The sequence below is a fragment of the Gavia stellata genome, chromosome 10 (assembly GCF_030936135.1).
Source record: "Gavia stellata isolate bGavSte3 chromosome 10, bGavSte3.hap2, whole genome shotgun sequence".
NCBI lineage: Eukaryota > Metazoa > Chordata > Aves > Gaviiformes > Gaviidae > Gavia > Gavia stellata.
Genome location: NC_082603.1, coordinates 6,869,059 through 6,937,918, shown reverse-complemented (window position 1 = coordinate 6,937,918; position 68,860 = coordinate 6,869,059). Strand labels below are relative to the sequence as shown.

Genomic DNA, 68,860 nt, shown 5'->3' with positions numbered 1-68,860 from the left:
CAGCTCTCAGCATTAAGGAGCAAGACCCCCCCACAGTACCACCAACCAACAGTTGCGCTAGCAAGCTGAAGCAACAGGACAGAGATAAGACTGGAGTTCTCTAAGGCAATGCTAAACTGAAACACACACATTAGATCAGAGCCCTCCTCAAAGCTTTCTTGGAATGCTTTTTCCCTAGTCCTAAGAAAAGTTCTCTCATTTACCACAGAAGCAAATGTTGGTGGGAAACTAAGAAGAGCTATCAAGGTCTCCGAGATTCACATATATTCGATATGAGTGATACACTAATACTGGGAGGATCACATGCCTGTTTAAGGGAAAAGCATGCAGAGCTGAGCATAACCTTTTCAGAACTCTAACAAGGCTGCTAGTTTCAAGGACACTGTTTTCAAGGACCAGCTTCTCCATTGCTTGCAGAATACTGTTTCAAATATGTTTAGTTACTAACAAGCGAGACCAGAAAGCCTTACAGCCCAAGCAGCACAATGCTATTTGCTTCAAGCTTTATGTAGTATATGAAATACTGAAGCACATGCAAAAAAATAATCTCACACACATTTAAACAGTGTTATGCCAAGCTGTATAGCAGCTACTGACATTCAGTTACTCTCACAGGTAGACCACAGGGAAGGCTATGAAGGTCTCATTCCATTAAGTCCAGCCTGGCTATTCTCTTTTATCAGCTTCACAACAGATGTACATCTATAATTCACTTATTTCACATCAGTGTCCTAAAATAAAGGAGTTGTGCAGTTTTCTTTGATTCCGGCCTTGGCAGAGGGCTCTAGGCTTTTAGACAGAAGTACTAACAACAACAAAAAATTTTGACTAACACTGCCCTCTGGAGGGAAATTGAGCTGTATCACGTTAGCAAAGCCATCCTCCCTTCACTGCTATTCAGGTCACACTAAAATTCCCCCCACTGCCTTGCCATATGGTTCAAGATGAGAAGTTCTTGAAAAGCAGCAGTAGACTCACACCTAGGAATCAATTATCTCTAGATAAAATATAGTTTTGGTTATATTTTATTTATAGGTATTTTAGGTACAAACAAATAGACCACTCTGAAAGCACAAGAGCCTATTGGAAACACATAAACCTGTCTCTGGAAATCAGAAGTTTTGTTTCTTCATGAATTGCAGCCTTTTATTTTACCCAACAGCTGGTGTTGCAAAACGCAAGAGCAGGAACAGAATCTAGCATTTTATTTGTCTTGCAAATTCCTAATCACTGAGCTACACAAGCACGATCTCTCTATAGCCTAAGAATCTTGATCTTTATATGCAGTTTCCTGAAGGACAGTAAGTTTATCCCATCAAAATCATCTGCTGAAAAACTCTACACAAGCCTCGCCATCTGTTTTTCAAGGATTTCATAGTATTGCAAGTCTGGAAAAACCTAAAAATTATCACACAGTTTTGAACAGACATCAAGTTCATTAGCAAGTACCACCAATGAGAAGCAGCATCTTCCTGTAGATAGTATCTGTGTCACACTAGAACCCATGGTATGGCAAAGGGAGTGGAGCACACCTGCACATGAAGAACATAATGCTTTAACACACAGCGCAAAAGGAGAGATTCATTAAAAACTCGCTTTCAAAGCACAATATCCAAAACATCACTGATTATTCCATGTGTGGCCTAGTGCATGAAATCTATAAAGAATTTTTCTGTGCTTTGCATGTATTTAACATCTTTAGCTCTTGGACAAAGTCAGTAGCAGTTAGATTTTCACTAGTCTCTAGACCAGATGCTGCTGCACATCATCTTGGGATGAAGAGTACACTCAAAAACATGAAGTAGTGATACACACACCTATCACACAGACTATATTTGGTGGAAACGGGAAAACTGTACAAGAAGCTTTGTAGTAGGTTAAGATTTGCAGATTAACACACACTTTCACTGAAATATCTCACATGCTATAATGTAGGAAAAAACCTCAAGCAAAACATTAGAAGGGTCTGATGCCTCTGTAAGCGCTTTAGAAGCAATGACTGCCTGCTGTTCCTAACTGACTTACTAGCTAGAGGCCCTAGCAAGAGAAGCTGAAGAATTAAACAAAACAAGGTATTATCTATACAGGCTTCATTATAAAAACTTTCAGTAGTACACATTCCTACACATGTACAAACCAAAGTTTTTAAACTGGAATGTTATGCCAAGTCAGTTGGGAGAGAAGGGAGGGAAAAAGACAGAAGAGGAATAGGGTTAAATATCCTTATATCAACTATTTTAAAAATTAACATTTTATTTCTGGAAATAATTAAAAACACTGTAGCAAACTGAGAGCCACCACAAGTTAAGGTATAAAAATACTCATCTATGTAATTTTTATAGGACTAAACACCCAAACATAGACTTTCCAATAAACACAGATGAGGGTTCAATACCCCACAGAGCAGAAACAATGAGTTCAAGCATCTAGAGGTACTGTGCTATTAACTAAATGATACTCTTGAGTGTTTCCAGTCACCAGTATTCGTGATGAGAATAAGTTGGCATTTACATGGATGCTACTGCTCCATCAGCATTTAATCTTAATTGAATAATGGTAGTGGAATATCACCTATTACTGACTTATCTTGAACAGTGTCCATTCAGGCCAGACCAAAGCGCTAGGTCTTCCCAGATCAAACTTTGCAGAGCAGTTTCTACAAAAAGCAGGATTCTGTCTAAATGTCAAGCAATTTGGTGTTAGCAAGACTTGCATTATTACCACTAAAATCAGATACTGACTGAAACAATATAAACAGGCTAAAATGGGTGTTTTCTTATCCGCATTGTCATGACCTCACAACACCAGGATCTGCTGAGAGCACTAAACGCGTTTGACATGGTTTTTGCGAAAGCTGGCTTTTGCCTGGAATTATCCATCCCATACAAAGCACAAGCTCTTGAGTTCAGATATGAGGATACACATAATGGAAGTGGAATACAAGTGAAGACAGGTCTAAGAACTACTTCCAGGAGTCTGAACTCTAAGCAGCCCCTTCTTCAGTTCAGCTATTTTATCTTCTCTTAAGGCTGCATAACTCTTTGCTGTCTTAATGAGAGAGTCATGACGCTTCTCCAACCCAGCCTTCAGATTTAGGTATATTTCCTAGAAAGAGAAAAAAATACATGAGCAAAATTAACATTTATGCTTTACAAGGATTTAAGTGAGAGTGGTCTGGTCGTCTCAACTGATTTCAAGAGGTACCTCGGCCCAGGCTTAAGAAGCAGCATTCACAAAACACAGGAAAGTTACAGATCAGAAGATTAAGAGCAACCACAAGCAAAATCTCAATATTACAATTCAGTTTTAACTCTAGTGGTCACAATACTAAAATGGTCAAACAACGAGCACTAGCCCAGTATTCACACTGCTACTGCCCCATTCTCTATTAACCTGCATCACCAAGGTCTCTGCCACTATGACTGCTACCATTGTCCTCCCAGCAGGGACAGTACTTCAATAATGAACAGATAGGATGAGATGCTACAGGCAGACTGTGGTCCCCTACTCCCAACCCATCAGGATTTCTGCCTCTTTCCAAAGCTAAGCTAGACAGTCATCTTCCTGAAACCCTAGGAAGAAAGGGGTTTTGACATGGCAAGTGGTCCTGTATTTGAGGGAGACTGTTGAGAGGATTACAGTACTGCCCATCACTACAACACCAATGTAAAGTCTCATGGGTCAGTTCCCAGGGGCCAAACAAAATAGAAAAAATCTGACTGCTTAGAGCTGGAAGTACCATGATACAAAAATGGACATCATGAACTGGCATAGTATCTGCTACAAGCACAGGTGGAAAGACAAGTTTAATTTCACCTCCCAAAATGCTGGGCAATCACACCATTCTAGGGTCTTTTCTCTCAGGTCTGCAAAGCCCACTTCTCCTGTGGGCCAGCTACAGCCGGCAGAGATGAGCACAAGCCCTACTATCCTGGTGGAACCACAAGCTCTCCCCTCCACTATCCACCCAAGCCACCACCTACACAGCCTACTCATTTTTAGGGCCAATTAGTGTTCCTTTATCTACACAGCCCAAGTTAAAAAAAGTCAGTTTTGATAATACCAAACATGATTCCTTTAGGAAGAAACCTCACCTTGGCTTTCATTTCTTCTTTTTCAGCATTCTCATTCAGCTGCTGAATTTTGAACCTCGTCTGTTGGATTTCTTTGTGAATGGCCGTCACTTTATCATATACAGCACCCCTCTTCTCCTGAACTTTGTTACAATATCTAAAGGTGGGAGAAAAAAGTTAGTACTGAGCCATTTGACTAATTCCAGATTAAACTTAACCCCATCACAAGCAAAGCTTGCATTTTATGAGCATGAAACTAACAGCTTCTCGAAGCAATGCTGTATAGAATTTACTTGCTTGGAAATTTGTCCAGTCCTTAAACTAGAACTTAGGTACAAGAAGTGAAATTCAAAATGGAGTTAGAGGAGTATGTTGAAGATCCTCAGTTGCTGCCAATCAAGGCAACTCAAATGACTCCAGTGGAACCAACCCAACAGACAGCTGGACACTGCATCTTCATGCCTTTCTGTAATGCAGTACAGGTGTCAGTGGAGAGCCCCGCCTAAAGGCCAGCCACTGGACCAGGTTAAAAGCAATATAGCTGCACTTGATGTTTCAGCATAATTGAAAGTCACACAGTTCCCTTAGCCTCAGATCCCCTCCCACCAAGTTAGAGCTCTAATCCCGTACATCTACATATGTTATCTGCAACTTCCAGTCCATCATTTCACTGCATCCCAAACAAAGACCAAATAGTATTTCCACAGCTTGCGGGTAAATTCAGACAGGTCCAGCTGTGAGCTGCCATTAGTCAGCAAAGGGTTAGTGTGGGAACAGGAGATCTACTCCGATTCCAAGTGCAAAAAACACCTACCAGTTTATACTAAGCATTTGTACAATAATTACAGTTGGAACTGTAGCAGCTGCTTTCTCTAAAGAATGGCTGAAATTACGCATACTTAGCAAGAGCCTACTTACATCTTCCTACCTCAAGGGAAGAGTCAGGACACATTCACTAGCAAAAAATCTTGTTTTCAAACCAAGGTTACCTCCCTTCTCCTCTTACTTATCAAAGCATCTAATTTTATCACTCAAGGGAAATATCTTAACACATTAAAAACAGATAAATCAGCAGCAACTTTTAACACAAGGAGCATTAGATTATATTATTTTCATTCTTTATTTGGAAGTAAAAATAACTTAATTAAATCTCCTTTAGCTGGTACAACACACTAAATAAGGAGCAAAGGAAGCCTGGGAATCTTGCTGCCATTCTACACACCACACAAGCCTTTCAGCATGACTAAACCTTAGTTGACTCTCTCAGCTATGTAGAAAAAGCTCTCTTCCATCATAGTTAATCCACCTAGCCAATAATTTTCCGTATTTCCTTTCCTATCCATGTACCAAAAAAACGTTATATAAGCTTTCTATATAACAGTTCAGCACTTCTGATCTCACAGTGAAGCCACGACCTTACAACATTGCATTCTGCTGCTGCAGAAGCGACTGCTGTGCTGTAAACACTGCCTTGAAACTTGCCTTCAGCATACGTAAGGAAGGAAGATGGGCTAAGAGGCTTTGATCAAATGACACTTTTCCTTTTGTTTTAGAAGCATCATGTCAGGATAATACTCCTCTGAGATACGAGCCCTATTTCCCCATGGGTCTTGAACATCTTTGATAATGAGCAAAAGTGGCAAGGGAAATTATGAAAAATTCATGAAAGGCAAATGGGGCTTTGTTGAAGTCTGATAAGTTGGAAAATTATCCCAATGTGACATTCTCTTTAAGAAGATAAAAGAATCAAGAATAAGCATTATAAATTAAATTAGTGCTCCAATAAAAGAATTGCTGTCAAGTCACATTGCAATTATTGATTTGAGACCCCAAGTCCCTGCCTGCAGCATTACTGGTCTTCATACAAAGCTATCCCACATCGCTCATTTTCTTCTTACTGCTAAGCTACGTGTTTGCACCAGACGTGAACTTTGGTAACACGTAACGAAGACATAAAGTAGCATCAGGCAGAAATGTCAACTCATCCATACTCAAATACAGTGTGCTTATATTGCTCAACATCTTCACGTTTCTTTTTTATCCTTATTTCAGCTGTAGACAGCTTCTCATGCTTTGCAGTGACCAGTCTCTTTAAGGACATTTCATCTGTCTTTCCCTTTTTCAGCTCTATCTGAGCACTCTCAAGCTGGTCCTCCAGATTTCTGACCTAGAGTACACAAGAAGTATTAAAATAAGTTAAATGGGGAAAAAAAATAATTGAAACAACATACCCTATTAGTTCATTAAGATTAGAACTAGCTTCCTGCTTTTTGAAGATCTGGTTGCTAACTAATTCTTCCTGTTAAATCCCAGTTCCCTAGTCTTTATCTGATTTTGAATACATGCGAATGGACAAGATCCCATCAGAATGATTTTTCAGGAGTTACTATGAGTTCTGCTACAGATCTTAGCAAAGGGTAATTTGAACATATGCTATACAAATACCCCAAAAGACCGCATAGCATTTTTCAAATGCTCGTAAGAATTGCATTCTACCAAAACTGAGTTGCAAATAGCAAGGTACTGTATTGTGACAAACATTTCATCAGGGACAGGCTGGCTTAGTAATATTAATAGCGTTAAGGCACTTAAGACATGACTCTTCTTGAAGTAGTAGTTTTCTGCTCTTAGTTTCTGCTCTCTAGGCAAAAGAAACTGGATCTCACTTTTCTTCCATCATTTTCTACCAACAACCCCAAGACAGTTCAAACTGTTTTAGGTCAGATTTCTATGGCAACAAAGGCTTTGACTATTAAAAGTGGTCAATAGTACATTAGCTAGTGGCATGCAGCAAAGCAGCAGCTATGTTTTACTGATGTTTAAGAATGAGATGTTGAAGTTATCCAAATTCTTTCTTTCTGGAACAGAGGAGAGATGGGAACTTTCAAAATACAGACATTTACTGATGATTACCTATCTTGCTTAGACATTAAGTTCTCCCTAACAGGATATAATTTGGATAATACAAACCTCTGATAATACACTGGCCAGTCTCTCCACATTTGCTCCCTGTCTTTCCATCTTCTTTTGATATAACTGCACCTCCAATTGGCATGATGGCAGAACCTCAACTAGGTCTCTATAACCTTCATATTTCTCAATAACTTCTTGCTTTAAAAAGGAAAAGACTATTTAATAAAACAGCTTTGGAGTTCAGCAGTTATTTCACATAGTATTAATGCATATTGACTTTTGTACCCATTCCCTCATTGCTTAACACACACTGGAATTAATATTTAGTAGTTACTGAAATGAGATCTTCCGTTTGTAAAAAAGGTATTTCTTTGGAAAGCACAGGAAAAGTGACATGCAAGTATTACACACTGAACTGACTAGCTTGTTATAAAAGCTTTCAGGACAGAAACCAGCTATACAATAAAGAAATTGTGTACTGGTAAAACAGGAGTTACATAAAGCATCATAAAAACAGATGTCTGGGATTACAGCAATAAAGTTTACATCTTTGGAACAAAAATACCTAGGGAGACAAAGTTATGCAACCTTTACTGATGTATGAGCGATCATGAACTACAAACATTTAAAGATTGGACATTACTATAAAAAAACCCCACAAAGCTAGGAAGGGAACTCAGTGTTCAGCATACCAGTGGAGACAGCCATCAATTCCAGAAACAGTGAATGATAAGAGGCACTATGAAGCATGTGTTCTAAATCCAAGGACACTTGTGAGCTGCCAAAATATTGTCATCTCTTGAGAGCAAACAGCTAGACAGGTATAGTATAGATTCAAGAGTTCTACACCTCATTTCACAAATAAACAGTTACTCATCGAGGACAGAGCAGCAGTGACTGCAATCCTGCTTTTCAAAAAACCCACCACCCACAAACAATACAAACCACACACACCCCCCTCCCAAAAAAGCCACCAATACAGACAAAAAACACACCCCCACAACCAGCCTCCAGTTTTCTCTGAAGCTGTGATTTCATTTCAGACTAACCACTCTTCTGTTGATTTTTGACTAGAAGACATTCAAGAAGCAGTTCTAGGCAATGACAATTCATTAAAACGTGCTTTTCCTAATAGAATACCTCCTTGTGTGGACAGAGGAAAACCTCACCTTGGATTTCTTGAGTTTCTTAACAGTCTCTTTCATCAGTTCTTTGTAATTTTTCAGTTCTTCTGGACTCTCCACAATTTTTGATTTCAGCTGCTCTTGTTCTTCTTTCAAAGTAGCCATTGTCACTTTAAGCTCATTCTAGTTAACAAGACAAACACACTTTCAATAATAGCAACTAGATGAACAAAGAGGAATTGTGAGGAATTGTTTGCCAGGATCTTATGACTAGACAGGTTCTTTTCTCTGTTGTAAATCTTTCCTCATTAGGAAGTTTGTTTTAAAATTCCTCTAAACAGCATTAACATCCCCAATCAAAGCAGTTAACAGTCCATTTTGCTCCCTGAACATGCTTACAGGGGTGCAATACTAAGTCACAGCAGCATTTAGCTAGTACTCCATAAATAGTCCGCCAGCTAATACATATTACTAGCAGCTCTCTCCTTCAGAACCCCTCACCTAGGGCAACCCAGGCAGTCACTGCAGGGTTTCAGAGCCAGCTGTATCAACCTGGTAGAAGAGCAAGAAGCTTTGTGTGCAGCCTCTCAAAAACCTCCTGTTTTGTCCCCACCAGGTCAGTGACTGCCTCATTAGCCATTCTATGCACTTAAGGTAAGCCCATAGCTTCTCAGAAGTCCAGATGTCTTGCCCTTTAGCAAATCAGCTTCCTGAACACAGAGCTCTACATTGCAGAGATGTGTATTTAAAGTTAACAACAAAACAAGCTACTGCAGTAAAGCTTCCATGGGGGAAAAAAGGAAGCCAAAACAGTTTTTTTAAAAACCTAATAATCACCACCTGAATGTTACCTAGCTCCAAGAATAATTTGATCCTAGAAAGAGAGATGATCTATTAGCTGATCCGTGATGCAAGCTACAACCTACACCTACAGAGGTGTACTTACCAGTTTTCGGGTACTCTCTGCAATATCTGACTTCTTTTGCGAAATCACTTCTTGCAAAGCTGTCTAAAAAAGCAACAAACTTTAAATAAGCGTCTCTGCAGGTGCTACCTCCTTTACCCTTCTATCATAGATCTGTCTACAAGAGAAATCCCATTTATGGCTTCTTTGGAGTGCCATAACAGCAGACAAAATTGCAGTCTGTAAGACTTAAAAGACAGGGAAGGAGAACATGGTCACAAAAACCACTGGGAGGACTAGGGATGCAGCCAGCAGTGGGTAACTAGGAACAGGGATAAGAGACGGACTACGTCTATTCTTACTGACCCTGGCAGCATTATACACACACAACCTTCTTCACCAGAGGCACTGTTCTTGAGAAAAAACTAAGTCAATACAAGGTCCCCAATAATACAGAAGTCAAGCACGTGGTTAATAATAGTAATAGTAGAGACATGACTTAACGTAACAAGAAAAAGGCTAACCACAGATATTTTTTTTTTTTTTTTTTAGTTTTTTTCCAAAACAGCTGAAAAGGTTACCTATGAAACCTTAGAGGCAAGTTGCCATTGCTGGAAAGTTACCCCTGCAATCAACCCTAGTCTTTTTGCCAGGCATTCCCTTGGGTGAGCCTTCTTAGGCCCCATTTCCTGCCATGGCTGACCTCCAGTTTCAATTCTTCAAATTCAGGTGAAAAACAAAGCAGAACTTCAACAGGGAAACATACACATCACACTTCTGAACAATAACACAGGTATCTCCCAAGTCATTGCAGTAATGCATTTTGAAAAGAAAGAGCTGCATACATATCTGTATTCTCCAAGTCTGATTTCAAGTATGTTCCACATTCCTTACAGTGAAATGAAGGGTTGGTGCTAGGGGTTAGACAAGACATTGCATTGCAACAACCTTTGTTTTAAATCAGAAAAGTCCCCTTTATCCTATGTAGAAGTAGGAAGAGGGAAACAAAATCAACAAGAATAAGAAACACCCATGATCAAAAGCCATAGCAACATTTCAGAGAAATATATAACAAGATCGTACTTGTTTCCGACGATAGTCTTGCCTTAGTAGTTGCTCCAGTTCTCGAATGTTATCTGTCAGTTGCTTGACCTCTGCTTGATGTTCAACTGGAACGGTGCTAAGCAAAAAATAAAGATATTGGACAATTTTAGCATCATTATAGTCAGGTCAGAGTACAGTAGATAAACAATCACTCTGCAAAGAGTTTACAACCAGTAACTTTAGTAATCAGGGCAAGACAGTCTCAAATTAATACATCTTATTTTCCTTTGCTTGTAAGATTATGTAGTTGAAGCATAATCTAAAGAGCTATTTTGGGAAGAAGTGGTACAAGCATAACAGAGGACTAAGTTTAAAAATCATGTTAAGCAAAGCACAAAATAACAACACTTCTACCAATTCTTGGGGCGATTTTCATTTACGAAATTTGCATAATATTACCTGCCATAGAAACAGCCTGTATTAGGGTAGACCTATAGCTAGCCAGAGGACCTCCTGTCTAGCAGGAGCAGCTATCAGAGAAAAAAACAACTTTGTTTTGAAAGGTATCTTGTAAATAGCCATCTCTTCATCCTATTACCCACAAGCAAAACCAAAACTTAATGGTGCAAAGATACAGGCAGTAGGACAAAATGGCCTAAAACAGAATGGGGCAAACATGTCAAATAACTAAGGAAGACAACTTTACCCATCTGTTAACTTAAAGATGGGCTTCCTACAGCTATTGAAGAGATAGAGACATATCACTAAAAACTAACTACAACAACAGCAAAAAGTTTCACTGTAGTCCCTAACATGCAAAATTCAGTATCCTCTCAAAGCAACCATAGACTCCCAAAGTCACATTTTTATTTTCTGCCAGCAACTCTTCTAGCCTAATGCCAGTAAAGCTACTTCTGCAACTCTGAGCATAACCCAACAGCAACATTTCTATATTTTCTGGCTTATTTCCCAGGGAGGCTAACGAGCAACAAAGTCAGACAAGGGCCAAAGAAGTCAAGTCTGCTCAAATTAAAAGTTCCTACGGGAGTTATCAAACAATTCTGTCAAGTCACATAGCTCAACTACTCAGTTCTTGTTTAGACACCCCATATAGAATCATTTAGGTTGGAAAAGACCCTTAAGATCAAGTCCAAACATTAACCTAACAGTGCCAAGTCCACCACTAAACCATGTCTCTAAGCATTACATCTACACGTCTTAAATACCTTCAGGGATGGTGACTCTACCACTTCCCTGGGCAGCCTGTTCCAATCCTTGACAACCTTTTTGGTGAAGAAATTTTTCCTAATATCCAATCTAAACCTCCCCTGGTGCAACTTGAGGCCATTTGCTCTTGTCCTATCACTTGTTACCTGGGAGAAAAGACCAACACCCACCTCGCTACAACCTCCTTTCAGGTAATTGTAGAGAGCGATAAGGTCTCCCCTCAGCGTCCTTTTCTCCAGGCTAAACAACCCCAGTTCCCTCAGCGGCTCCTCAGAAGATACATGCTCTAGACCCTTCACCAGCTTCATTGCTCTTCTCTGGACATGCACCAGCACCTCAATATCTTTCTTGTAGTGAAGGGCCCAAAACTGAACACAGTATTTGAGGTGCGGCCTCACCAGTGCTGAGCACAGGAGGACAATCACTTCCCTACTCCTGCTGGCCACACTATTTCTGATACAGGCCAGGATGCTATTGGCCTTCTTGGCCACCTGGGCACACTGCCAGCTCAGATTCAGCTGCCTGTTGACCACCACCCCCAGGTCCTTTTCTGTCGAGCAGCTTTCTAGCCACTCTTCCCCAAGCCTGTAGGGTGACAACAACGCCTTGCAAGGCAAGTGCAGGACACAGCACTTAGCCTTGTTGAATCTTATACAGTTGGCCTCGGCCCATCGATCCAGCCTGTCCAGATCATGTGCACAGAACAGGAAAATCAAGCAGTGCATCTCACAGTGCTTAGTCCTCATACTCACTTCAGTTTCTCCAGCTTCATTGCTGCCTCCCGATTTGCGGTCTCCAGTTGTTGGTGTTTCTCCATAGCCAATTTCTGCAAATTAAATATTCAGAAATATTTTTTATTTTAGAGGAATATGGTTTCTCTCAGGGCTTCTGTTAGAGCCCTGGTCATCATGATTTCACATGAAATGCACTATCTCTGAACTACTGAGATATTCAGAAGAGAAGCCACCTGCAATTCCAGCTTCAGCCCACTGACTGTTACATCTATCTTTCCTCAAAAGGATGCGAGGTGCCAAACCTTCACTTACCAGGCTAAACTATCAAATAATTTACTAGAAAAAACTTCAGATAATAGCCTAAGTAATAACTTGGTCATGGTCATACAGAAGCCTCTACGATATTGACAAGCTCATCCACTCTTATGAACTGACACATTTCCTTAAGGGCTTAGCAAAAGTTCTTCTAAACCATTTACAGTAGCTATGTATGCTTATAACATGTAACATAGTTGTACAAGTTTTACATAATATTAAACTGGTACCTTCTTGTATTACTTGGCTACATTTAAGATTCCAATGTGATATTTAAACATGCAGTTAAAAACCCACAATCTTTATGATCCCAGTTCTAGGTTAACATTAATTATACTTAAGTAGTTATCTGGAATAACATGGCACCCAATCTTACATAGTTCAGTTGTAGCTCCAAGTAGACCTCACGTCGGAATTCTCTGAAATTTACAAAGTTGAGAATGCCACTCAAGAAGCGAGCTGTCCTCTTTGTTTCTGAAATAGGAATTGCAAGCCATCACTATTGCATTGCATTTGCTATTGCTTAGAAAAAGTTGGGCAAAACATAATTCAGAGAAGAGACAAATTACAAAACAACAGAATCCAAATCAGTTCTTCCCCTGCTCACCTTGCGAAGATTTCACAGACTACACAAAAACTAGCACCAAGCTATGAACTTAAACTGCATAGAACTGCTAAGATGTTTTAACAAATGAAAATGACACCTAGGAGAAAGACTATCAAAATACAGCCTCCCATTAAAACAGAAGTCAGGGAGAAATTACAGCTCTGAAGACCAAACCTCACTGTAACTATTGGGTTAACTGAAGACAACAGTTTGCAGGAACTTTTTGGCTCTATTCCAAGCAAACTTTGTGAATGGTGATTACAAAGGCCTTGAATGTCTTAAACAAGACAAAGCCAGAAATGAAAGAGTTCTTCAGAATAGCCTTTTCTAAGTTGTTTGTGTTGTACCAGAATGACCACAGCTGGGTATTGAAAAGAGTGAAGCAAAAATTCAATTGCTTCCTACATAGGCATCAGAACAAGAAATCCTATAGCATCCCAGAGTTGCCAGGGTACTTTTCGTTATCGTCTATTCTTACACTATTTCAAGTATGTCACAGTCCACTCTCCAGGCCAGTGGTTCAACAGACTCATAGCATTCAAAACTCCTCTTAGTTATTTAACCGGATTAGCCTACATAAGGAATAAGGAGGAGAGCTGCTCATTAGAACCAGCTTGTCTAAGGGCCACAGCAAGGGTCAGAAGAATAGCTGGAGGCCAGGGACAGTTCTCCATACAGGATGCCCAAATGGGTATGCCAAATGAGAAAAAGCACCTGGATATTAAGTGACACCCACCACCCCAGGAAACACAAGGATTACAATGCACTTCCTTACTTGGATTTAAAACATCAGCAATTTGAAAATCATTAATCCGACACACTGGAAGTAAGCGTTCCCTGAAAGGAAAACAAAATACAACCTTATCTGCAGTGACCATTACTCAGCTTTTGTGCTATATACATTTACTAAAAGACAGATCTTGTCCTCTCATCCCAGAGCATAGGTACAGCAAGCACATAACAACAGTAAATCTCAGGAGAACAACACAGTAGGACTCCACACACAGATCAGCATAAAAAAAATCTGTATTCTTACAGCATCTCAAAGATTTCTATAGACAAAGTACTTGCCTGTGGAACAACTTTTTGGCTTAATTAGGGAACTCCTACACTTAACTGTTAGTCCATTCTTCCCTTGCAACTGAAACAAAGCTTAAAGTCTAACACTCACCTCATTCCAACAGAGATATCTACATAGAATTCAGATAGCAAATTTACAGACACAACAGGTACTTAAGATCCCTCTTCTAGGTTTAATGATGACCCTCTAGCCATTCAAAGTACAGACTTGCACTCCACCTTGGTCAGGCTGGATTATTTAGTTAACACATTCATTTTGACAGGATAGTAGCCTGCTGAGAATTTTACTCTATTAAACATTTCTGTCCCTGTTCATCTGCAAATTTCTGTTTGCTCAGAGCCAAAAAGCAGTGGAACCATCATCAGCAAAAAGGCATAAAGCCTCACTACTTCTAGTAAATTAGAGCTTTACAAGAAATAGCAACTGAACAGATGCAGCATCTTCTACTTACATGTGAATGTACAAATTACAAACAGGTAGAAAGCCTTCAAATATCTGCGGATACATTATGTCAACGTTGACTGGCATCTAAAGATTAAAAAGAGTCCATGCATAAGTAAAGAATACTTAAACAAAAATACACAGGTTTGTTTCCACAACATAAGATAATTCAAGAAGGTTAAACACACTGAGGATGGTCTCCCCATCCACAGGGAACACATGTCAGAGGCTAAAGAATGCCATCAAGTTAATCAGCAGACTATTTTAAGTGTCAATTTTGGCTGGTCAAAATATAAAAAGACAATAACTAAAGCAGCAACATTACAAACTCTGGAATTCAGTCTAAGCCCTCTGTTTTAATTTATTCAAAACTGGTGCAGAAGGACAGTCTCTGCATTACACACCTAACAACAAGCAGCTCTTTCTTTAAACACCCTGAAATTCACACACTCAACTGTTTTATGAAGAAGTTAAAAGGCAGTGGTGCACTGTCACCTTTTCTGATATTTTAAACCTCGTAACTCAGTTCTTCACAGGCAATGACATTAGCTGGTATACTGTATTATCTTGGGCACATATGATCTTCCCTTTCAGTTTATCCAAAAATGGCATGAGACAATACTATTTATTCTCACTTTCAGGAATCAGTTCTTGTCTAACAAAGACAGAAGATAAATTAAATGTTAATCAACAAGGTATCAGTTAATCTCCAGCTGCACTTCTCCTTACTTTCCTCTCAGTTAATGGAGAAGTGGAGATGATCAAGCATTAAAAGCAACATTCACTTTCCTGCTAGACCAGTTTAACATCTAAGCAGAGACCCTCCTCCAGCCATGGCTAAAGGCAAATGCCCAAGAAGACAGTATGTATTTTCAAGGGCAGAGCCGGTATCCCTTTATAAGCTTGTCCAATCCCCCCTGGACCTTACAGGCATTTCTGGCACCTGCAGCATCTCAAAGAAAAGAATTCACACCTTAACTGCAGAAGGAGAGGACTCTCCACAGAGCCTTTCCTTACAGCCTGCAGTGGCAAGTGAGCTCCTCTTCATGCCCACTATTTCTTGTACTGGAGAAGGGAGTCTCCTCTCCGTAAAAAAAAAAAAAAAGAGAGAGAGAAACCCAGAGAGGCAGCACACCCACAAAACCACTATTTCTGCAAGTATCTTCAGCTGAAGTCAACTTCCAGACCAGAAGCAATGATCAAAGCAACTTCTCAAACATAATCAGCAAGGCCTCGGCAACAGCCCACCGATGATACTCCCAGTTCATTTACCTCTGGTAAATGACCCGTGCTGATGACCGCACTGCAGTACTGCGCTCTCATTCCTGCCTAAGTGAACAGACTAGTTGCCTCCCTGAACACAAACACAAATGGCCATGGGTATACAGCATCTCACACACAAGTTTCCTGCAATAAAGGCAGAATTCATGCAATTACAACATACAAAACAGTAAGCTACTTGCCATTTGCTAGTAATAAGACAAGAGGGAGATACTTCAACATTTAAGTGCAATATTTTTTTCCTTCCACATCTCATTATACCTGCCACTAATGACGTACCATGTAGAAATGCTCCAGGCGGATTCCATATACCTTCTGCAGGATTCTCATATAAATCATGTGTAAAACTTCAGGCTGCAAGAAGAAAGGACACGAGTTAGTATTCCATATGATTGATTATTCAGGGCTCCCAGACTAGGCCATAGAAGTAGTTCTGCCTTTAGGACACAAAGACTTATTTCACTGAGCCACCAAGACTAACAAGTTTTACTTTCCAATAGTAATGCTTGAACTGCAAACTATCTCATGATACAATTATAAGAGACAGCAATCAGCTCAGACAGCTACAGTTCTAACTGCCATAGGTATGCATTGTTTTTCATTACACTGCTGCTCACTGAGCAGTTTTCAAACCAAGTGACACCAAAAAAAGAAAAATCTAAAAAAAGGTCACAGAAACTATAATCCCATAGCAAAGGGCGCCCTTCATCACGTTATTAAAATGGAAGGGAAAACACGTTCCCTAAACGAGCACGGCCAGCCTCCTCCATCAGCAGGCACAAGCACTTACTTACATAGCAGCAAAAGAAATCACACTGAGGCACCAATTCAATTTTGAAGCCACTTCTCTTTTGTTGAGGTCACTGCAAGACTACGTTAACATCAATGGTCAGACCAAGAGAAGAAAAAAGGGGGTGGAGGAGGGAGGGGATGCTTTTTACATGATGGGTTTAAAAGCATTAGTTGATCAACTAAGCTAATGAAACTATGACACTATACCAAACACAGCAGCTATTTTAACCTACTTCACACAGAACTGAGAAAGACAGAACGTCTAATTTCATATTTGTCCGTTTATGAACCCACCCCCTTCTTGGTGAAGCTTAAGCAAGCTTCTCACAATCTGAGGAGAGGAGAAGCTGTAGGTTTAGCCCTCTAACTCCTACGAGACTAATCTGCCACATCGCAAAGACTAATCGCCTCACTTAGAAGGCGTTGCTGTACGCCAAAGACGGTGCAAGCCGGGGAAGCGATCACCCGAGAAACCCACCGACGTGCCAGAAAACCGCTGGCGCTAGGGCAGGCAAATGCCTTCCTCCACGACGGGCAGGAAGCTGCCTGAGCGCGGCGGGGCTCCGAGCACGGCTCCCCCGCCACGCCCGCCCCGCCAGCGCAGGCCGCGGCCTGCCCCGAGCCCCCTCACGCACCTTGGGGTTGCCGAACACGTCGCCCTTGACCAGGTTCCGGGCCTCGGCGCCCGTCAGGACGTGGCTGCGGAGGTAGTTGATGATGTCTTCGGGGCTGTAGCGGGGGAAGGTCATCGCCTCCATCCCGGCGCCGGGCAACGGCCGCGCCGCCAGCCGCCCCTCGCCGCCCGCAGCTTGAATCTGGCGGGCGCCTCCTCCGCCCCGGCCTCGCGTCACGCGCAAGCCCGCCGATGGCCTATCCGCGACCGCGCCGGCGGGAGAGGGGCGGGGCTTGCTAGGGCTCTGCCCCGCCCAGGCGCGCGGCGGTCGTTGGCCGTTAGGGGCGGGGCCGCCTGAGGCGCTCGCAGGGAGCACGGGCGGCGGGAGAGAGGAGGAGAGGAGCGGCGCCGCTGGGCCCCCCCCCCGCCCGCCCCGGCTGCCCGCAGCGCCGGCTGTCACGGCTGTCGCAGCCGGGGGAGCGGCGGCGGCCTCGGCCCTGTCAGGCTGTGGGGTTCCGCAGCTCCCACCGCCATGTCAGGTGCCGCCTCCAGCCGGAGCTCGCGGTGGGCTGCCGGCGCCTGCCGCTCTCAGGGCGGGCCCCGCGCCGTGCCGCCGCGGGGCTCTGGAAGGCCGCCGGCAGGCCGGCTGGTCGTGCTGGGCGCCGCGTGGGCACCTACAGCCACCGGCCGCTGTCAGGGGCAGGGCAGGTCCTCCTGCAGAGGGGTGGGCAGGCGGCGGGACGCCATGGCAGGTCAGCAGAGGGAGCTGAGGCGGCTTTGGAAAACCTGTCCTGGGTAAAAATGCCCAAAATGCCTCTGGTCGAACCTCCTCAGCTGCCTTCTCCTGCCTCCTGAAAGAAGACAAAGCCAATCCAGTGCAGCGTTGCACGGGGCTCTCTTGATTAATCAGTACAAGTGACCACTTCTTGCAGTTTGACACCATTTGTGACAAAAATTGCACTGCTTACACCCGCCCTGCACAGTTTTGATGCTCTCACCCAATGCGCACCTTCCCCGCACCTCCACTCAGCTGAAAGCAGCTCCCACTCGGCCAGCGAGGTCACGGCACTGTCCCCGAAGCCGGGCAGCTTTTTCAAGCCGTTGACATCACAGAGGTGTCATCTGGCACCAAGTGCAACATGGAGACACTCCAGCCACCGTTCCACACTTGCCGATGTAGAAACCCAGCTCGGTTTCCAGCCGGGCGCTCTGCCAAGGAGTCAGGTGAGTCACGGACACAAAGTGCTTCCCGACAGCCTTGCAGCCGGCCACCTCCTCAGCACGGCTGTGATGGTAACGCAGCTTCCATAGTGCTCCTCGCAGTCCGCAAAGGGCTGAGCAGCCTGGAAGGTTTGACCATGTCTCCTTCAGGTAGACCGCAGCCCCTGAGCCTCATGGTTCTTTTGGGAATGGGGATGGCATCAGAGAGGATCAACTGCCCGAGCAGGTGTAGCTGTCAGTACCTGGAAGTGAACTGCACAGGGCAGCAGTTGCAGGAGTTCCCTGCGGCCATCCCGCTGGACACCAGGCAGCTGATTCTGGCAGCAAACAATGTCTCGTACCTGCCGGCAGTGGAATTGAGCTTCTTGGCTGACTTGATCTATCTGGACTGCAGGAAGAACCTCTTGGGGAATGACCTGGATTTCACTTTCATTGGTGTGGCCAAGCTTGTCTATCTGGACCTCAGCTTCAACAACCTCACACAGGTCACCTTCAGCACCTTCTCACACCTCCGCAGCCTGGTGGTGCTGAAGATCTCAGACAATCCCAACCTTGCATCCATCGAGAAGGATGCTTTTGCTAACAACACCTGGCTGAGGCATCTGGATGTGAGCCGGACAGGCTTAACATTCCTGGACACCAGCACTGTCCAGGACCTACCCAACCTGAGGTTTCTGGGGCTCAGTGACAACCTGTGGCACTGCAACTGTTCCTTTTTGGACTTCATCACCTGGATGAAAGAGAGCAATGTTCATTTTCCAGGTGAGGGCTGTGTGAGCAGGACTTCTCCCTACTCCTGCAGATCTGTGTGGAATGGAGAGGGCCCTCTGTTCTCTTTCCCAAAACTTCAGGTTGCGGGGCTGTGCCACTGCATGTCGACTGTGTCTCCCATCTTCTGGTGTTGCACAAAACACGTATCGGAGCAGCTGGATTACACGTGCTCCACTCACAGAAAGTCACACTTGCTCACATCCTCAGGACGGTCAGGGAAATGTAGCCTGTAGCGAGGACATTGCTGCTGCTCTAAAACACCTGGCTCCAGCCTCAGGAGGTGTCCCTGTGCCTGCGAGTCACAGCACCCCGTGGCTGCAGTGCCAAGAACGAGGAGCCCAGCACAGCTCTGGGGAGATCTGTGCTGGGAAAGCTGCTGCTCTGAATTTCCTGCTTTGCCTCCATCTGCTCTGATCGTTTGGTGCTGCTGCCGCACCAGCATGTCCGTAACGATCAGTTAACCCGCCTCTCTCTGTGGAAGTGCTCTCCTGCCTCTGTTCTGTCCTGCTCAGGGCAGCCTCTCCAGCCCTGAGCTCTCCACCGTTTGGCCAGTGTCCCCTTCACCTCAAACACCTCCTGCTAGCCTCTTCCTGCACAACAGGCCTGGCCAGGCAGACCTCATTCCTGCAACCTCGACAGCAGTTCTGCTCAATGCTGAAAAGAAAGCCAGGTTGAAAGCCAGTCAGCTCCTCTTCTGCTCTCATCTCTCACTGACAGGGTCTCCAGGAAAAGTCTGGGTAGTGTGGAAGCCAGCAAGAGTTTAGCTGCTGGCATCTGTGGGGTTGTGATCATGCCCTGCTCCCTACCGACCCGGTTCCATACATGAATAGTGTACGCAATGCCCTTTGCCTTAAAAGCATGGCAGCTGTTGTGGTAGGACAGATAAAAACTACAAATCCTGCAACCTCCAGCTCTCGCAGAGCTCCTCAGCCCTCAGAGTGGGTACGTTTGACTGATTCACTGTATCAGACTGTGACCCAATGCTCAGAAGTCAGCAGTTTGCTGTTTCCGTGGGAGCTCTGCTTCAGGTCCCAGGTGAAATTTGATTGACAGAATGCAAGTCGTGCTGAGAAAAGTATCTGTATCCTTACAGCTGGGAGGCTCCATATGTTCCCACTCTTCCTGCAGCACCCCAGAGCAAATTGGCTGTTTTACTTTAGGTTGTCCAAAATAAGACATGTAGGTGCGATGCAGGTGAGCACGGAGTCCCATGGGCTGCAGCAGCACAGCACAGGTTGCTTCTGAATAAAAGCTGTTTCTTGGAAACAGGGTCTCCAAGACTTCTTCCCTTACCTCATCTGGGATCCCAAAATCAGCTGTTTCCCATCATATTGAGAGGTCCTACAACTGGGCCGTGGACACCGAATGTTCATGAGGCAGGATAATCACCCATTCCCTTTCCCAGAAAAAACACTGGTCCCAAGGGTAAAGCTTTGTTCTGCAGCTGCAGCACATGAACTTGATTTTCCAAACTGAAAAGGAACACAGCACAACACGTACTCATGAAGAAAGCTTGGGTTTCAGTAATGCAGGACACAGTGGTGAGAGAGAACTGCGAAAGAGGAATTGTTTGAGAAAGTCTGCCCATCGAATAAGGAAGGGGCACAAAAGAGCCCCAGGGGAGAAAAGGGAAGGACAAATGGAAGCTGGTGTTAGGACAAAACCGAATTAAGGACATCTCTGTGTCTTATTAGATGTACTAAGCTCCCTATAGACAGTATAGTTTTTTATTTTCCTCATACAGGTTACAGGCAGTTATGGAACAGTGTAAAAAAGTACCGTTCTTAACAGTAAGGCTGAAGATAACACACTGAACCCTGGAACAGGAAAATAAAGCTCACTGCAGGCAATTTGAGAGGGTAGGAGTAGGAAAGGCAGTGGCAGCAAAGACTGGAGGTATGAGTATGGATCCCTGCACCATGCTCCGGAAAATGGGAAAGCCAAAGAAACCAGGGAGCCGGCGGAGGCTGCTCCACTTCCCTGCTCTGTGTGCTGGCCAGATGCTGTGGGCGAGTCCGCGGGAGGCCGTGTGCCTCCCGGGACTGGTGTGAGGGCTGTGCAGAGCTTTCACGCTGCCGGTAAGTGTACACAGGCTGGACAACCTGTATCACAAACACCCGCCTGCCTTTAGGCGGGGAAAGGCATCTCCCTCTTCATCGGAACTAGGTGGCCCTAAACCAAGGGTTGTGACAGGAGCTGACAGCTCCAGTGCAAAAGGACATTGGGACAGAGCCCTGAAATCTGCTGCAAGCAGATCCCCATCCCGGCCTTTAAAAAGCCGCTGCTGCTTCACAGAACACCTTTGCACCAGCGTTTTGTGCTCAGCTGGATCTGTGCAGTCTAGGTGCTGACATGAAGTTGCTCAAATCTAGATGGATTTGGGTAATAGAGAGATAAAAGCTCTCCGGTTATATTCAGAACAATGAGAGATACCAGCATGAACAATCACTGCAGCTATATCACTCAGTAATATATGACATAATGTAACGTAATATAATATAAATCCCCTGTGACTTGCTCCTCTGCACCGCTCTCTTTCCCTCAGGACCATCCATCCAGTGCATCAAGCAGTGACCAGCCTGTGTCCGGCACGGTAACGGTGGCTGGCCCGGGGAGTTCAAAACCTGCAGGGGAAGGAGAGGGCTGTGGCTGCGGGCACACTGTGCTCCTACAGACACCAAAAGGAGATGGTGCTTTTTACCATGCTCAGCCTTCACTAACTTCAGAGGGAAAAGCCAACATCTGTTTTATCACCACATATATTACAATATGACAGGGTATAGTCGTTATTTCAGTGGAACTGAATCGTTGATGAGTTTCCTCTTCCTCTCTCACACAGCCGGTGAGGCTACGCCTAACTGCAAACCACTCGTTGTCAGACTTGACTCCCTGTGCACAAGCCTCATTATTCCAGCATAATTTAGGCTGTGTCACTTCAGAAGGTGTTTGAGATTAAAAAAACCAAACACAAGTGCACTTATATTAAAATAAAAGTGCTCCATCAGCGGAGACGAACAGTGCAGGTACAGCAGTTTGCCACAGTGGCGTAATCTGACAGGCAAGATTTTCCTATGGAGGCAACACCACAGAAATCATTCTGGCAACCTGGCAATTGTTCTTTGGTGGGGGTTTGCCTGTCTGATTTTACCTAAGCCAAGGAAGGGGAGGGGTGTGAAGTCTGTAGATATTTTTCAGGAGTTTAGCAAACTCCTCCATCATTTTTCTAGCAGGACTCCTGTTCACTAACGCTTAAGACACACGCAAAAGAGTCTTGCTTCTGCTTTTCCCTCTGCAGATGCTGACAACATCAGCTGCTACACCCCGGAAGGCCTGCGTGCCCTGAAAATGCCTGCAGTGGAGGCACAGCTCCACTTCAACTGCCTGACCCAGCTGTACAAGCAAGACTACATCTTTCTGTGTCTCATGGGCTTCTGCATGTTCTTCGCCGGCACCGTGGCAGCCTTCCTGGCTGGCGCCTGTGCCGTCATCTACAAAGTCCACACTTCAAACGGGGAGGAAGCAGACACAGTCACTTAGGATCAGCCCTACAAATCCTTCTGAACTCCGGTCATGGGAACCAAAGGCAGGCCCTTCCTGCCTGATTTCCCACATGACGTCCCACTTTTTTTTTAAGTGAAATAAAACTGAAAGAGAAGAAAGTCTCTGTGCTCCAGTTTCTCTCACTGTGCTGCCTCCACTTGTCTTTCTCCACTGGGACTCAGGACATGGGCAAAATATTCATTTGGGGGGGGCATGGGAAGCGTGTACAGTGCCAGGCATTTACACTGCTGCTCTACCATGAGACCGCAGAAGAGCAGGGTCATAGGGACTGGCTTGAAGAGGGACGATCTGAAATACGGGAGAGGCCCCAGCACTGTGCTGGGAGTTCACCAAGGCCTTTTTGACCAGAAAACCCAGCAGAGATTATCGGGAGCAGGCCAGATGGCTCGCTGGAGCCCCAGGGGATCCAAGGACTTTCTGCTGTGGAAAGGCAGGTACGTGAGTGAAGAGATTAAACCCAGGACTTCAGGGGCCTGGGCTCCCACTGAGTCCTGCTTTCTTCCCCGTTACACTGGTGACAGCAAATGACACCATCAGTCCCCCTGCGGCCGGACCCCCTGTACCTCCACCGGTTTATGAATGATTACAGAACTGTAAAGTCCACTTTCAGTTGTGTATCACATATCCCTGAAACTGGAATTTTTTGTAATGTGAAAAATATTGCTTACACACACTCCAAGTATTCTTGGAAACGGCTTGTGTTTCGATGCCTAAGTCCCAGGGTTGCATGTACAGACCAGAATAAAGGGAGATGTAAAGAAGATCCTTCGTATCACTCGTGCTGGTAATTGTCAAGAGAAGTATCTGCTTGCATGACCGAGTACAGCAGCTCCACGTGTGAAACACTGGCTTCTTCGTCTGACACTCGCAGGATCTGCTTAAATAAAAGGGAAAAGCAGGCAAAGATTTCAGCGAGCATGGTACAAATTACCGTACTCAGAGCCATTGAACTGTAGACTGTGAATCAAAGCTGCGATCTTTGTCTTAGGTATAATCGGTGTGACAAAAACGGTTAAGCGCGGACGCGGCGGTGCAGTCTGAGGGTATGTATGTGCTGGGGGCACACAGGCACAGCTGCTGGATGGGGCAGATGCCCCCTCAGCACCCCTCGCGGCGTGCTGGAAGACCCTGGCACGGCAACACCCCCTGCAGAGCCACGAATCCGTGCCACCGCCTCCCCGCCGCGGTCCGTCACCACCCCGCCCAGCCCCGCTCCGCCCCGCCGGCAGCGCGGGGGCGGCCGCCGCGGGGCCCCGCCCGCGGGCGGTGCCGGGGGCAGAGCCGGCCCCGGGCGCGGCCCCGCTCCCGGTTCAGTCCCGCATCGTGCTGGGCCGCTCCGCGCCGCGCCGGAGGGTGAGTGCGGGCGGGGGACCCCCAGATCCGCCCTCCGGGAGCGGGGGCCGGGGCCGAGGACGCGGCGGGGCGGGGGCACGGGCGGAGCGAGTGCTCCGAATGGATGCGTGTGCTGGTTATCCCGGTAGATGGTAAAGAAAATACGGCAAGCGCTGTGACCCTCCGGCCTGCCTTCCCCTTCGTCCCGCCGAGCGCGGGCTCCGGGGGAAAGGGCCTGCGGGGTGAGCGGGGCGCGGCGGGGCCCTGCCTGCACCCAGCACGCTCAGCCTGCTCGGGCAGAGCCTGACCCCGCAGGGCTTGCGGGGAGCGCTGCCTCTGGGGCTCAGCCTGCTCGGGCAGAGCCTGACCCCGCAGGGCTTGCGGGGAGCGCTGCCTCTGGGGCTCAGCCTGCTCGGGCAGAGCCTGACCCCGCAGGGCTTGCGGGGAGCGCTGCCTCTGGGGCTCAGCCTGCTCGGGCAGAGCCTGACCCCGCAGGGCTTGCGGGGAGCGCTGCCTCTGGGGCTCAGCCTGCGCGCTCAGGGGAGCAGAGGGGGCAAGAGGCTCTCCTGGCTTGAGAGCGAGCCCGAGCTTGTATCTGGTAGCCCAGTCAGAATCCGAGCGTGGGTCTGCACGAGGAGACTTTGCTGACTCATAATAACTGTAGCATTATGGCAAACTTGCTAAGAACCCTTATTCTGGCGTAAAAGCATTCCTGGGGAGCTCTTCTGCTGCAGCCCCCAGTCTGTGCTGTGTCATGCTCCAGAATCTCTTGGTCGTGTGGCTCCGGCCTGAAACATCGCTGCACGGAAGATACAAATTCAGTCTCGTACACCGCACCAGCGCTTGTCAGCAAAGTCCTTGCAGCTGCGGACAAAGGTTGCTGAAACGCATAAGGCACCAGAATCCGGAAACGGCCGCAAGGCGTGCAATCGGAGAGAGGCTGAAAGCCCTGTGGACTCCAAAGTGCTTTATGTGGCTCCAGATTACTAGAGCAAAGGCTCGCAGTAGAGTTTTATACCAGTACTGCAAGAGTAGCAGCTTTATAATACACCTGGCTTAATGCTTTGCTGTGACTGAATTGTGCTCTTTGCTGCTAAAATAACCCCCTAGATTATAATTTAGCACTGTGAAGATAAAATGCCTGGGCCTTGCTGGCAGGCGGGGGTTCTCCACCAACCTTGTAATTTGAAGGGGGAAGTGTAACCATCAACCTGCTCTACCGGGTGGGAAGGTGTTGCGTTTTCACTGTCTAATCTGTCAGGCCTTAACCTCTATTACATGTGGGTGCAGCTGACGTTTCTTAGTTACTTGAAGTTTTGAATGTTCATACTGATAATTGTTTACCAAACTTCATGTGGACAAAGCAAGCAGTTGTCCTCACCTTGCTCCATCAATAATAATCCCTTTGCAAATGAGAAATAAAACCCTCTGGTCCCTGAAGAGCCCTTCTGAGGGGTGCTGGCGCTGTTGCAATACGAAGGCTGTTTGCACTGGTTCTGTGATGCAGCTCATTTTCTCCTGCACTGACAGATTGTGTTGGTGGGACAGTGCAGGAGACACCAAAACCTTGCTACATCGTGGAAGCACTAGATGGAGATAGGCGTCAGCTGGGGTTTGGTTTGGAGAGGGAATCAGCTCAGTGCTGGAGAGAGGTCTCTGCGGTCTCCTGCTGTCATGTGTGACGCAGCACCGTCTTGGGTCACGCAGACAGATGACATCTGAGGTTTGGGATTGTGCGAGAGGACCAGTGCCAGATGATTGTGGGGAAGGGCCCTTCTGCTCACTTGCAGCCGGGGAGGGTGTTGGAGCGCTCGGGGTCGAGCACCTCCCAGCAGTGCAGGCTGACAGCAGGTCTGGCAGATGGGGAGCAGGAAAGAGGGAGAAGCATGCAACGCAGCCTTGCTGCGGGGCAGCATGGTGGAGGCTGCTGGATGCGCCTTCTGCTCCGTGCTTCCGTCTCAGGCCTGTGCGAGGAAGCGCAGAACCGTTGAAGGCAAACCACGCAGGCCCCGGTGGCTCCTGGCCGGCAGAGTTGCTTGTGCAGGTGTTGGTAAATGCCAGCAGCTGCGTGTTGCTGGGGACTGATCACTGACTTGTGACTCTGAGAGGGTTCCTTGAAGCTGCGGGGGTGAGCATCGCTCATCTTGCCAGTGCCTCTTTACTATTATTGCTATTGTTGTGGTGGGTTTTATTACTATTTTCTGTAAGGATGACCTTCAAACTAACCATTCATGTGGCTCAGCTCCTTTTAGCTCCAGGGATTTCTGAGCCAGTTCAAGTTTGTCTGCATTGTAATTCCCAGTTTACCTCTCATTCCCAGAGCTTGCCCAGTCTCCTGAGTTTGCTTGCACTCAGGACATCCCTCAGCAGGGAGTTCCACAGGTCTGTTTCCCACTGCATGAAAAAACACCCTCTCTTGGTTTGTTTTGAATCTGTTTCCTGACTTCATTTGGTGGCCCCTAGCTCTGGGGTTGGAAGTGGCTGTGAACAATTGATTTCCATCCATCTCCCATCTCTCCAGAGCATCCCTTCAGGCACAGCAGTATGTCAGCAAGGTCGTGGGACTTAGCCAGCCACAGCCAGAGCTGATGGGACCTACTGTTGGCTGTAGTCCTGCTCTGAGCCGGAGGCTGGACTAGCATCCTCCAGACACTGCTGCCCACCAAGTCTGTGATTTTAAGGCTTGCTTGACAGGAACTGAGCAAAGAGCCCTTGTTTTGTGCTGCTTAATACCCAGCAGGCACCAAAAGGTGAAAATTCCCCAACTCACCGTTTCTCCTTTCCTTCAGCCAGTCACCGTGCTGGGAGGTCTTGGGTTCACGCTCCGCAATTCTGCCACACAAACTTATCTGTATGTAGTGAGCTGCCACTTCTCCAGTCACACCCCGAAATAGTAATGGGCTCTCTTTTTCTGACAGCACCAAGATGGCTGTTCTCTCAAAGGAGTATGGCTACGTCATCCTGACGGGGGCTGCCAGCTTTGTCTTGGTCACGCACCTCGCGGTGAAAGTGGCCAAGGCCCGCAAGAAGTACAACGTGGAGGTGAGTGCTCAGGCTGAGGGAACAGGAAGGTCATAGCTGGTCTGCAGGGGATGTTTCAGACAAGCTAGGTGACACCTTGTTTATTTTTGGGTGACCTGTTGACACTTCCTGCCCCACCACACGGGTGCAGAAGGGATGGAGCTGCCATTCTAGCTCTCCAGACTGGAGCAGACAGCATGACAGAGCTTGGGGTTTGGCAGATCAGGTGCTTGGCACAAGGCTTTGAGCTCAGAAACACTGATGAGCAAGAAACCGCACAGCCCCTTTCCTTACAAAGGTGGCTGAAGCAGCGTTGGGCGCAAAGGGCGGTGGAACAAAAGTGGCAGGAGGGTTTCTCAAGCTCAGAGGGAGCACGTGAGCCCTCTCACAAGAAGTCTTTCAAAGTGACCTTCCTTTGGTGTCTATCAAGGAGCCCACAAGCCAGGCAGGGCTGTGAGCTGGGTGGGGGTGGCCGATTCTGTCCATGAGTCAGGGCAATGGCACGCAGGGGCTGCTGGGTCACTTGGCTCTGAGTGCAAACTCTCCTTTGCTCTTTCCCCACGTCACTCAGGGAAGTGACAAGCAGGAGTGGGCGCAAGGACAGCCCTGGGTGTGTGCTGCAGGCCCTGGGTGCATGTTTGGGTGACCCCACTCCTACTGCGTGAAGTCAGGATTATAGCAAACATGCCTAGTGCGTATGGTGCACGGAGTGCTGGATTTCAGGCTGGGAGAAGCCTCCGCAGCCAAGCGGCAGCTCAGGCTGGCTGCTCAGTTCTGCAGTGGTGAGGAAGGCAGTGTCCTCCCAGCCTGTTTCTGCGTGTTGGGCTGCTGCCAGCTCCCCAGAGGAGATATGGGGGCACATCCTCAGTGATGCTGCTTTGCTCTCCCCTCCAGAAAGATGGGATTTAAACAGGGAGGTTGCCCAGTACCTGGCTATCTTTTGTTCGAAGCAGGGCCAGCTCCAGGGTACCGTCATTTGCTCAGGGAGTTCAGGAACTGGCCTGGGGCAAGCAGCAATTTCAACAAAGCAGCTGTAGGCCACCAGGCAGGAGGCAGGCTTGAACTTGCCAGTGCAAGTCAGTTTTGAAAGCACCCATGCAGCTCAGGGCTCCCTGGGGAGAGGTGCTGCAGGGCATGCTCCTCGCTGCTGGAGAACAGGCTCCCGAGCCCAGACTGCGCTTATTCATGCTTTGCTGCTTGGTTTTTTTTTTGGCAGTATCCAACTATGTACAGCACAGACCCTGAACATGGGCGTGTTTTCAACTGCATCCAGCGCGCGCACCAGAACACGTGAGTACAATGTATGAATGCATACCTTGAAAATACACAGGGCTGTGGAGCAGGACCTACAGCTAGAGACTCCTGCTGCCAAGTGCTTGGGTTCAGGCTCAACGCTTGGGGAAAGCACATGGCTATGTAATGCTTAGCAGTAAGGCCGTGCTGGCTCCTTACCGTGCCTTAAACCATGAGATGGGGCTGTGAAACAGCCCCCTCTTCCCCAGTGCCCTGCTCTTTGCCTCCATGGGTGGATCTTAAGACACTAGAAATGCTGTTTCCAGAGGAGCCTGTCTGGAGGCTGCTGATTTGTTGTACTGCCCAGATCTCCCTGGGGAGAGGCTAATGTCAACCAGGCTGCAACAGTACATCAGAGGGGTGCTGGGAGGAACAACTCCTCCTGGATTAGGTGGTGTTCAGTATTTAGTATTTAGCAGTAGCCTAAGGCACAAAATGGAAGGAGTGGGCGGCCTTGGAGAGAGGCATAGATGGGGAGGAAGTCCCTAAAAGTCTGTGCATGCTCAGGTTCCCTCTTCTCTCCATCTGTGTCCACACCATCAAGCACAGCTCTCCTGAGCATGGAGACTCATGAGTCAGGCCCAACAGAGACCTTGGCAGGGGATGCTCGCAGCTTCTGCGTTTCTGGTTTCCTCTTTGTAAGCAACTTGAGCACAAACACAACCTCCTTCCTTTTATTTTCAGATTGGAAGTTTACCCTGCCTTCCTGTTCTTCTTAGCCACTGGTGGAGTCTACCACCCGGTAAGTGATGGTGCAGGTCTGCAGGCCTGAACTCTGCTCTTGCTCCCTGACTTGGGGAGTGTGGGGGGCAGGAGGCCAAGCTAGCCCCTCTGGAGGCAGCAGGCTGCTTCACTAGCCACATCACGCTTCACAGCTGTGCCCCTTCTGAAAATGTAGTGGTAGAAGGTCTTGTACAGGTGAACCACAAGTATTTAATAAACTTATTACTGCTGCTTCAGCTTTAGACCCCTTTCCTTCCCCTAAGGGTGCCTTGTTGGACAAACTGAAGCATTTGCAGCCTCCAGTCCATGAGCAGGAAGGGTCCCTCCAACTCTGCCTGGTTCTTCCAACCCCTGCAGGGTCCTGCTGGGCTTACAGTACTGCTACTGAGCAGCTGGTTGTGTGGAGGACAGGAACCCTCTTCCCCCCTTCTAAACACACTTTCGTGAAGAGTTGGTATGGTTAAGAGTAGATGGGGAACATGGTGATCTTCCCACTCACTTCTGCCACCAAAGGAGGTATGCGAAGGATCAAAACCAGCCTGGATTATTTTTAACTGAAAGATGTAGACAACTCATGAGGAGGCAGGCATGCGGAAGAGGCTCTTTCTTTGCCACCAATAGACAAATCAGGTCCTTCTTGAATATTCCTTTTCAGAGAGGGAAGGAAGGAGCATAAGCAAATCTGGCAAACTGGAGCCACGCTGCAGCAAGCTCTGAATTAAAAGGCAAGGCGGAAGTTTGTAACACCTGCAACAGGAAACCCTGTACACCTGCTGGAGGCAGTGGAGTGGGGCTTGGGGCAGCAGCTGCCTCCGAGATCCTGGCACATGGTCTAGCTCACTAATTGTACAGGGGTGAAATGAGATTCAGCACTTGCTGCCTGTGTAACTTAACCATTTCTTGCTTGGGAAGAGCTGTGCTGCAAAATAGCAAGGCTCTGCTTCCCCACAGGCATCACGAAAGTGATAACTCCTATACAAAACTCACCCTAGCATGCTGCATGAGTCACCAACCTCCACTGGGCTGACTCCCAGTTGTCCCAGCAAGGTCAGGACACATGCTGTAGTTAGTGGTTGCTTCTTTGAAGCAGGACTGCTGTAACAGGTAAGCACATGCAAGCAGCGAGTTCTGGAAACCTTTAATGCTTCTCCTTTTTTTTTCTAGCGGATTGCCACAGGGCTTGGTGTCACCTGGATCCTTGGGAGAATCCTTTATGCCTATGGCTACTACACAGGAGGTAGGTCTTTACCCTGCAGCACACAGCAGGTGCTTGGAAACTTAAGTCTCCTACAGTGGCCTCAGGGCTCTTTCCTCCAGCTCACATCAAGGAGGCAGCTGAAAGCTTCCTTCCAGTCAGGGTGTAGAGAAAACGGTGCAGGTCCACAGGCTGCTAACTTTGCAGTACACTTTTCCTACTGATAGGAAGAGCACTGATCTCCAGTTCCTGCTCCCTCTAATTTTCAGGATGCTGAACTGACAAAACATGTCTTTGTTCCAGATCCAAAAAACAGAAGGAGAGGGGCTATTGGTTCAGCTGCACTCATTGGACTGGTGGGCACAGGCGTGTATTCAGCTTGCCAGCACCTCGGCTGGATCTCCCAGGACTAACTGACCATCGTGATGGCTGCCTGGGAAACTAAAGGGATTTTTGTTTTCTTTTCTTTCGGAACATTTCATTTCCTGTTTTGTTTTTTCCCCCCTCAATTTAATAAAATGAAGTTGTAAATTCTGTATTTTCATTCTAAATTTATAGAGAGCTTTCTTAAGAAGTTTTGCAGAACACTAGAACAACTCCGGTTTTGTAGAACTACAGAAATCTGCCTGTCACGCAGAGATGGTCTAGCTTTTATGATTTTGGTGACCAAAAAGCCATCTTGCAATCCCATACAGCAACAGCCCTGCTCTCTATCAGACTACATTTCTGAACACCTCAATTCATGTCACTCTCCAATAAGATGTTCCAAACAGAATTAATATTTATTTGATTGCTAAAAAAAGATGTAGGCAAACATTTGAAATTCTTGCATCGTGTTTATAAAGAACAGTAGGCCTATAGGAGGGAAGTCAAATAGCTTTCACTTAAGATAGGCAGCACTCTATCCTATGCTGCAACTTGCTACCACTTGTAGTTGTGCTCCATACTCTGTGCATGGAGATAATTCTCAGGGCCATGCCTGTCCCAGGCAGCATCAGCTCACCATCCCTGCAATATTTTGTCTTGGAAGTGAGGTACAGATAGATAGAAAAAATAAAATTTGTGTTTAAAAGGCCAGAAGGGAAAAAAATAATCCTACCCTTAAGGCTTTTATGTAGTCCGAGAATAGACAGAACGTATAGCTCCAGAATATCAGTATGTCCAAGAGTTTATACGCACACTGACTAGGGTCATACCTGTTAAGAAGGCCAACCGAAGTTGACTGAGGGTGAAAAACAATGGGGTTCAAGGCTCACAGCAGGGAAAGCAGCCTGGCCTGGGCCTCTGCCACTGACAAGCCTCTGGTAACAACTATGTAGCTGCACATGGTGCTGCTGAAAGCCATATTGCTACCTCCTACTCCAAGGTTCTCATCTTCCACCAGATAGGACAGAGCAGGCACACAGGTTGAGCCCTGCATGTACATTCTGCCTTGCAGGAGCAGTGTGGCTAAATGCTGCTCCAGCTACGCTCCCCCCTGGACACTTATAATTTTAGAGCACTTTATTGCCGTGTAAATGATCCACATCTCTGGCTGACAGGCAAGAACTGGCTGATGCTCCCTTGAGCAGGCCCCAGGGCCACTAAAACACAGATTCCACATCACCCATCTCCACACAGACAGTCTTCAGCTGCGAGTAGTACTCGATGGCTGCCCGCCCATTCTCTCTGCCAAATCCTGCAGGGACAAGCCAGAAGTGAGAAGACAGCTCTAAGCAGTACCAGGTACCACTCATACCCCCCGTAACTGGCAGATAGTCATACCAGGGAGAATACAAGCCACACGCTCAGTGCAAGTGCCACCTCATGGTAGCACTTCTAATCAAGCCCAGAGTAATAACTGGATGAGCTCAGCTGCAAGCAAGGCCATGCATATTAAAGCTCACCTCCTTGCTTTCTCAGTACAAAGCTGCAATCCATGCCCCAGCTTCCCTTTCAGCTCCCAGTGTGGCATTCACTTCTTAGAGGCACAGCAAAGTGCCCTGCTGCCCCAGCAACAGAACACTCGCGTACACCATCAGAGAAATAGGCTCATCCTCACCCCTGTGTGCAGGAGGGCCGAGCCCAGGGGAGGCCAAACAGAGCTCACCTGATGCCTTGTATCCTCCGAAAGGCAGCTCCACAGGGCTGATGTTGTAGTTGTTAATGAAACACATCCCAGCCTTGAGAGCAGCCACTACTCTGTGAGCCTTCTGAATATCCCTGCAGGAAAAGGGCAATTCAGCTGGATCCCTTCCCATTCATCCCCTCCTCCCCTGCCAGCTAACATCCTACTAGAGAAAGGCGAGCAGGTCGCAGTGGTTTTTTGGAACCCAACCTGCCCTACTCTGTCTCTGCCTGCTCAAAGGATGTAGCACCTATTCCCAAGGACACTCAAAACTGCATTTGATTTGAGAGGGCAGGACAAGGACACCAGCAAAGCAGACTGCGGCAAGCAGCCAACAGCCATCTTTGCGTGCTTTCAGCAGCATGGCAGGCTCCTGGTGCACGTCTCCTGGAGATGCAAGAAGGCAGGCAGCAGGCCAAGCCCAGGCTGGAAGGAGTCTGAAGGACAGCTGGGCCCACCTAACCCCTCAGGAGAAACTAGGAGATGTGCAGTCATGTACAAAGTTCCCTTTTGGCAATCCCTTGCTCCAGCTTTTCTGGAAGAGGATATCTATGCCCATGCCTGGCAGCGCAAGAGGAGCATCCAGCTGCTGCAGAATTTCCCTTCTCCTCCCCTCCCTAGACCGCTTTCCACACTAGCCACGTTACCCAGTCATACCTGGTGAAGACACCCCCTGCCAGGCCGAATTTGGTGTTGTTGGCTCTCTCCACAACCTCCTCCTCCGTGTCAAACGGCAGAATGGACATGACAGGCCCGAAGATCTCTTCCTTCACACATGTCATATCATCTGTGCAGTTCCCTGGAAGCATGACAGAGCACACAAGCTTCAGGAGAAAGAGTTAGCAGAACAGCCTGTGAATTCAGCCACCCACGCAGCCTTCAAGACAGCACTCGGCACTGCACGCCCCCCCCCAGCTTGGCTAGCAGAGGAGCAAGTCCCACGCTGCATCTCAAGGCAGCAAAGGCACTAACTGCAATGTGTCCTGTCAGAGCCTCCAACAGCAGATTTCTCTGGACGCAGTTCCTAGGTGCCTCAGCTCCCTCTAGTACACCCATACCAGTGCCTGTCCACACTGTGGATGTACACAGAGACAGGTTATGCTGAACACAGCTTTCTCTAGAAGAAACTCAGCAGCATCCATGTAGAACACCGCAGTACCATGAATAGGAAGGATCATACCTAACACACAGGGTCGCATGTAATAGCCATTCTTCAGCTTTGGGTCATCTGGCACATACAGGTCCCCACCACACAGCACCACTGCCCCCTGAAAAAGAGCCAAGCACAAGGTAGGCAGGCACATCCAAGGGCATCCTGCCCAGCTGCTGTAGCTCTGGCTGGCTGATACTCCCTGCTGGATTTACAGTCCTGTCAGACAAACCATGCCTGTGACCTCCCTGGTCTCTCTCCAGGTCAGAACTGCTGACAGAGCATCAATGACAGATCAGGGTCAGGGGGTGAGACCCATCCTAAAAGTCCAAACAATGCTGATTTGTGGTGCAAGTGCCACAGGAGACAGTGTAGGTTGGAGGGAAGCAACTACAACTAGGAGCAGATCCTCAGTTGGCATCACATTAACTTCCGCATCTTCACATGGTGTGAATTCCCTCATTGGTGAGTCAGCCAGTCCCTTAGCACACCATCTGGCAAGAAACACCTACCTCCATCAAATGCCCCACTTTAGAGATGGGGATTTCTCCTCTCCTTCCACATCCATCTTCCTGTTTCCAAGTCCTCACCTAGCCCTCCTGGCTTTCACTCACACTTCCCCTTCTGCAGCCCATCCCCAAATTGGCTACACCTAGTCATGTATCTAATGCTGACATTTAAAACATCTTTACAGTTTACAATAAAACCTGGAGAAAAAACAAAAAAGCCTGGGTAGATCTTACTGCTGTTACAAATTGTTTCCAGCAGCCTGTAAATTTGGCCTTTGATCCTTAGTAAGCTCTTTCTGCAAACAAGAAGACTGGAACCCAAATGAGAGAACATCCAAACGTGCAAGGTCTCACCACAACTTATAAAAAAGAAACCAGCCCAAATGTAGGGATTCTCCCATTTTACACACTGCCATGCTGAGTATCTCACAACCTCTAAAACTTGGCAACATCAGGATATGAAAAGCCTTCAATGCTGATTCAGTGACATGTACTGGGTTACTTTTAACCTAGTGGCCCAAGACACCTATCAAGTAATTCAACCACAACAAAGAAACAGCTTAACTGGGAAGGCACGGGGCAGGAAAGCAGCTGCCGGCCTGTTTGTTTACCAAAAAAGAGACATTTCAGGGCAGTCACAAGGCAGCATCACAATCTCACCTGCTCTTTCGCCTGCTTGATAAAGCCCTGGACACGATCCAGGTGGGGCCGGTTGATGAGGGCTCCCATCCGTGTGTCTTCCAGAAGCGGATCTCCAACTTTAATTTTCTGGGTGCGTTTCACCACCTCCTTTGTGAAGACATCCAGTATCTTCCTCTCCACAAACACCCGGGTACCATTGCAGCACACCTGGGATACAGGACAGACTGCTCAGAATAAGGCACACAGCACTCCGCAGTCCTTCCCTGCTTAGGTCCTGCTACAGAGGCTCTCAGAAAAGCCCCTCCACAGCTTCTAAAAGAGCTAACTTGTCCCTAGGGACAAAGACGACTAGATTACCCTGCTGCTCATGACTGCCCTGAACAGTCCATGCTGGACATAGTGGTACTGATGCCACCAGGTGGCAAAAACGCATCAAGTCACCAGCAGGAGAACTTTTCAGTTCTTTTGAGTTCCCAGGGATGACCCCAGTAAGCCAATTTGCCAGCAGGATTACACAAAACCTGCAACACATGTGGAGATCCCCAGTTTGGGACAGACAGACCCTCACAGGACTGTGGCTCAGCACACCAGACTGGAACCTGCTGCCCCTCCAGAGGAAATCAGCACAGCTTCTTCTGACCTCTGTGTGCCTGACTGGCGCTCAGGGCACAGGAGCAGCTGCTGAGCTGGATACCAGGTGCTAGAGAGGCTCCACTTCTGGGAAGGACAGGGCATTGGCTAAGGCATGCTCTGCTGGGACGCCCTTGCACGAGCCAGGGCAGGGCGTCCCTTCTGATCCCTTGTGACACTGCACAGGGAAATGCATGGTGAGATGGGAGCTTCAGTGCATCCCTCATCATGCAAGGTCACAGGCTCTGCCACCCAGTTCCCAAACCATTCCGCCACACTGCAGAGGACTGCTCCTGCCCCACCAGACACACACCTCACCCTGTGTCAGGAAGTTGGCCATGAGGGCTCCGTTCACAGCATTCTCCAGGGCACAGTCCGAAAAGATGATAAGAGGGGATTTGCCCCCCAGTTCCAGGGTGACTGGTTTGATCCCTTTAGCTGCCATCTCCATTATCTGTCAGAAACAAGGACAGAAGAGACAAGTCACCCACTGCCAAAGGGGAGGCTGGTGGAGAGAGGCAAGAGACACCCAAGGGGAGAGTTCCCCCAGGGCCCTTCACCAACAACAGAAGCAGCACAAAGGACAAGGTGGGTTTCCTAGATGTATTTAGCTCAGACTGAGGACAGCCTCAGAGGGTTTGGTTTTTTTAAAGATAAAAGCAAGAAAACCTGAGGAGTCATTTGCAGGAAGTCTCGTGCTCAGTGTAAGCCCAGAAGACAGCTGTAACTGCATCTGTGTCACTGCACCCCACAGGTACATGCATGTAAGGAGTGTTCAAGGAGCAACATTTCCCCTCTTTCAAATCAGACATCTATTTTTACAAATCTTTTTAGGGACTTTTAACTTCTTGAAGAATAAATTGAGGGTAAGAAATTCAGAGAAACTAACCTCTTGCCTGAAAACAGGAGGTTGTATGCAGCTAAACCAAACTATTACTGCCAGAAATGCTCACGCATTTTCCCAGTGCTACTCTGTTTTACGTACCCTCCTCCCCACACAGATACCCACTTTAGCAGCTCAGAGACTTCACTGCAACCAGGGGCTAAACATGTGAAGATGAAAAGGGGCTCCTCTGAAAGGACTGAGTGCCCAAGCCCATGCCCAGTGGGCTAACAAGAGCCCCAGCATAACCCTGTACGTGCAAGCTCCTGCTCAGACCCAAAAATGCCAACTCGCACCCCATCTTTACAAGCCTCATGCACAAAAGCTCAAGGAGGTATCGACGTCCACAGCACACCAGGAAGGGTGGCACTACAGACCCCTCATGTCCCTGAGTGAGAAGGTGTCTCTACCTTGATGCCAGTTGGCACACTGCCAGTGAAAGAGATTTTGGCCACATCTGGGTGATGACAGAGGAACTGGCCTGTGGCCACTCCACCCTGCACCACGTTGAAGAGCCCCTTGGGCACGCCAGCCTCTGTGAAGATCTCTGCCAACCTCACCACCGAAATGGGGGTGAAGGGAGAGGGCTTGAAAACCATCGCATTGCCTAGAGGAACCCAGAGAGAGGCAAGGTGGGGTTAACAGCCACACTGCTTTAGGGAAAAGAACAACAAACAAACAAACCACCCCACACAATGAGTTTGTCTCAACAGATCCCAGAAGATCCCCCCCAAGAAAGGGGAAAACAGTTTCAGCTGAACACTGCAAACAGTGAAAGGGAGGAACTGCACCTTCCTGCTGGGAAGGGCTGGGGGAGATAGGGCTGCTGGTCCTGCACTGCAGATGTTTCCAGAGACCTTCCTCATCTGGTACAAAGCCAAGGAATCAGCCTTTTTCCTGACGCGTTCCTGCCCTCTTAGCATCTGCTGTGTTCCCGCTTCCATTTCCTTTCCCTTCCTGCCAGAGTAACAGCCTGAAGGTTCTGCTAATCCTTCAACACCTCCTTCAAGGTAATCCTAGACTTTGTCCCCCAAATCACTCTCCCCCACAGGATCATTTGGCTTCAAAGAGAAGCTTGTGCAGGCAAAGTGCCTCCATTACCACAAGCCAAGGCTGGGGCAGACTTCCAGCAGGCAATCTGGAAAGGGTAATTCCAGGCTCCAATCCCAACACACACCCCAAGGGGCTCTCTCCGAGTGTACCCAAAAGATCCTCCAGGAAGCTGGATGTGTTCACCTGCAAAGAAGAAAAACAGCCAGAAGGTAGAGAAGAGCAAAGCCCCCTCCTGTCTTATCAGAGCCTCAGGGGCAAATCTCGCATTGATTGGGAACAAGAGTCACATGGCTTTTACCCCAGCAAGCTCACAGAAGGTGCCCACAGAGCGTGACAGCATTAGGTAGAGATCTCTGAAAATCCTTCCAAGATCTTCAGAAAAAGGAGTAGTCCATCTCTTAGAGAAATCAACAGCAAAGATGGTCTTGTGCCATAGAAATTACCAGGGAACACAAGTGGCAGGGCAGAGAGTAAAGGGCAAACTCCAGTAATGTTCTCACCAGCTAGAGATCCTGCCAGTCCTGCGTAATACTCCAGGCACTGCCAGGATATGTCGATGTCCACTCTGGCTTCAAAAATGGATTTCCCATTGTTGACAGTTTCCAAGGTGGCAATTTCTTCTCTCTGCTCCTGTGAGAGGCACAGGACAGTGGCAACATGTTAGAGAAGCCTGTAGTAGAACTCCACAAGGAGATAACCGCTTCCCAAGTGTGCAAGTCCCAAACGAGGCTCTGCCATCAGTAAGCCAGGCTCTGCCATGAGAAGTTGTCACCTCTAAAAGGTACAGTCCCAATTGCTATTTATCAATTTCCCAGTGGCGACTGATCGCAGGGGAACATCAAACAGACAGCTGCTAGAGTCCACTGCCGGTCCAGTCTTGCTTAACATCCCTGTTTATCTAAAAGATGAGCAAACTTGAACAGACAAGCTGCTCGTAAACAATTATTAGAATTCACAGAACTAAACCGGGAGGAACAGCGAACAGCAAGATCAACATGGAACCAGAGAACTTGGTGAAGGACGGACAAAGCAATGCAGCTGGGAAGTGTCCTTTAACAGACCATCTCCCAGGCAGAATAATTGCTGTGGAAGTCCGGCGAAAGCAGAGGTTTGGCAGAAAGAAAACAGTTTTCTCATCACATATACACACTGGGGAAAGAAGGTCTGGTTTCTTACAGATCTGTGCCTCGATGGGGATTAACTTCGATGTCCAAGAACACGTTATCTCACAAAGCAGTTTGTGATAAAGCTAACTTATTTGTATCCTCTCCCATGTGTATTATCTGTTGCCTAAGATAAAAACCAGCATTCCTACATTTTTTTATTGCTAAAACAAGACACACTCCAGTCATGTGACAACAGCGTCTGTGTCAAGCTGAAAGTTCAACAGTGTGCCAGTTACGCAATTTCAGCTTTGAAATCATGTGCAGTGAAGCTTAATCTTTGGACTTGTGAAAAGAAGTATGAGCCCTACAAGATCTTGACTGGATGGCTTTGGTTTTATGTCTTCTAACAGAATTAAGCAAAGAAGGTACGCACTGGCCTTGAATAAAGTGATAAGACCAAAGCCCCGCCCAAGGCAACCTACTGTCTCTTCTGGTCAAAGGTTGGTTTTAACTCCTACGTTCCTCATGGAGCTCTGAAAGTCCTGCAGGAAGCCCCCAACAGCCACATTAACCCAGAAGAAAGCTCGGAGACAGAACCACCCCTCTCCAAAAGAGGAGGTGAGCTCCCACAACATACCCGAATAATTCTGGCAGCCTCCAACAGCACCCTGCTCCGCTCCATGCCAGACATCTGACTCCATATTTTAAAGGCAGCCTTTGCACTCTGCACAGCCAGATCGACCTCCTTCTCCCCAGAGCAGAGCAGCTTGCTTATCACCCGACCTAGGCACATTTTAAACAGGAAATAAATAAGATGGAAATCTCAGAAAAGGGGCACAAAAGAATATGGTTTATCTTTCATCAAACCCCAAAGATTTCAGTCCAGCCACCCATACCAGGCTACAGAATTTCACACTATGGTTCCCACTGATTTGTAATTGGCTATAGAAGAGGTGCTGCAATTCAGCTGGTCTGAGTTAAAAGAACTGCCATTCTCCACAGTCATGTCCTAGTTACTAATTAGCTCCTATTGTCAGAAAATTCCTCTGTTTCCCACTGGAGTTTGTTATACTTCTTCCACCAGCTTCAGGACTCTGTTTCACATTCCTCAGCATAGTTAAACACTCTCTTTCTTGAAGTGATTCTGCTGAAACCGAGGTACCTCCAATTAAACCAAACATTAATTTTAGAAATGTTTAAATCACGTCCTTTGCCAAGATCAGGCACCACTCGATTTTTTTGTTTGACTGAGAGCTGATCTCTGCTAAAACGTCAGATGAGGGACCGGCACTGCAGGAAGCAAAACGCAGCCACCAAAGCACCACCCGCCCCGGTGGCATCCGATGCGGGCAGCTGGGAGAAGCCGAAGGCGCCCGGCCCTTGCAGGCAAGTAACAAGGAGGCAACTCCGGGGCACCGGCCCCGCGCCTCAGCGCAGCCTTAACCCCCCACCCCGAGCAGGCAGCGGGGCGGTACCTGTGGCCGGCTCATACACCTCCTCGGCCTGGCCGCCGTCGACGGGCTGAACGCGGGAGCCCGCCCGGTAGTTGAGGGGCTGGTGGATGGTGACGGTGCCGGTAACGCTGCTCATAGCGAGGCTGGGACGGAAGGCGCAGAGCCGGGGCAGGAGGTTCGGCAACCGGGACCGCGCCAGCATCGGCTGGGCCGTTGGGAGGGGTGGAAGCGGTGGGATGGGGAAAGCCCACGGGAGACGCGCGTGTTCCCCGTGGGAGACGGCCTCCACCGGGGCCGTTACCTCAGGGCCGCGGGTTCCGCCCCACCCCGGCGGGCACGCGCATGCGTGCCCGCCGGGGTGAGGCGGAACCCGCGGCCCTGCCCAGTGCGCGGGCTCCCCCTGGCGGCTCGGCGGTAGTACCTCCCACCCCACCCAGGGAGGGGACAAGGAATCTTTAAGAGTTTTGGCGAATTGTCTTCCTCTTTTTCATTTTTCCACTCCCTTTCGTAGATTCTTAGAATTCAGACCTTTTAGTGGCTGAGGTTAGGAAAGCTGTTCTCCTCCCTTTGTTACAATGACTAACAAGCCCCAGGGAACTACTGTATCACACAAATGACAGCATCAGTATGCGCTAGATGCTTTCCTTTCCCCGCCAAATATTTGTTTTTGAGAGGCAGAGCATTGAAGAGAGGTTCCACACTCACAATTTATCTTCAAATAATCCTATAAAGTACCCCACACTTACTCGTGAGAATTAATCCAGTTTTTAGTATTTAACATGGTATTGCCATAAGACCTTTCAGATTTATCCCCTTGCCGTGCAATCTAGTCAAAAACTCCCAGTGAGAGGTACCGCGTGATAAACCTTTAGTCACAGAAGCAAGAAATCAATAACCCCCAGGGGTAGTGCCTGCTTCAGGAAAACTGTCAGCCTAACTTGAGCAGCAGCAAGATTTATTCACCCTTTTTAAAGAAGGTGAGCAGGTTCCAGCCAACACTGATCCACACAGTGCTTTGGTGAAGCAGAAGACAGTGTAGAGAGCTTCCGGGCCTAAGAAGGCCTTTTAAGATGCAGACTGATCATCAGTCTGTTTGGCAGTAAACTAAGGAGCACAAACAAAAACGCTGCTGTCATAACCACTCAGGCAATAAAGGGTTCAGTTGCAGCAGATGGTACTGACCTAATTTAACAGTTTACTCAAGTTTGAAGGCCAGGTTTGTTTCTGTAATTGAGCAGATTCTGCCTGAGCAGGCAGCTTTTACAGAAGCTGTATAATGCCACAAAAAGCTCCGTGGGGCTGTACTCTGCCAGGAAGGCACAGGCTGACAGTACATCCAGAAACACATGCAACCTCCAAAGGCAGCCGGGCACAGGGGCACATTCCAGTGCCTACAGTCACCTGAGCCAACCAAAAAACTCACCCTCCACGCTGGAAGTTTGGCAAAAGGGAAATAAGCAATCTACTTGCCCAGCTCCCTACTACACAAGACTATAGTCAGCATGTCCAAGACAAGAGAGTCACTTCGCAGCATGATTGTTCCGAATTTTTCAAGTTATCTACTTCACAGGTCTTGCTCTTGCTACCCAAGTTGATTTCCATGCCGTAGACTAAATCAGCTGTGCTACATTAAGGTATTTCTACTTGTCCTACAGCACAATTAAGAGACATCTAAAATCAACATGCTCATGCCATTTATTTCTCAGAAACACCAGAAACAAAAGATGAAGTTATCTTCTGAGAACTTTCTTGGTTTGATGAGCAAACAACCGCTGGTAGAATTCTCCATATGGAAGATGTTTCCAAGACTGTGGCCAATACTGCATAGGCTGGTTTTGGGCATGTGAAGCCTGGTGCAGAATCCCATCTTGTTACCTCCCAAAGGCAGTCTTGTGCACTGGTCACACCTTCAGTGAAGGCTGTAACTGTGCTTTAGGAGAACTTCCCTGCCTGAGGTGGCGGGCCAAGGAAGCCCCCTGCTTGCTTGGTGGCAGCCCGGGAAGGAGCAAGGCCGAGCATCTTCTGGATGTTCTGCAAAAACAAGAACAGGGGAGCAGGATAGTGTCAGACTATGACGAAGGAGACACCGAAAGAGGAAGAAATCCCACTCTGCTTACAAGTACAACCTTCCCACTAGTTTCAACAGATTCAGGTTCTCACCCACATAGCCATACCAATCTGGCTACTATATATCGGACCTCTATCCCTACCAAAAAAGCCTAGCACAGAGCCAGACGACCATCCACAACAGCTACCATTAGAGCTGGGCCACTCTCCCCCACCTCAGCAAAAGCCTTCTGATCATTAAATCCACATTTTGGTTGAGGGTTCTTTTCCACCTCCAGCTACACAACACACAGTCAGCTGGCAGGTACCTCGTTAATGTCTTTGTGCATGGGTTGGTTTAAAATCAACCTACAATAGCTATTTTTGCAATTTGACTGCAGCGCATACACACAGGAGCAGGTTGCTAACATCTGCTCGCAGGCAGAACCAAAGCAGCCCTCAGTTTTCACAAGTTCCAGAAAACCCTGTTGATGGCAGCCATCAGAGCCTGAGGGTCTGCAAGCTGGTGGGGAAGGCTCCCTCCTAATGCAGATGGAATTCGGGTCAGCAACATGGCAACCAGAGCGTGTGCCATGGCAACCAGACCGTGTGCCAAGTTCAAGTCAGGAGCTTAGTCACAGAATTAACATGAATGCTAGTGATGCAGACAGAACAATGGTTTGGTGGAGACATGCAGTATAACAGGACATATGTAGCAAAACCCAAAACCTGACTATTGAGATGACCTCATCTGCATCTGAGCAGGGTGTTTCAGTGGAAAACAACAAACAAGGAGATAATTAAGTAGCAGAGCCAGGCATTAGGTAAAAACTCACAGCAGAGTATTTAAAAGTCTGATGTTTTTCTTTATTTTTGTAAAATTCCTTTTAAATTTTGCAACAGTGCAACTACAAAGAGCTACCAGTTCTTTCAGTTTCATCCTTCACTGTAAATAACTACAGCTCAAGATGCTGTTCATGCAGTGCTGGCAGAACAGGGACATCTGATGCAAGGGAAAGGAGAAAACAACTGTGTCCCCCTCATGTCACCAGCTGAGTCCTGGCTATTGAGAGAACAAAAGGAGGAAGGAGGATTTTCTTCAAACCTGAGTGTCTTCTCTAAAATAACTGTCAGGATAGGTCAGATAGCAAGGTCATAGAGTTCTTGACATTTTGATCATGGAAGGAAAACAAACTGAAAAAAAAAGGCACACAGAGCTTCATAATTCCACAGTAGCTAAATTAAAAAAAAATCAGGAATCACTACAGGTGGGGACTATGGAAAGGAAGGTTCAGCCCACACACAAGCATGAAAGTAAAGGAGGGGAACACTTGAAAAAGAATTACATTAGGTTTAGTCCATGGCCTGCATAAATCAGCCACTGGTTGATATTCAGAAACTGAGTATATGAGAGCATTTCACTGTGGGAGACTTCTTCATGTGGTTCCTCTTCTCAGACCTTCTTTAGTCAAGAGATGGACCAAAAGGAGAAAACAAAAGCAGTTGAGGGACAGATGCAGCAACACCAGAGGGTGCTGCGGAGTCAGCAGCAGGCAGGACCAAGGATCCTCCTACCACCTTTGTACTGGCTCACCCGTGGAGCAGAGGTCCTAGCAGAGCATCCATGGAAGCAAGGAAGTGTGCACTGCCTCCTCCCTGTTCTTTTAAGTATCAAGATAGGAGAACTGCGGTGCTAAAGTTTACTCCATCTGCTTGAACAGTTCCAAGAGGAAGAGATATGACAGCTTGTCTGTATGTGAATTCAAAACTACAGTCACCCTCCAGCATTACCCTTCCATCGGAGTCCCCTCCTTGCTGTGGAAGGCAGCTAGCCTCCTGCACTAGCTGCAAAGCAAGTTTTGCTGGACAGCAATCTGAAGTCTACACAGCTGGAAACACCAGGGCTGGGGCAAGGACCAGCAGAAACCTGTCCTGTCTGCTGTGCACCATGTTGCACGAGGAAGCCTGCAGAGTCTACTTCCAATACAAACAAGACTATCACCTTCAAGAGCAGGGAGGGAAGACTGTAAGACTTAAGGATCCAAATTCCTCATCTGAGCTCTTCTGAATGAACTCTCCTCACATAACTGCAGGAAGGACAGAAGCTGCTTCTGCTTTTGCCTTCAAACCCAGAAGGGGTCTCAAAGACAAGGCAGCGAGTGGCTCCCTGACCCAAGCTCAGGCTGTGTGGGAAAGTGCACTCCTGGCAGTAGGGATCATTGCTGGCTCCCCTTCCCACTGGGAACACATTTCAGAGAGAAGCAGCCTAATCTACAGTTCAGGCATGTGTGAAAAGGAAATGAAGACCAGCAAACGCCTGAGGAACAGCAGCAGATTCCTCTTCACAAACAGCACAGGTGAAGGCTGGGAGCTCAGAAACAGGAGCAGGGACAGAGGATATAACCCTGACATTATGCCTCCCGCCCAGCCCAGCAGCAGACTTTCCCAGCTGAAACTCAACAGCTCAAGGACCCTAAGAAGGCCTCTCCCAGCAACCCTCCTCTCTCCAAACAGGAAGGCAGGAGGAACTAAGGGACAGGATTTACGTGCCAGGGAGAGCTAGGAACAGCGCAAAGGAAGTTACTCACTGCAAGTTGACTATTTTGGGAGATGCTGGCCAGGTCACAGGCAGCAAGCTTCCCAGGCTGTGTTTGAAGAGTTTATCACACTCACATGCCTGAGGACCACATGAAGAGAATGCCTGATGCTGCTACTGCCCATCCCACTAATGTCAGTTTAATCACCGTCCAGTTAGTCTCCCCACCCTCACGTATTCCCTTGCATTTCCCTCCAGGTCACGATTTTTTCACACACGCGAGTTCCTCTACTTCTGAGCTCCATAGGGACGTCTCTCTTCCCTGCCTTTGATCCCTTCACAGGCAGCTCCAGAATTTAACGGAAGGCTGAGGGATATATGGTCTCCTTAGTTCGTTCGCAACCTGTTCCCTGACTTTTGGTACACCTCCACTCCTTCTCCTCCTGTGTCAGCAGCACCAAGCCAGACACTAACTCCCACATCAGTTCTCCTCCCTTGGGCTAACAGCTGTTTTGAAGCTGACCTGGTGAGATTTCCCCTTTTGCACACAGTGAAACACAAAGGGTCACAAAGCTTTCACCTTCAAGGTCAATGAAAGCACCGAAAGCAAGTCTTTGGCACCATTTTAAGCCCGGAGTTACTTTCTTCCCCTCTCCCCTGGCCTCTCACAGCCCTTCAAAGTCCTCTTCCCAATGCCGTTATCAGTTCTTTCAAATAGTAATAAAGCCAAGAGTAGAATGCCAGCAATCACACCTTCAGTTCCTAGCTTTTGCACAAGCTAATGTGGCTGGTCTCTGCCCTTTCCTCCATATAGCTAGGAGGAAGAAACTGAGCTGCCTAACAGCTGGAGAACTGCAGGTATAGTTAGCCACGATCACGTTGATTAAGGCAGCACTATGAAGACTGCAATCTAACACTTCAGAGCAAAACCACCCTTCTCTAAAGCAATAAAGTAACTTCTGTCCTCCACAGGGTCCTCACCATGAACTCTCAAGCACAAGGGCAATTTTCCAGAATTTCTCTTGAAAGCCCAACCCACTGCAAACAGCTCAGCATTTCTGCCCAGAACCAGACCACCACTCAGTTCATGCCATCTACTGATTTCACAATAGGAAACATCAGGAAATGCCCAGGACTAGAACTAACCACAGGAATTGTATTTATGGACACAAAAAAAATCCAAGGGGAATTTTTCAGAAAGGGAGTTCCCCGATCAACCCAATGGGTGCAGAAAAATCTTGCTGACGGTGCTAGTTTCATATAATAATCTGCAACATCGGAAAGAAAGGACTTTCCATGTAACAGGTGAGTTAACAGAGCAGCACCAGACAAGATTGCCTGAAGGAACAGCATCAGACCACAGCATCTCAGGAATTCAGGGAGATGATCCTAAGAACTAAAAAGGTCTCATTTTGCTCAGAGCAGAAAACACCGTTCTAGTTACTGGGAAGTGAAACAAGATTTGTCTTGCAGCAAACAGAATGAGGAAGCCCCTGGCCTTTGGTACTCTGAAGGTGGCCCTGCTTGGAGTCAGGGGTGGGCCATATGACCTCCAGGTGACCCTTTCAACACAAATTATTCTACCATTCAGTATCTGCTTTTCCATAGGACCAGACACAGATCCATTTCAACACAAGCAGCTGATACAGAAGGTTATGGAGAATTTGATTCACTACCGTGCACTTTGTGACTAAAGGAACTTTCTTTTATTAAGCTGCTCCATCAAGCTCATCCAAACTTCTGACAGCAGCTGGCAAAACACGCCACTTCCCTTTGCTGATCTGCTTTAAGTCTAAGTCCCTTGGCACCCCTTGAGGAAAAGCAATGAGTTGGTCAAGGAGAAAAAGCAGCAAGAATTCAGGAAGTGGATCAAAGAAAAAGGAATTATAACTACAGAACAGGTAATTTGCAGGTAGTTGCACCAGCATTCATCCAACCCCCAGAGCCTATTAACTTATCCCTAGCACCCTCCGGGGAAATTTGGCAAACTAGACTGCTGGTTGCACTGAGAAGGCCCACTTGTCCTTACCAGCCATTCTGCCACTTAAGCTGCTAGTGAAACTTCCTAAACAGACACTTCCCTCATCCTCACTGATGCTTCTCTTTTCAAAAGATGGGACTAACCAGCTTTGCTGGGGAGCAATGTGTAGCCTACTCTTGGCTTATCATAGCAGACCCCCTTTCTGTGTCACATCCCTAACACTGGGAGAGACTTGACACCAAAGGTAAAGTTCTTAAGACTCTGAAAAAAATCAAGGAGCCAGCAAAAACAGGAAGGACAAACCCAAAAGAACAGGTTTAACTCTCTCCTCACTTTTCTAGCAAATTTATGGACTGATTGAACCTTTATAGAACCTCAAACCACCAAGAAAGTTTCCCCTGAAGATGCTATACTTCTCTTTTCTCATATTACTGTAAAAGTCATAATGACTAAGAAGCAGTACTTAGATTGGCTTCTGATGGAGACAATCTCTTGGTATGGCAATCCACAAAGTTATCAGACACACACACGAGGAAGGAACCCATTTCTGCCAACTCTGTCCTAGCACCCTGGTGCAAATCTCCAGTCAAGTCTTCCACACTGGTCCAGGATAGCAGCTGTTTTTATGATCCCAACCTAGAATTGCTTTGAATAAGAAGCACAGGAATGAAGGCAAACAGAGAAACCACAAAAAGATTATACATGCAAAACTAGACAGCAGTAATAGACTCCTCTTTATGGATGGAGATGTGCTTTCCCTGCTCCAGGCATATAAAAGACACAGCAATGTACTCACCTGTCTGATTGACATTGTGCAGAGAATGTAGAGGAAGATGAAGGAGCAGTCAGTGTAATCCTCACCTAGAAGGTTGCGGTGGGAGAGACCTTGGATGTATGAGAGGGGGATAAAAGGAAGCTTTGCCACCACTCGGCCATCAAATCTGGAAAAGAGAGCACTGCATCACAACTAGGGACAGTAAAAGAATCTTTGGCTATAGAAAGAACAAGTGAGCATCTTCAACAGGCCACCAGAGCAGATAAGACCACACGGAAGGCTAAAAAGCCATGCTGCCTCCTCCAGCCCACCTCTACGTACACTACACCAAGGACGCTAAATACACCTCTCTCACAAAGCCCTCCACACCCAATCATCCCCAGGGTAAGCAGGCTTCCCTCAATACCAGTTTTGCCATAGTCAAAGCCAGTGTTTCATAGTGATTTAAGTGATCAGCTGGACAAGCTGTTGGTTCATAAAAATCTTGGTCAGTGTTTTGCAGTTTACTGGTGCATTTTATTTAAAAGTCAAATTTAGCAGATAACTTCCCAGAACACAGTCAGCACTTGAATAAAAGATGGATGACTGTCACCCTGCTGTATTGCAGTTAATGCAAGAAGACGAACTCCTTGCTTTTAGCAAAAGAGTCTTTTTTAAGCAGAGCGCAAACCAAAGACACCTTTTCCTTTCCTAGAGCACAAGAAGGATGCATAAGGCAGCCATCAACAGAATGCTTTTTAATACCAACAGTCTTCTCTGCATTAGCTCTGAAGACGAAGGCAGTGCAGAGACAGGATGATACTGCATATTCCAAGCAGCCTGTCCTGCGCCTGGAACGCCTCCAGGTCCACATTCCAGGGCATCAGGCAGAGTGTGAATTCTGGCCAGTTCGCAAAGATTTCTCCCAACCCAGACAGTCGACCCAATCTTTTGAAGTGTGTATGATGCCTCATCAGCATGTGCATATTTGGATGTTATTTTCTCTGCATGTGCTGATTTTCTAACAGGTGTTTCTTGTTTCAAGAGATCCTAAATGAGCATTCTTTCCTGTGGAGATGCGTTCACACAGCTACTGCTCAAACACACACCAATTTTGTTTACATCTCACAGGCAGTTTGGCAAAAGAGCTAGGAACGGATGTTTATCTCCCTGTAACATCCCCCAGTGGCTTAAAATTCTGCGTTATTCCTGCTGTGACAGTGACAAGTACTTCAGCAGTAGCACCCGAGGTACCTGCTTTTAATTTCAGCAGGTTTTCACAGTTATCATGAAGGGGTACTGAAATGCACAACTCCTGGAGTAAGACAGAGAATTGATTGCATTGAAAAGTTTCTGGCAAGAGAAAATTGAGACACACAGAAGATAACTCCTCTCCCAGAAGAAATCCCATCTGCTTGGAGGCAGCCACTGCTACTGCTACTGCCCTAGCATACTTTTTAAGCCACAACGGTCATTCAGCTGCTCATCTTCAGCACAGCATCTTGCTTTTTGGGTTTAAGCCCGCCTTCTTGACACTTACATATCCTTCCAGCATGGTCCACCCTGCTGCCCCATTACTACTGACTCTAAGAAAGAGAGCCAGTCATCACAGTAATTTCCATTTTGACTAAGCTGGCACTGGGCAAAGGTGAGGTGCTCAGCCACAGAGCAGCAGCGTCCGTCCAAAGGGCGGCACATCATGCTACTTCCATGCAATTCCTGCTCCTTTTGTCCCCAGAGCAATGAACTCGTTCAAGAACGGGAAAGGCAAGCAGATGAGGCTACAGCCATTGCAGGTGTCAGCCACCCTTTTCTTCCTTTTCATACCACACCCACAGCACCTCCACGGATGACCTAGCAGCAACTTCCCAGAGGGAGCCTAAGAGCCACCTGAGTTCATAACTGAAGTACTCTCCTCCTGGGACAAGCAGCTGCTCTTTATGCTGTTATCAAGAGAATCACAGTACGTAAGTGAGAATCAGCTCCATCAAACCATTCTATCAGCTTCAAACAGTGCAAGTACAACCCACCAAAGCTGCCAGTCAGATACAAATGCACTAGCTACCTTGTACTGAGACAGGAACAAAAATTTAACTATCTAGCCCCAAAGGCAAGACAGCCAAATCTAAAGATTTTAAATTCAATAGCCTCAGCTATTAGCATGAAAGCTATTTCAATCTGAACAATCAGTCAGCTCTCTGGATACTCCTGCTGTTCATGTTCAGGTTCCCTCTAAAGAAAGAGACAGTTAAAGGAAAGATACAGCCAAAAGCTTCATGTCAACTCTGTGGCTTGTAGCATGGTCTCTGTGGGCAGGAATCCTCAAAAGAGGAACAATACAAGTAAACTTGGTGGTTTTAAAGGAGAAGAAACCAATAAACTCATTTTTTAGGTTAGTATCTGTGGAAGGAGGAGCGACACAGGATTTAACCAAAATCAATTCCTTCCTAAAGCTCTTAATGAACTTACAGTCCTGTAACACTTGTCAGTTGTAGTGTACCCTGAACTGCCTCTTCCCACTCTAGGAAAGTGAGCAGAGTAGGGTGGGGTTTTTTAGTTAGTTTTTCAGTTTGCTTCAGGGGCAGAGGTGGTGATGGTCTTTGTATTGCACCCAAATAGCTAGGCAAGCACCTGAATACCTCAGGTGCAGCACTATAAATCCCTCACGTGCAGCACTATAAATTCTTCACAGACACTAGGTTGCTGGGCACATGACTCATGATGCACCTCCATCCCTGCTCAGGGCTGCAGTGAAATGAGACATCAGTGACTCAAGACTGTACCCAAATTTTCAAGTCCCTTAGCGCTGTGTTCCTCTGCTCAGTTTCACAGCCTTCCAGAGAATACTAGATGCTGAGGTCTGACAAAGCTGAATAAATGGAGAGTCCACACAGTGGCACTTCTCTTATTATGTTACCCCTTGGTTGCAATTTATACACCCACAGATCTGCAGTAAAACAACAATTGACTGTATCCTGGGGACTGCCAGTACAGAGGCCAAAGGTTTTGGTGCCTAAGAACGTAAAATCCTGTTTGCAGAACAAGTATATTGCCCAGATATTAAGCAGCCTCCCAAAGGTTATGCTAACCATATTCATGTTATCTTCAGATTTAACAGCCTATGGGAAGTTCACATTTCAAGACTGAATCAAGTTTTAAAAGTCAAGCAGAGTCTCTCAGTTTTGCATGTCTGAAACAAAGCTGTCTATAACCATACAAACCAGTTTGGGCTTTTTTTGTCTTTGCTTTTTTAAAACTAGACTTATCCCAGGTCATTTTTAAAGCAAAGGAAGATTAGAGCCCATGCCCAGACCTCTTCGTATCTTGACTCTGATCACCTTAAGTAGGGTAACAATGAACTCTGCAATTACAGCTCATTTCTAAGGGCAAAGGAGTTGACCCAGTTTTGCTTGTGAGAGCATTCTTTGGTCACACCATTATAGCAAAGCCAAAGAAGCTGAAGACTGCAGCTGCTTGCCTGACATCTACCAAACTTGCCCTAATCAAGATGTTCCATGCAGAAACGATGTTAGAGCTGTGTCTAGATTGAATGTAATTTGTTCAATTTGATTGCATTCAACATGCAGTGTTCCCTCTTGAGCAGAACATGCGTGTGGTGACCAAACCACCACATCTTCATATGAAATATTGATCTATTTTATACAGATTAGTTATGGTTCTTGGATGGACTGTGTCACTGTAACACTTCAGGTTATAAAGGGAAGGTGGAGAATATATTCACCAGGGAAATATAAGAAAAATCCAGAAAGTTGATACTTACATGGAGTTAAACATTCCCATCAAGGCAGTAAAGCAGAAGCCAATGGCAAACATGGATTTCATCCGAACCTGCAAGCAGAAAGGTCAGAGATAATCAAAACAACAGGCCTACACTGAGGAATTATGGGCTCACACCCTTAAGAACAGGCTTTGTACAGCATCATGGGAATCTAGAAGGAAAAAAGATGACCCAGAAGGCCAGAGGGATGGTAAAAGTGACTGGAGAACTCCCAAAGAGAAGTTTGGTCAACAGCTGGGTACAAAGGCAGCCACAGAGTAGACCACTGATGTGAAGAGCTGCTTCAGGGTAAAAAAGTGCTCAAGAATTGTCCCATTACCTTCCAGAGATTGTTTTTTTTTTTTCCTTAAGCCTATACAACCAATCAGCAGGAGATCATTATGAAGACAGAACTTACAAGAAGAAGTCAGACAAATTAATTCTACTTTTAAAACTCATGGAGACTTATAAAGATGGAAATAGCTAAGGTTGGGCATGAGATGAGGCACTAACTGCTGGAGAACTCTGTGGCTCATGCTAAAATCTGTAGCTATTAGATATAATCCAGAAGGACTTTTCAGGAGGAAAGGCTGCTATGTCTGCCAATTGAACAAAATCTTTCTGTTGGAAAGCTGATTGAAATCTTCAGCAGTCGGGAACTGGCTTTAATTTTCTTACCATTGACAAGTCTCTGTTGTTATTCTTCAGCTTCTCTTCTTGTCTCTCTGGAAAGAGAAAAACAGCAACAGTTATAATCAGTTACACCAACCTAAAACCCGGAGTGTTTTCATTTCCAGGAAGACTTAACCTTCTTGGCTCTCCAAACAAATAAACACTTCCAAAACCAATTCCAGCTCTCTATGTAAACTGTACATAGCCAACTGCTTCTCCACCACAGCAACATGCAGCAAAGCAGGCACAAAAGAGGAGGCGGCTAGAATCACACATTCAGCACTTTTGAAAGAAATGCACAGAATGTCAAATTTGCTAACTCAACCAACTAACACAGCAGCGTGAACAATGTTGCCAGAAAACAGAGACAGTGCCTCTATATCACACTTCCGAAAGACAGCAGTCTCAATTTGCTGCATACCAGGCTCACCATTATAAATACATTATGGAAGTAAGGAATTAATTTTGGAGGTGTCAGAAGGGACTCTGAAAGTGTACACAGAGCCAGGAGCTGCGCTTCAGCAAGGCTAATATCCTGCTGGTCTTAATAATGAATGTTGGACCCTTGTCACACCTAGAAGATTGTCCAAAGAGGAAAGATATTTTCTACATGAATTTCAGTAATGCGTATATTACTATGCTTTGCAGAGAATACTTTAAAATAGTACTTTGGAAATTCAGTCTGTCCTTAAGTCACAGAATCACCAAGGTTGGAAAAGACCTGTAAGATCAAGTCCAACCATCAACCCAACACCATCATGCCCACTAAACCATGTCCCACAATGCCATGTCCACACGTTCCTTGAAAACCTCCAGTGAAGGTGACTCCACCACCTCCCTGGGCAGCCTGTTCCAATGCCTCACCACTCTCTCAGTAAAGAAATTTTTCCTAATATCCAGTCTAAACCTCCCCTGGTGCAACTTGAGGCCATTTCCTCTTGTCCTGTCGCTAGTCACTTGGGAGAAGAGACCAGCACCCACCTCTCTGCAACCTTCTTTGAGGTAGCTGTAGAGAGCGATAGGTCTCCCCTCAGCCTCCTCTTCTCCAGACTGAACAACCCCAGTTCCCTCAGCTGCTCCTCACAAGACTTGTGCTCCAGACCCCTCACCAGCTTCGTCGCCCTTCTCTGGACACGCTCCAGCACCTCAATGTCCTTCTTGTAGTGAGGGGCCCAAAACTGAACACAGGATTCGAGGTGCGGCCTCACCAGTGCCAAGTACAGGGGCACGATCACTTCCCTACTGCTGCTGGCCACACTATTTCTGATACAGGCCAGGATGCCGTTGGCCTTCTTGGCCACCTGGGCACACTGCTGGCTCATATTCAGCCGGCTGTCAATCAACACCCCCAGGTCCTTTTCTGCAAGGCCACAAACTTCAAAGATGCCCAGTTTTCTGAGAGGGCATTTTCCATGCCCCTCATCAGAGGACTGGTCTGGCCTTGAGTACTACCCACCACCTGTCACCTTTCTCATCCCACGTCCCCATCATCTCTTGTCCACTATGCTCCTCTCAGATTGAGGATCCAGAGGGGCAGCCAGGGCTTGGAAGCAACACCTAGCTGAAGTAAGGGTGTGGACGATGAAGAAATATCCAGAGAACAGTGTGAGTGAAGAGAGGGGGGATGCAGAAGGACTGTCAAGGGCTATCCAGCATATGAGTTGTCCAGTGGATCCCTGCTGAATTTTCAGTAAAAGAGGCCCATGGCACAGAAGCTCAACAGTTATCTTTCAAGCCCCTGATAAATACAGGGACTCACAGTAAGCGTTATGAAGAGCAATAGCAACATCCCTGTCCAATTTCTTAGAATCTTCATTGCTATTTTCAGCTGTTTCTAACTACAAACCATCCACTCTGGCATGAACTTTTGAGACACCTGCTTCCTGACCCAGGTGGAGAGTTTTGTTCTGGGACATTTCAGCAACCACAGGCCAGCTCTTTAGGAATCACATTTGGCACAAATACTTGTTTTTTCCCTCTGCTACATAACTAACCATCTATTTAGATGAGCCAAAGGTTACATAGGGATGAAGAATACTCCCCTGGTCCCCCAATATACCTGACCTGTTTCTCACCCATTTCTACAAGTTCAAAACAAACAGGCTCCAGGTGTCCTACTACCTTACATAAGTGGTCTATTCCTGCCCAAGTCATACATAAGCAGCCTTTAAGTACTTTGCTATACAGCTGGGTAGAGGCACAGAAAGAGGTCTGGGTCAACAAGCAGCACCCTGGAGTCCAAAATCTTCTTATTCTGCTCATTGGAACACAAACCATAAGGACACAGCAATAATCTTATTTGCCAGCATCGGGGCGGGGGTGTGTGTGTGTTTGTTTTTGTTTTGCTGTCTATCCAGCACTCATGTGGACTCCTGGGAACATCCCTGTCTTCTCTTCTAGGGGCACATGCATGCAGAAAGCAGTAGCAAAGTTTAAGCTAACAAACGCACTCCTTAAGCTGAAATGACAGAAGGCTGCACCATGATGTTAAAGGTGTCCTGTTCCAGCAGTGTGAAAGGCGATTTAGCTACAATGTGACTGAAGTTGGTTCACTTTACACTTGAAAATAAAAAGTGTGATAAGTAGGAAACACCAAATTAAGCCTTCCTATACAACTTTCACCCTACCTTCTTGTGCATATGCATGATTCATCCCTTACGTAACCAAGCAATATCATACACACAACTCCTGCCTTGTTCTGTGCACAAACAGATGGCAACTGAGGCAGGTCTGTACACACAGCTATGACTTATCTGTAAAACCTCAGCTCTTTTTTTTTTTTTAACTAGAATGGTAGAATTTAAAGGAACTCCAGCACAAGCAAGTTTGCTGTTACAACAATGCTACATATTGCAGAATGATTCGACATCCAGTAAGTTACTGGGATCAGAGATTTCAAATGCAGTTAACAGCTGTGAGTCATTTTCTGGATGTCCAGCTTGACATTTAGGGCCTGATTTTTCAGAAACACTAAGAATTCAGCTTCACTTGAAAACAAATGAGACACTGAAGTTATGCAGCACTTGCAAAAAAAAAAATCAGTCTTGGTATCTTAGGCTTGGCCAGCAAGCATCACAGCAAACAAAATCAGTGGTCATTTCCTAATTTCTGTTCTTAGTCCCTTTGTGCTTTGTTTTTCATTTGCAAAACAAGATTATTTCAACGTATTAAAAAAAATTGGTGGAGTATCTGAATTCCTCAGATTCTGCTGTTTATTAGTTTAGTCCAAGCACAAGTAAAATATTCTCTGCTAGGAACATAGCTTGGATGGTGCTCTGCAAGAAAGTCATTGCCACACATTCAAAAGTGACCATATGTAACAACTGCATGTAACATTAAAAGGTTGCCTTCTCCACCAAGTAGTGTTCATCCCACGCAGGGATTATTCAAGATAAAGAACTGAAAATGCACAAGAGGAAAAATTTTGGCTCCTGTCCCTTCAGGAGTCTAACGATAACAGGTTTTATACCTAGGAAGAACTGTTTGAAGATATGTTTATAATTATTCCCAAGCTTTGTACAGATCAAATGACTAATCCAGCTACCTGGTGTTACAGAGGAATGAGGAAACCAACTCCCAGGAGCTCTCAGAAGCGTTCCTGCCACGATTTCTGTAATAATTTAACTAAGCTTTACTGCACATTTTAGAGTCCTGCAGATAACAGAACTTTCTAAAGCTCACGTCCATTAAACATCTACCATGTTGTTCTTGCATAGTTCAGTACTTAGAGTTACCTTTACCCAGGAAGACTTAAGCTTGTTGACAATGAAAAAGAATGGAAAAATAAAACACTACTTAAAATTGAGCAAAACTAATCTATCAAACTTGAAATAAATCTAAGTGCAGTTACAGTTAACATGCAAACACCTTCAGCTCTGAAGTGTTCAAATAAGGAAAAAAAAAAATGAAAGATCTAAAAATCACATTCATACAGTCATACAGCTATTGCAAGCTGACAGTGCACTGCAGCAAAAAGCTTTGACAATAGAAGTTAGTAACAGTCACAGATATAAAGGCTCAAATCGGAGACAAAGGCAACCAGTTCAGCAAGAAGTGCTGCTCCTCTCAGTGATGCTGCCCTTCTCTGCATTTGACTAAAACCATCAGGAGGCTAGATGTCTCCAGTCTTGGAGGAGTAAGGCAAAAGTGTTCATATTCCAATCATCAGGCCAAGAACCAGCTCTGGTACCACTTTAAATAAATAGTTTTGAAAGGAAGGAAAGGATAATCACTTCCCTAAGTTTCTCAGCTTTCCCCCATTCTTGGGGCACCACACTCCTCTCCCAGTCTTACCTATTTTCTTTTTCTGCTGTCGGCCTGCTGATTCAGTTATCGTTTCCTTCTTCTTTTCCACTGCCAAGTGAAAAGAAAGGTATTCTATAATTTCTGCATAGGGATACCACCACCCTTTCTTCACACACCAAACAAAACATTTTATTCCCTTAGAGAACACAGTCATAAAAGGAAGCCAGGTATGACTAAGAACGTATTCAGAATTAGCAAGTTTTAAACCACCAAAGCTGACTGCACCAAACACTTAATAATAAAAAAATACCACAAAACCTGGGATGAGATATCAGAATCTTTAAAGGGTTAATTTTAAACTCTGTCAAGAGCCCACTACATTGTTAACTGAGCAGTCTGGGGACAATTTTGGCTCAAATGACCCTTGCTGATTTGTCATTAGTACTAGACAGTACTTTTGATTCAGCAAGTGTAATGAAAAGAGCTTTGTGGCAAGCTCTGCTCACGATTATCTGCAGTGGGAAGCAGAATACAGGAAAGCCTGTGTTCCCATACATCCCTTCTTTACAGGCAGGCATTCTCAGGGGAACTGCTGTCCAAGCAGTCGGCCACAGCCTCTCCATTCTTCAATTAATTAGCACTGAAGCATTTCCAATATTTTAAAGTAGGAGCCTAAGCTCAAAGTTACTAAAATGCCAAATCAGACCCTCACCAAGCATCTGCAAACTACCACCACTGCAGCCAAAAAGGCTAACATAAAGCCAACATAGTGAACTTGTAACACAGTACATGGGCTGCTCATCTGCAAACGCTCTTCTGCTGACAGCAAGAGCAGCTTTTCCAGGAAGAGACGTTTTGATTTAAGACCTATAAGAAGAGTACTACAAGAATTGAGGATTATAAAGCATGGCTATGGTCTAACAACAGAGAGCAGCCCTTTTTTACTCTAAACTCTATGTATCTGTACCATATCTGCACTACCAATGAATAAACTTGGCTCCTTGTTAGCTCACAGAATCAGCTTAGAGACCTGAGCATTAAGACTCTTCTCCCATATGAAGCACTAGCTCAACACAGATCTTCTAGCCTTGATTTCAAAGCACAGGTGAAATAAAGACAACCAGCCTTCCAAGTCATACAAGGATTTGTAGTGCTGCCTTCTGAAATGCCCGTGATACGCAAGTCATTCAAACTGCTAAGAAAACCACGCTAGCCCAGACAAGATACCTAAACATCATGTCTTTTGTGATAATGCAGTAAGACACAATTGTTTTTTTCCAAAGAACAAGCATATCTCTGATGGGCAGGCTAGCACAAGGGGAAAAAACAGGGAAGTCTGCTCAGAGGGAATGCTGGAGAGAGGTGCCAGATGACACAACACATCCAGTGCTCACAAAATGCTCTCTCCATAACCTTCCTTATGCCATATCCGGCTGGAGGATCCCTATCAGTCCATCCCAACCCTAGTCCACATAACCCCATGGCGCCCAACTCTAAACCCAACTGAAGAACACTGACTCTTTTCAGGTCTACCTATTGCTCCCAGCCCTAACAAGAGGGCTCCTCCAGACCCCAGCTTCACTCTAGACAGTGCTATTGAGCCTTACGCCAACACCGAGGAACTCTACAGCCCTAATTCCCTTATGGCTTTAGCAGAACAAATAACTGTCAGGCAGTTTCGTAAGCCTGTCCATGGGAACATACATGACACAACACAGTAGCAATTCTAGAGATAGTCTTCAGCCTTGCAAGTTTACCACTACATTTACCCCAGAACACTTACTATAACCTCTGCAGCAGTCTCAGACAATGCTGTGCCTCTCGACAGAAAGGAGAGGACAGGAAGAGATGAAACTAAGGACTGTGAGTAACAATGTCTGTTCAAGCACACTACCTGGCCCATTTGTTTTTGCAAATCCTAAGGATTGCTAGGACTCTCATGGGAGAGCTTAAAGATCTCAAATGTGTTTTTTCCTGTTTCAGATGTGTTAGATAACAGTTGAAAGGTGTGGCTCATGTGGTCTACTTTGCAAGTTGTCTGTAAGCCATCAGGTCAGCCAGCTGTCCTTAGCACAGGAAGGGGAAAAAAAAGCCAATACCAAAAATCAAAGCTGAGTTTTTAGTGATTCCTTAGTTTGTTTTACTTTGTTTTGTGGGTAATCAAACAAGGAGGTTAGAAAGTAATTGAGATGCATGAGCCTCACATTTTTGCCTTCACAGATTATAGCCTAGATATCAGGAGAGCTATAAAAACAAACAGTATCAAACTCCTACAGCAATCATTAAGTCCTAGAGATTAAACCCTGCTAACTGCTTTCAGAGCTCCACAGCACAAACACACTAGGACATTAACTCTAAGTTTTCAGCTGGGTTTCAACTACTTCTCTAACTTGCTCTTCTGGGACTAATTCTACCCTACACATTTTTGTCAGCCAAGTGGGATTAAAGCAAGGCAGGCAGAGATGCAATCCTCATCTGACACTGCTGTGATGACAAAAGCCCTTAATTTAGGAGCTGTGACACAAGCATGACTATACTTCAACTCTTCAGTTTATTTTGCCCAGGGGAAGGCTGGAATACGCTAGACTGGAAAGAGCATGCTTTGATAATACTGTTCTCTCACACACTAAGAGGGCTGACATAATGGTGAAATATTTTTTAAAGTAAAAACCAGGTCAGGTTTGGCCCCAGTTGTTGTGTGCTGTCTCCTACTGCTGCAACTTGTGTAGGGTGCATACAGTAGAGTTTGAAAAGACAGCTGAATTTCTCCTCTGCTCCTTGGCTTCTGATACAGACAGGTCCATTGAAACAATCCATGGTCAGACCCTGCCGTTCACCATTCCTCTTAATATCCAATGCTGTCTTCTGACTGCTCGCTCTCTACTCCCTTTTCCCTTCCTCCCTCATCCTTTGTTCAACCCCTCCCAGGCCTCTCAGAGCGCATCTCTATGGAAGCAACCTGGGACTTTTTTTTCTCATCAATTCTATTTGCTTCCAGTTTACACTAGTTTAATTGGTTTTTATACCAGCTGATAGCTCAGACCTTTCTATCATGACTTTGTCTTTACTCATCCCCCACCATTAATCATCACTTTTACTCTTTACGTATTATGCTTTCCTTTCATGGTATTCGTTATTCAACCCTAGTTCTTTCTTACTATGGATCTCAAATACTCCACTGCCCTTGAAAAGCAGAAACTGTATCTTTGAACTTATTTCAGGCATCTAAAGGAATCTACGTATACAGACGCTGGCTACTCATGTTCAGAAAAAAAGATGCCAGTACTGATCTCTTACTCCCTCCTGTCCTCCATTAAGAGGAGGGGCAACTCAGACAACGCAACAGGTCTTTGTACTAACCTTCCCTCCAGCAAAAGACAAGAATTAAGGACAGAAATAAGTCCCCTCAGTATGGATTTGTGTAACTTGAAAGATTAGGCTCTTATGAAATCCAGGCTGAAGAAAGTTCTCTCCCTCAGCAGAAAAGGCAGCAGAAATTTCTCAAGGCACAGACTCTATTCAGTTTGACATCTGCTAAAGCACAATATAACAAGAGCAACTAGACATGTTCTCTAATGTCTGAAGAGTACTTACATTTCTTGCTCTGTTTTTCCACTTCAGCCTTTAATCTCTTGTATTTGTCTGTTCGGTATACCAGCACCCAAGTTATACCTGAAACAAACACTCAGCAAGTAACTAGATAAGAAAAGACCTCTTGCAATAATAGGGATACAAGTTAGCAAATACATATGCAAAATATACGTCATGTCTACAAAACCACGTTATAATATGGCAAAGGTACCACAAATTACCAGAAAGCTATATCATCACTTTCCTTCAAATCCCCTTCTCAAGTTCCACGTAGCAATGGTGCCTATAAAATAAGTGTCTTTAGAAGCTACCGGCTATCTTACTGAGCACTGCTGTTTTGTGGGACTCATTCAGTTCCTTCATGCTCATATTTACCAGCTGTTGCTCACCTTAAAACCAGGAGTTGATTAAGGCGATAGACATCTTTGCGTTCTGAATTTTCACAGCACCTAATTAAGGCCCAAGGAATAATTCCCGCTCCTACCAGGACCTGCCCTTTAGTAGTAGCACATTTTGAAAAGTCAAATAGAGATATTAGGCTGGAAGAGATCTCAAGAGATCCTCCAGTCTAACTCCTTGTACTCAAACATGATCAAAATGAGTTGTGCCACAAGTGCAGAACCAGTGGTTTGTGAACAGTTTGATCGGAGCTCCTACACAAAGCTTTTGGCCCCCTTTTTTTTTTTTTGGCTTTGGTTTGACAACAGGACTGTGCTACTGAGACCCAGGGATCACCAGCTGCAGAGAAGGGAAGCTGTAGATGCTTCTGAGCTCAACAGTTTTGTGCTATGCAAGTCAACGGGTGTGTATACCATCTAACCCCAAATACAATGCAGTAGGACTCCTAAAAAGGAAGTATCATATTCCACCTGGGACTCTCCCTGCTCTTGAATGCCCAAAGACGGTGTCTTGCAGCTCTGGTATGAAGTAGATTTTGGGATACAGCTCAGTGCCAGGAAGAGGAAGCAGTCTCTGACTTTGACTACCCCAAAAGGTATCTATCTAACCTGTCTTTAAAAAGCTGCACCTATTTCAACACCCTACCACTTAAAAAGCCTTTTCAAGCAACCAAAGTCACCATCATTGCAAGTGCAGGCAATTTCTACACATCCTTCCCACAATAGCTACAGAAAACCACCAGTGTCCTCTTTCAGGCACACTGAAAACTGTTAGTCCATCCTCCCATAGCCTTCCTCCTTCTAGACCAAACAAGCCCAATTCCCACCACTTCGCATCAGAGGTCAATTTTGTTTAAGAGTTAGTCACTGCTGTCCTCCGGGGTGCTTACACCCTGCCTATACCGGTCTCCAAGCACCAGGCCTCAGGTGGCCCTGAGTAACTGAACCTTGTTTCACACCCTCACTGTCCCACCTTCCCTCCGACACACGCTCTCCTTTCCGTTCCGCCCACCCTCCCCAGTGACCCCAATCCCGCCCTTTAACCCGCTCCCTCCCAGCCCTCAGGCGCGACGCAGCACAGGCGAGGAGCAGCCTCCTGCCAGCCCCCTCCCGGCCATGCCCGAGCCGCTCCGGGCCCTCCCCATGCCTCTCGCGGACGGTACCACCGGGCCCAGGGCCTCCCTGCTCCGCCACGGCCCAGCCAGGACAGGACAGGACAGAACAGGCCCCACCGGCCCGCAACCCGCCCCGCGGCGGCCCAGCACTCACCCTCGGCCAGCAGCGCAGTACACACGGAGATGAAGACGATGAGGAGGGTATCGGCGAACATAGTGCTCATAGTGGTGCCACCACCCCCGCCCCCTACCCCGGTAACACCGCCGCGCTCCCGGAAATCGACCCCGCCACCCGGAAGCTACTGAGGGCCACGTCGCCTAGCAACAGCCGGAAGTGAGGGCCCTCGCTTCCGGGAGGCGACGCCGGCCAATCGACACGGCGCTGGGAGAGAAGCCGCGGGAGGAGCGGGCCCCGGGAGAAAGCGCGAGGAGGCGCTGCTCTGATTGGACGAGGCGGCTGTCAATGCTGGTGGCGGGGCCCCGCCACTCCTGCTGGCCAGGGGGAGCGCGGCCTGGTGCCGCCGCGCAGCCTGTCATGGCGGCGGGGGTGGGTGTCCCCGGCACGGCGCTCTTTGGGGAGCGGAGCCGGGACCAGACGCCATCCCTGCGGCCGGGGATCCGTCCTCCTGCCTCAGCGCCCCCCGAGTCCCACGCACCTGGGCCTAGTGGTGCCCAGGGCCTGTGGTGGGGTTCGTGCTGCCAGCACGGCCCTCCCTGCCATCTTGCCAGGCTGCGGTGCCCCACACAGCTCCCTCTGAGTCGCTCCGAGGCTGTTGTCAGGGGAAGATGCACAGGGTATTTGCTTTTGTTGAGCCTTTTCGCCACAGTCACCAAGGGGTTGTACGGAGCAGCTTTCCTTTTTCTAAAATTGTGCCCTGGGTTAATTTGCCAATGGCATGAATATCCTGTTAGCGCATAGCAGTGGGAGGCGTTTTCTGGGATCAAATATTTACAAATACTGTTGCCTGCCCTTTATTGGGATTTGTTGCTGGCCCATTCTCTTCTCATACAGCCAGCAGCAGAGTACTGCATTCAGTAATTCAAGGGGCTGGAAGCAGGGAAGTAAATCTTACATTGCTCTGTATGTAAAATACTCACGGGCAGGATGAGACTAAGAACACTAACGAGGACACTGAAATAATGGCAAGGATTTAGCAGAGAGACTAATTGACTTTTATTGAGGCTGCAGCAGTTACACCTGGAGCAACAGAACTAGACCAAATCCAAAAGTTGTAATGGGAGACCTAGAAAGCAGGCATACAGAAAAGGAAACGGGGCAGGCAGGGAAGGGCAGGTTTCTGCCTGTCCTTACGTAATGGAGGAGTTTGCCATCAGTGAAGAGTGATACACTGTGGGATTACATGCGCAGAGCTGAGTGAAAAACAAGGAAGGTATAAACCCCTTGCCGTCGCCCGTAAATTAAGCACTCGTTCAGAAAGACAGTGACAAAACCATAGTTCAGAGAAGGCAGCGCAAGTAATAAGTGAAGGTGTGAGATTAAACAGCAAACAAATCCTCCAGAGCCTGGTGACATTTGCAATCAAGGAAACAGGAAAGCCACATGTGTGCAGGTGGCTACACAATGAGTCAGGCTCACTGAAAGTCACAGCTAGGCACCCTCTGTGCCCCGAGGAAAGGCCTGTCGCTGCCTCCGGGCACAGGGAGCTTCCTGCAAGATTGGGGAAGAACTGAGCAGAACCTGGCCCTGAGCAATGAGAGACTGGTGGGAGGGAGGAGAGAACTGAGGAGAGCCATCAGGGAGACGGGGATGAAATTATGGATGGATATGTCAGTTTAGGGTGAGCAGCAGGAAGATATTAATGGCTGATGATGTGGCACGACCCATGATAATATTTTCTGCCCTGCTGTGTGCCCTGCCTTCATGCACTTCGCTCTGCTGTATGCTGTCTTCTGCCCTCTCTCCCTCTTCAGAGCTCCCTGGCTTTCCTGGCTGTGAGATGTACCGTTATTAATCAAGACAATTTTTGGAAATAGTTTCTCTTAAACCGCTATGGGAAATTATTCACACGATACCAGTTATCGATACTGAACTGAAAACTGTGTTTTTCACAGAACACTTGTGCGGCAGAAGCCAGGCCAGGAGAAGATGGTCAATGACATGAACCTCTTTCCTCTCTAGTGTCCGTGCTTTGAACTGGAGGTAGAGGTGACACAGGCTCTTTGTAATTTCATCCTGTCATTTGGACTCACACCAGGATCCTTATCAGCAGGTTTTTTTCAGGCAACAGAAGGCATATTACTCTCAATGGCATTTCCTCTTTAAAACAGCATTCTGTGCTTTGATCAACATGTAAAGGACAGATGAAGAGTTGGGTGCAGTTTGATTTGATCTACCAAGCCTGGGATATGAGAAAAGGGAAAATATTTGCATAATACATAGCTCTGGATGCATGAGTTACAGGCCAGTGCAATCTACAAACATTCTAGCTACAGCAGAAGTAATATTTATGGAGGTAACCTCAAAACCACGTTAGAGCGAGACACGTCCAAATAGATTTCCTATACTGAAATGTCTGTACTTAAACTGAACAAAAGATTTAAGTTGCTTTGCACAGGATGCTAGTGACCGGCAGTTAGGGGGAAGAGTGTAAAATTCTCAGGTAAGTTTTGAGGAAAGATGCCATCTAAAACTAACTGGGACTTGGATTTGATTCATTTCCAGTTTACAGCCCTGGCCTGGTTTTGAAAGAGCCGTTAATCTGATCTTTGCAAGTTCTCCTTGTGCTGTGTAGAAATAAGCCTTGAATATCCTTAGCTTGTACCCCTCAAGGGCCCATCAAGAGGCGTTTACTTATCCTTCCCTCTACAAGTGTGTCTGCTCCCGTCACGTGTCAAACGTCTGGTTTAAAAAGGGGAGATGGAGATGAAATGTCACGACGGGCATCCTGCAGAGACACTCACCTCTGAGGTCGATGGACAGCACCATCTGAAACAGCTTCAGTGCAGCAGTGGTTTTGATCTGCCTCCTCCAAGCAGGGCAGCGGAGAGGCTGGCAGGAGTGAGTGTAGGCACGAGGAGAACCAAATAACCCAGAGGTCACGAGGTGCTGAGGGGGTTTTGCCATTCGGATATGGGTGCATCGGTGCGGGGGTAAGAAAGAGCTGTGAATAGCTCCTGGGGCCTGGTGGTGTGCGCAGGAGCCGTGCCCATGGTCAGCACTTGGAAACTGGCACGGGGCCCTGGGAATCCGCTGGAATTCATCCCCGCAGGAAGTTCTCATCCACATATAGCACCTCCTCCTCTGGCACCGGCCGTGTGTGGTGCCATGCTCCCATGCCACAAGCCGCAGTCCGCAGGGACACGGTTGGAGGGGAATTGGGAGCGGTGGGCAGAGAGGGGCCACGCCTTCCCAGGAGATCCTCTCTCACATCCTGTGTGATGAGGGGTGGGACGTGGGACCCATCTGGCAAATATTTCCACACCTGTTTCACTGTATTGAAGTGGGAAGTTAAAAACCTCACTGAAACTTATGGTCCTATAAACAGGGCTGGGAGGATCATTAGGGCATCACTTAGGCCATCCCCTGCCCCAACGCAGGATCAACTCTACTAAAAACTTTCTATACAGTAGCTTGCCTACTGCATTTTTTTAAAACCTTCAGTGGTGGAGAGTCCTTACTCTCCCTAGACAACCTATTCCAGGACTTCACCATTCTCACACGTAGAAAACGTCCCTGAATATCTACCCTGAATTGCCCTTGTTGCAATTTGAGCTGGCAACGTTTCATTTTAATCCCCATGGGTAAGAGAAATGTATTCCCTTCCTGTTTGTGGCAGCGCTTCATGTATTTGGAAATGGTTATCATGTGTCCCCGCAGCCATCTCTTCCCCAAACTAAAGACGCACGGTTCCTGTGGTCCTTCTGCAAAGCCAGACCCCAGGCTGCTCCCGAGACCCCACTGGAGTCTCTCCGTCAGGCCTGACCTTTCTTGAAACATGGTACCCAGTGGCGTTGGCACCCAGCACAGGGTTAGCTGCTGCATCCTGCCTACGTTTGTATGTCCCAGTGGGGTGTTTGCCTGTTTCACAGCAGCACGGCATCGACTCTGATCTGCTATACTCCCAGATCTTTATATGTAAAAGGGCTGTAGCTGGGCAGGGGGTTCCCATCTTGCATTTTCACGGATAATTACCTCAACGTTAAGTACCATACTTGGCACTTGCCCGCATGGGCTTGCACCCTACATTTTGCAGAGCCTTCTTCCATTTTGTCAAAGAGCATTTTGACTTTGAATCCTGGACTCCAGAGCACTCCCGGCTCCTCCCAGACGGCTCGTTTGCCGAAGACATAAGCATACTTTTTATTCCTGGTTTTGAGTCGTTAATAAGCGTTCCTAAGTGCTCGCAGGACCAGGGCCCGGGTGGGGTGCGAGAAGCCGGGGTGGGAGAAGCCAGGGTGGAGGACATGTAGTGGGGGCAGCCCTGGCGTGGTCCTGCTGGGGACCACTTTGGTGTGGTCCCAGCACTCACGGGAGGCTGACGGCGAGTGGGCAGCAGGACTCACCAGGCAGAGGGGCAGAACAGCCCGGCGGGGAGCGGCAGCGACGGCCGGTGCATGGGGCGGCCGCATCGCCTTTGTCCCCGGGCGGGCGGCGGCGAGGTGCGGGCCCATGTGGCCGCCGTGCCGTGCCGTGCTGTGCCGTGCCGCGCCGCGCCGCGCAGCCCGCCGGCAGGCTGGGCCGGAGCATGTGCAGCTGCAGCAGGCACCTGGCAGGGAGCCGCAGCGCCGGGGATGTGAACCAGGCGGGGAGGAAGGCCCTTGACTCATCAGATAAATCCAGCCCCGCACGGAGAGCGAAGGCGGAGGAGGCGAGGCGGCGGCGCTGCTGCTAGCAGGGGAGGATGGCGGGGGACAGCGAGCAGAGGCTGGAGGAGCACGGGCAGCCCAGCGGCGGCGAGCCCTTCCTCATCGGGGTCAGCGGCGGCACGGCCAGCGGCAAGGTGCGGGGGCTTCGCGGCGGGGTCCGGAGGAGCCCCGCTGGCAGGGGGGGAGCCCCGCGTCTTTCCCCGCGGCGCAGCCTCCCCCCGCCGGGCGCGGCGGCCACATGGCAGCGCGGCGGGTCCGAACGGCCGCCCCGCCACGTGCGCTGCCCCGGGGCCCCGCCGGGCCGGGCCGAGCCGAGCCGGGGGAGGCAGCAGCGGCGGGGTCGGGCGGGCTCGCTGCCCCGGCGGCGCACGCTGCGGGCCGGGGAAGGACGAGCCGGCGGAGACAGCGGGGCCGCCGAGGCCTCCCCGCGGGCGGCGGCTGCGGGAGCTCGGCGGCCGGGAGCCCCGGGGACACGTGGAAGGGGGTGGTGGTGTGGGGTGGGCGCAGGGTTTACCCCCAGCCGGTCGGGACCCGGCTCTCCGCCGCCGCGCCGGGAGGGCTGCCGGGGGGCAGCGGGAAGGGCTGGGGGCTGCGCGGGGCGTGGGCGGCCGCGGCCCGGCCGCGATGGAGGCGGCATCCCCCCGCAAAAATCCTCCCTCCCGCGGCTTTAATGAGCGCTTCCCCTCCGTCACCCTTTCACTGGCAGTGTCCCCAAGGGCTGCTCGCCCCGCACCAGAGCCGCAGGGTGCCTTGGGTGCGTTGCAATGATTTAATTTTCTTTTTTAACGGTGTCGGCCGTGCATGGGGGTGCCCTTTTCTGGCCAACTTTGGGGTAGCAGGAGTGGCAATTCTGCAGTAAGTGCTGACTCACAGCGGCAGAACGACCTCCTTGCTGCGCCCGGGAGGGGATGGTCCCTGGCAGCGCAGGTAGGAGCGGGGCGGAGGGCTGCGGGGCCAGCCGCGCTGGGGAGAGCCGCTCCGGCCCGGGTTAATGCGGGTTTTCTCTCAAGGGCTGCTACACCCAAACTGCAGCGCAGGGCAACTCCGGCAACGTTACAGCTTTTCCTTTTCTTTTAGTTCTTTCATACAGTCCGTTTTTCTTTATTTGTTTAACCTGAGGTAGGTTGCTTTCTATGCTAATATGAAAAGAAAACTACTTTTTTTTCTTATTTAAGACCAGTTTCACAGCTAATCAGCCTTCCTATGCAGGGCAGCATGGACATTCCACCTACATTTTTAAGAGGCATTTCAGAGAGCATGAATAGATTTGGAAGTAGCACTACCTTTGAAATATTTCTTGCTAAGGAAACTGAACGTGGGCCATCACAGGAGGAAGACATAGCTTTATATCTCTCGGTTGATTCATGTTTGGAGAGGGGGCCCTTTTTCTCTTGAAGTGTGGCATCACCTGATTGCTGTACCTCAGCCCATAATAACAGCATTTTAAGAATGTGTCTCTAAGTACCCTATTGATTCTTGGACCGCTGTTGCTACTGCAAGGGGGGAAAAAATCCAGCTACAACAGGGGAGGGATGGTGAGAGAGGATGCAGTCTCCTCCACTGGGACCCAAAGCTGGATTGTTCCTGCAGTACAGCTCCTGGTGACTCAAAGGCGCTGGGTTTGTCTGCTCTGTGATGCGTGGGTCTGCCTCTCTGTAGCTGTCCCAACAACATTGTGTCTGGCGCTGCTGAACTGTTATGTCTCTGAACACTGTGTCTCTGGCCCACAAGGTAAAAGCAGTGATTACAGTACAATGCGCCACAGTTGTTCTCAACTTCAAAGTGAAAATGCTTAGTAGCAGCAGGCTGCCTTAGTGAAAAAAATAGGGAAATGGTTCTTTCTAGCAAGGGAGATGTACTAACTGGCTTTTCCTGTCTCTCAGCTTTGATTTCCCCCCCCTCCAGTGATTGCTGGCTGCTAAAACCCTCTGTGCAGTGCTGCCCGTTGAAGGGAGTCCAGCAGATCAGTACAAAGTTTGTGGGAAAAGGCTGCAAGAAATATGCTGGCAAAAAAAAAAGCTTGCTCAAGGAGAAGCAACAGGAAAAACAGACCTGGGGTTTGTGCACACAGACCCTCAAATTTATATTTGATGCCGCTGCAAGGCAGGGGTGCAATGGGGCTGTCCCCCATCTGGCTAGTGACAGTGCCTTGTGCTGGGTGATGCCGAGTGCCGCAGCATGCGCTGGGAGAGCAGCAGTGGGGCTGCTGCCGTTTGCTCAGCTAAGGGCTCGCCGCAGCTAAAATCCAGCCCGGGGCTGCCGTGCTGCTGTGCTGGCTCTGGGTGAAAACAAAATGCTCCTAGAGGGAAAGCGATGCAGGCACCTTTCCCACCGGGAAAGCTGCAAATCCATCTGACTTGCCTTCACACCAATTGAGGGTTGTTGTCATAACACACCCCTTTGGCAGCTGACCAGCCTGAAGATAACGGAGGGCATTTGCCTTCCAAGGCCCCCCCCAGCTCCTCCCTCTGCTGCTTTTGTTGAGTCTAAGATGGGAGAAAAAGACTCCGTGATCCCCCCATCCCTGTCGATGTACTAGCACAGTCAGGCTGTGGAAGGAAGGGATCCTGTTTGTAGCTTGCCACAACTTGTTGTGTCGCGTGGTGCCCTGGGGAAGCTGGCATCTGAAGCGGCCAACCTTCCCCGAAGAGCTGGGGGGAGTGTTTGTCTGGTATTTCTTAAAGGCAAATTGATGAGAACTCAAATTCAAATGCTGACTGCTGCTTTGTAGTGAGCAAAAGAGGCGTGAGTAACTTTCAGTACTCAAATAGGAGGTAGAAACCCGAGTGCCCTCCTGTGTTTGGCTCTTAAAAGAAATCTGGACTGTGTTGGGAGCAAAACCGGGGAGCCGCAGGGGTCCTGGGCAGGCTGTGATGCTACAGCCTCTACAGGGTAGTGCCAATCGCATGGTGGCTGTTTTGTGTCAGCTCAGCTGGGACAGGCTCTTCATAAAAGCTTTCTGGGAGGCAGCATTTCTCCCACTGTCCCCCCAAATCCAAGCACTGTGCAGCCCAGGCAAAGCTTGCTGCAGTCTCCAGATGTGGAGGAGATGACATGGCATTAAGAACCTCCCCCGTGCCAAAGAGGTCTGAAACCACCTCATTTCCTCAGAGGGAT

At 47.5% G+C, this 68,860-nt stretch overlaps 6 protein-coding genes across 6 annotated transcripts in view; 3 read left to right on the top strand and 3 right to left on the bottom strand.

The window, feature by feature from the left end:
• Positions 1-1,074: 1,074 nt before the first annotated feature.
• Positions 1,075-17,299, bottom strand: NUF2 (NUF2 component of NDC80 kinetochore complex). Its single transcript, XM_059821867.1, has 13 exons — positions 17,172-17,299; positions 16,024-16,098; positions 14,474-14,550; positions 13,717-13,778; positions 12,711-12,808; positions 12,038-12,111; positions 10,098-10,194; positions 9,057-9,119; positions 8,156-8,293; positions 7,044-7,184; positions 6,065-6,240; positions 4,095-4,230; positions 1,075-3,105 (listed from the first exon to the last, which is right to left on the bottom strand). The coding sequence occupies exons 1-13, from the start codon at positions 17,292-17,294 to the stop codon at positions 2,956-2,958; spliced, it is 1,410 nt and encodes a 469-aa protein (XP_059677850.1). The 5' UTR covers positions 17,295-17,299; the 3' UTR covers positions 1,075-2,955.
• Positions 17,300-18,507: 1,208 nt separating this feature from the next.
• Positions 18,508-22,678, top strand: LRRC52 (leucine rich repeat containing 52). Its single transcript, XM_009814250.2, has 2 exons — positions 18,508-19,132; positions 22,437-22,678. Exons 1-2 carry the CDS (start codon positions 18,508-18,510, stop codon positions 22,676-22,678), a joined length of 867 nt encoding a protein of 288 aa, XP_009812552.2.
• A 1,327-nt stretch (positions 22,679-24,005) lies between these two features.
• On the top strand, positions 24,006-30,804 carry MGST3 (microsomal glutathione S-transferase 3). The gene is made up of 6 exons (XM_059822090.1): positions 24,006-24,055; positions 26,953-27,076; positions 28,272-28,345; positions 29,033-29,090; positions 30,236-30,308; positions 30,570-30,804. The coding sequence occupies exons 2-6, from the start codon at positions 26,960-26,962 to the stop codon at positions 30,677-30,679; spliced, it is 432 nt and encodes a 143-aa protein (XP_059678073.1). The 5' UTR covers positions 24,006-24,055; positions 26,953-26,959; the 3' UTR covers positions 30,680-30,804.
• Positions 30,805-31,029: 225 nt separating this feature from the next.
• ALDH9A1 (aldehyde dehydrogenase 9 family member A1) lies at positions 31,030-40,105 on the bottom strand. The gene is made up of 11 exons (XM_059821746.1): positions 39,822-40,105; positions 38,984-39,129; positions 37,741-37,870; positions 37,289-37,423; positions 36,598-36,794; positions 35,618-35,758; positions 34,693-34,881; positions 33,554-33,641; positions 33,031-33,172; positions 32,356-32,468; positions 31,030-31,944 (listed from the first exon to the last, which is right to left on the bottom strand). Exons 1-11 carry the CDS (start codon positions 40,000-40,002, stop codon positions 31,850-31,852), a joined length of 1,557 nt encoding a protein of 518 aa, XP_059677729.1. The 5' UTR covers positions 40,003-40,105; the 3' UTR covers positions 31,030-31,849.
• Positions 40,106-41,477: 1,372 nt separating this feature from the next.
• TMCO1 (transmembrane and coiled-coil domains 1) lies at positions 41,478-61,173 on the bottom strand. The gene is made up of 7 exons (XM_059822067.1): positions 61,071-61,173; positions 59,407-59,484; positions 55,861-55,920; positions 51,574-51,620; positions 50,899-50,966; positions 47,160-47,304; positions 41,478-41,831 (listed from the first exon to the last, which is right to left on the bottom strand). The coding sequence occupies exons 1-7, from the start codon at positions 61,138-61,140 to the stop codon at positions 41,733-41,735; spliced, it is 567 nt and encodes a 188-aa protein (XP_059678050.1). The 5' UTR covers positions 61,141-61,173; the 3' UTR covers positions 41,478-41,732.
• Positions 61,174-65,778: 4,605 nt separating this feature from the next.
• Positions 65,779-68,860, top strand: part of UCK2 (uridine-cytidine kinase 2) — a 19,957-nt gene continuing 16,875 nt past the window's right edge. The window contains exon 1 of the mRNA XM_059821768.1: positions 65,779-65,877. Within this exon, the coding sequence (XP_059677751.1) occupies positions 65,779-65,877 (99 nt within the window). The remainder of the gene's footprint in view (positions 65,878-68,860) is intronic.

What these genes read in the sequence shown, in the direction of transcription:
- NUF2 (XM_059821867.1), bottom strand. Translation starts at nt 17,294, where the DNA reads ATGGAGGCGATGACCTTCCCCCGCTACAGCCCCGAAGACATCATCAAC. An exon ending in TGCTGATGTTTTAAATCCAA is followed by an intron (nt 12,809 to 13,716) that starts GTAAGGAAGTGC and finishes TTCCTATTTCAG; the next exon opens with AAACAAAGAGGACAGCTCGC. An exon ending in AGAAACTCAAGAAATCCAAG is followed by an intron (nt 7,185 to 8,155) that starts GTGAGGTTTTCC and finishes TCCTTTTTAAAG; the next exon opens with CAAGAAGTTATTGAGAAATA.
- LRRC52 (XM_009814250.2), top strand. Translation starts at nt 18,508, where the DNA reads ATGTCTCCTTCAGGTAGACCGCAGCCCCTGAGCCTCATGGTTCTTTTG. An exon ending in GAGCAATGTTCATTTTCCAG is followed by an intron (nt 19,133 to 22,436) that starts GTGAGGGCTGTG and finishes TTCCCTCTGCAG; the next exon opens with ATGCTGACAACATCAGCTGC.
- MGST3 (XM_059822090.1), top strand. Translation starts at nt 26,960, where the DNA reads ATGGCTGTTCTCTCAAAGGAGTATGGCTACGTCATCCTGACGGGGGCT. An exon ending in CAGCGCGCGCACCAGAACAC is followed by an intron (nt 28,346 to 29,032) that starts GTGAGTACAATG and finishes TTTTATTTTCAG; the next exon opens with ATTGGAAGTTTACCCTGCCT. An exon ending in CTATGGCTACTACACAGGAG is followed by an intron (nt 30,309 to 30,569) that starts GTAGGTCTTTAC and finishes TCTTTGTTCCAG; the next exon opens with ATCCAAAAAACAGAAGGAGA.
- ALDH9A1 (XM_059821746.1), bottom strand. Translation starts at nt 40,002, where the DNA reads ATGCTGGCGCGGTCCCGGTTGCCGAACCTCCTGCCCCGGCTCTGCGCC. An exon ending in TCAAGCAGGCGAAAGAGCAG is followed by an intron (nt 33,642 to 34,692) that starts GTGAGATTGTGA and finishes GCTCTTTTTCAG; the next exon opens with GGGGCAGTGGTGCTGTGTGG. An exon ending in CATGCGACCCTGTGTGTTAG is followed by an intron (nt 33,173 to 33,553) that starts GTATGATCCTTC and finishes TCATGCTTCCAG; the next exon opens with GGAACTGCACAGATGATATG.
- TMCO1 (XM_059822067.1), bottom strand. Translation starts at nt 61,140, where the DNA reads ATGAGCACTATGTTCGCCGATACCCTCCTCATCGTCTTCATCTCCGTG. An exon ending in ACAGCAGAAAAAGAAAATAG is followed by an intron (nt 51,621 to 55,860) that starts GTAAGACTGGGA and finishes TTCTCTTTCCAG; the next exon opens with AGAGACAAGAAGAGAAGCTG. An exon ending in ACAACAGAGACTTGTCAATG is followed by an intron (nt 50,967 to 51,573) that starts GTAAGAAAATTA and finishes TTCTGCTTGCAG; the next exon opens with GTTCGGATGAAATCCATGTT.